Source organism: Meles meles, chromosome 15, assembly GCF_922984935.1.
Source record: "Meles meles chromosome 15, mMelMel3.1 paternal haplotype, whole genome shotgun sequence".
Lineage (NCBI taxonomy): Eukaryota > Metazoa > Chordata > Mammalia > Carnivora > Mustelidae > Meles > Meles meles.
Window position 1 is genome coordinate 10,200,211 of NC_060080.1, and position 72,089 is coordinate 10,272,299.

Consider the following 72,089-nt stretch of genomic DNA (forward strand, 5'->3'; position numbering starts at 1 on the left):
TAAGTCTAGTTATCAACCATCACCATCCAAAGTTACAATAAGATTTTTTTTTCCTGTGATGAGAACTGTATGAGTTTATTCTCAGCAACTTTCAAGGCTGCACTACAATATTATTAACTATAATGACCATTCTGTGCTTTACAGCCCCATGACTTATTTATTGTATAAGTTTTAAGATGCTTTTCTCCATTTCTCTAAAATATCCCTGGAATTTTAATAGGGACTGCATTGAATCTATAGATTGCTTTGGGTAGGATGGATATTTTCACATTATTAATTTTTCCAATTTATGAACATGGCATGCTTCCATTTATTTGTGTCTTCAGTTTTGTTCATGGATGTTTATAGTTTGCAGTGTACAGATTTTTCATCTCTTTGGATACATTTATTCCTAGGTATTTCCTAACGCTGTGATAAATGGTATTGTTTTCTTAGTTTCTTTATAGATAATTTACTGTAAAAGGTTCTGCACAGCAAAGGAAATAATCAACAGACTGAAGAGGTAACCTATAGAATGGGAGGCAATATTTGTAAACCATACATCTGATAAGGAATCAATATCCAAAATATATAAGGAACTCCAACAACACAATAGCAGAAACAAATCAATAAATAATCCAATTGAAAAACATGGCCAAAGGACCTGAATAGATATTCCTCAAAAGAAGACATAAAAATGGACAACAGGTGTATAAAAAGGTGCTTTATGTCACTAGCAATCAGGTAGACCGAGCAAAACCACAATGAGGGATCCCTTGTTAGAATGGCTGTTATCAAAAAGATAAGAGACAACAAATATTGGTGAGGATATGGAGAAAAGGGAATCCTCGAGCACTGTTGATGGAATGTAAAATGTTATATCCATTATGGAAAATAGTTTAGAGATTCCTCAAAAAATTAAATATAGAACTATATGATCCCACAAGCCGACTTCTGGGTATATATCCAAAGGAAATAAAATCTGGATCTTGAAGAGTATTTGCAGTCTTGTGTCCACTGTAGCACGATTCACAAAAGTCAAGATGAAAAGAATCTAAGTGTCCATCAACAGATGAATGAGTAGAGAAATGTGGTACCATTATTCAGCTTTAAAATAGAAGGAAACCCTACCATGTTAACAACATGGATTAACCTGGGGGACGTTATGTCAAGTGGAATAAAGATAGACACAGCAAGTTAAATACTCTATGATCTTACCTGTACATGAAATCTAAAACTGTTGAACTTTTAAAAGCAGAGACTGGAGGGGCGCCTGGGTGGCTCAGTGGATTAAGCCGCTGCCTTCGGCTCAGGTCATGATCTCAGGGTCCTGGGATCGAGCCCCGCATCGGGCTCTCTGCTCCGCGGGGAGCCTGCTTCCTCCTCTCTCTGCCTGCCTCTCTGCCTACTTGTGACCTCTCTCTCTGTCAAATAAATAAATAAAATCTTTAAAAAAAAAATAAAATAAAATAAAAGCAGAGACTGGAAAGGTGTTTGCCAGAGCCTGAGGAGTGAGAAAATGGAAGATGCTGGTCAAAGTGCACAAAATCAGTTACAAATGCTGAGTAAATTCCAAAGATCTAATATACTTCATCGTGACTCTATTAATAATACTGTATTGTATACATGAAATTTGCTGTAAGAGTAGACCTTAAGTGTTCTCATTGCACAAACAAAGAAGGGATAACCATGTGAGGTGATGGATATGTTAATTAGGCTGATTGTGGTAAAGATTTTACAATGTGTATGTATCTATCAGACATCACAGTGCACATTTTAAACATATATAATTTTTATTTGTCAATTTTACCTCAATAAAGCTTGAAAAAATTGAGCTAATTTGTTACTATGAGAACCACTTTACAAGAAATACTAAGACTATTAGGAGTAATTATGTCATTATAAAAGACAGTGTAAATGCATATTTTTCTCATTTCTTCTAAACTGATTAAAAAATTAATTGTCGACAACAATATGCATACAATGTATTTTGGCCCTCTAAAATGCACAAATATAACATATGTGTAATATATTTTCCAGTAAGAACACAAAAAAGATGAGAAGAATTAAAAGTTGTATTGGTCTAAGGACATGATCCAGATTTTACCAAATCCATGTGAACAAGCAAAGAAAACCAAAAATGATAAATAAGGAAGTTATTATAATGAAGCTATAAACAAATACTTGTTCTTCTTTATTCCTTCACTTTTTTCAAAGATGTAAAATAATTTACAGTAATAAATATGACAAAGTATTGTTGGTCTGTAAGTTATGTAAAGCTAATATAAATACTAAAAATGAAACAAAAAGTGGGGAAAGGAATAGCGCTATAGAAGAGCAACATTTCCGCGTATACAACATGGAACACCACTATAAACCAGTTTGACCTAATGGGTATCTGTAGAACACTCAATGACAGCAAAGTACGCATCCTTATCTCTTCCATATTTTCTAGCTCTGTCTTTATCAAAGGATATAGGAAGTTTACCTGAGTCCCTTGTTTCATTCAGTGATCCTGGATTCAGTGTCCCAAAATACACGGTGAGGCAGGAGTATTCCTCACCCCAGAACACTGAACTTCCAGCTACCCACGTCTGCCATTGGATCCAACTTCCAGATGTCTTCTGACATGTGCCCATTTACCAGAGATTTTCCAGGTATATTCATCTTATCTCTGATAAGGGGCACATTTTTATTTATGGATAACTTTATCTGTTTTTACAGTGATGGGGTGGTAAATTGGGGTTCAAATCTAAATTTTGAAAACTTACCCTGCCATCTTTCCAGAACTGCCCTCCACAAAGTAATCCCCCCCAAACACGAATTAACTTTAAGCAGATAATAGTTTACCAGTTCCTATATTCCTCATAAAATTCCAAGTTGAAAAACACAATCCACTTTTTTTTTTAAGTTTCATTTACCAAATAGATTCAACTAAGTTTATATCTTGTCCTGATTCTATATTGAAATAGGCCATGCAGACGATACTACTTCAGTGTGGAAAACCTTTCCACACTTTGGTTGAGTAATGTAATAAACACATTTTGTATCAGATTATCAGGCTTTCCCAGGTTTGGAATGAGTATCTAGAAACATCGCTCAGCTTCCGTCATCCAGATGCAAGGGAGCCATACTTGGAATCAGGAGTTACTGACACAAAGGTGTAGAGATTGCAGAGTACCTTTGGGACAGCTCCAATAATATGCAGTTTCCAGGGCAGTGGGAGCAGTTGCGCCAGTGGAAGCGAGTGCCCAGTATCTGGTTTCAGTGGTGCCATCAGGACAAAGGGAAGCAGGGATGGAAATGGTGTCAGAGCCCTGGCTCTGTGGCATTACTAAATGCCCACCCTCTGAGCCAGGCTTTCAAGCCCTCCTATTGACTTAGATCCTTTTCACGAGCTCATTGTGGGCCTAATGTAGCCAGACTAACACCCTGACTGATAAGGACAGCCACCAACTCTATTTTTATCAAACTGCAATTGTCTGAATGTTGGGTCCCCTCAGATTCATATGTTGAAACCCTAACTCCCTAAATGATGATACTAAGAGAAGGGGCCTTTAGGAGGTGTTGGGTTCTACCCTCAGAATGGGATTGGGGACGCTGCAAGAGCCCGCAGAGCACTCTCTCATCCCTTGCACCCATGAAGGACAACAGTGAAGAGATGGCAGTCTGTGAACCAGGAAGTGGACCTCAACAGACCCTGAAGCTGCTGGTGCTTTACTGGTGGACTCCCAGCCTCCAGAACTGGGACATATAAATGTTTATTGCTTTAAGTTATCAGTTTTTGGTATTTTTGTTATAGCAGCCTGAATGAACTACCATAAGTACCTTGACAAAGGAGCTCCAACTATCTGAAGAAGGACAGAAGGAGATGTTCCGTAGTTTATATTAATATCCCAGCAATGTCACTGAAAATACTGTTATTTACATAATATTGATGGTACTTTTGGTATAAGTAATGAGTCATGGACTTCAATAAATTCAATGAGTGCTGTGATAACAAGAAATTAAGGGAGAGGTCAATTTGAAAGAAAGGTAATTAGGATTGGGTTTTAATTCACATAGGTATTAAATCAAGTTGTTGGAGGAAAGGAAAGATTTTCCATTTCCTAGCTGTCAAGATTCCTTATTATGTCTTTACTGTAACTCCCTTGCCCAACACTTCCACTCTTTTCTTAAGGCATCCACTCATATCGCCAAGGTATTCACTCAAGGGTGCTTTCTGCCACAGACTCTTTCCTTGGTTTCTAAGAATGTTTATCAGTTCCTTGTTTGCTGGTTCTCTATTCCAGCCTGCACACTGATCATGGCACCTTGACCTATTGCGTGAATTTATGTGTCTCTCTGCCACTCTCTATTAGAAGGTGAGGCCCATAAAGACTGGGATGCATCTTATTCGAATCCATACAGTTAGCATAACTTAGTGTTATACTTCATTAGACTTGTTTAAATATATGTAAATATATCCAAAAAAGATTGTTATACATACTATAGTACTAGAAAAACCCCAATGAACAGAAATCTTAATGTTCTGTGAATAAACTTTTCTGGAAAGGAAAGGCATTAATCTGTTAGGTATTTGGAATTTTTCATTTATTTCTAACCTTCGGGAGTCATCAAGATAGCCAGTGAGGTCTCCAACATACTCAGCAAATACATACTCAGTGCTTCTGTGAAACCCACGATCAGGGAAATGCCTTGATAGCATTCCTTAACCTCCACAAAGAGCCAGCATGCAGGCAACAAACCCCTATGATCACTACAATAATAAATGGGTCAAAAAGTATTTATTGAATTGAACAGAACAGTTTCTGAGACCAGCTCCTTTACGTAATTTGTCTTAAATGCTGTAAGAAGATACTCTGAGTATACGGGTATGTGTACGGGCGTGCATACACGGGGGGGTATGGACACAGAGATGACACCATAAATTAATATTTGAAGCTATGAGTTGCACCCACTGTCATCTAATTTTCTATGCTATATTACACTAGTCACATTTCATCTTACATTGGCCATTGTAATTTGACCATAACTTGATAGAATTATTTATAATTTCACAAGGAAACAATGTTGATACACAAATCTGATTTCAATGCTTAAATTTTGATGCAATTGTCAGAAAGACAGCCCCATTACACTGAAGCCATACTTCAAAGGTCTACACTGCATCAGCCTCTCAGATGCAATTAGAAACTTTGGAAAGAACAACGGGAAAGATTTTCAGACAAAGCAGGGTAAACTCAAATTAGTCACACCAACTTTTTATGGGTTCATAGTGCCCATCTGTGAAAAATTACGGCCCATTAGAAATGAAAATGGGTACGTTACAGAGTAAGGGAGGACTAATCAAATATTCTAAAAGTGAAAGCAAATCTCTGAGCATTAATTTATTTACAGCATGAATAATTTAATATCCACCTCAGATTTAATTACAAGCCATGGTCAATTAACTAATTTAGTAACAATGTGTAAATAATGGATAATTCCTATGCACTAGATGAAACTTTAAGAATTGTTATAATATCAAAAGGATTATAAGTAATGGGATTGTCTTCCCAAACATTTCTCATGATGAAACAGAGTATCAGGAGGTTTTAGAACAGATTTTTTTGTTTTGTTTTAACTTTACAACTGGGATCGAATATGAATATTACCCATGTAATTTATTTACACATTCTGGAAAAAGTTAGAGAGATATCAATGAATCCATTGTCTAAATTACATTTTTGTTGTAGCGACCTAGAAACATAATGGAAGCCAATATTTGACTTACAATATGAAAAGCACTGTTTGGAGAGCTTTTCACTTGTAAATTCATTCAATTCCTACAACAACACTTTGAGGTAGATACTATTCTAATCTTTGGCTGGCAATTCAGGAACCAAGGCATGGAGATTACCCCAACATGCCCAATTTCACAGAATCAACAGCTGAGCTGGGGTGGACTCGAAAATTCTGACTCTAGAGTCTGTCCTGGAAACTGATGAACGTTACATGGAGAAATTCAACAGTCTTACTTAAAATAGAAATCCTAACAAAGACATGGTAATGCTCTGATCAACATTAAGAGATGCTTTTAAGGTAGGCAGTTGTCATAACGGGTAATTATCACTCTAATGGAAGGCTAATCTCTCAGTTCAGGAGCTTTATTATTTCCCAGATGGAACAGTGGGCTCCTGGGAAGGATTTCTGCTTAGTTGAGTGGGAATCTCTAACCTCTGAGTAACTCAAGTGCTAATTTTCTTGTTTCTTTATGCCCTGCCCGGCAGAAATTAGCAATGTGTTGATTGGAGCAAGTCACGTTTTAGAAAGTTAGTAAGGTCTAGATCTGACTTCTGCCTTTGTTTCTTGCTAACTTTGAGATTTAGGTAGACGGCGTTCTGTGTTCGACATAATTTAGCTTTCTTCTCACATAGTAGGCATATTTGGAGGAGATAAATCCTAAATACTCTTGCTTTGTTCTTTAAATCTTGCAGTTACCAGTTAAAAAATGCAATTATTTGCCCAAATAAGGCAGGGAAGTTGTAGTTGACTTTATAACACTGTTTTGATTTCCAATATGGCTTTTGTTACACAGTTCATACAATAATTTAAGGTGAACAAAAGGAGGTTTCTTATTTTTTGGTTTAGTTTTTATCCTTTTAAAATGAATACTTAATCTCATTCTGAAAAAAATCAATGAGTTGCTACTAAAAAAGAAAATGCTTCTTAAACGCTCATTTGAGTCCAAGCTTTGAAGCAGAATTTAGTTAACTTGCAAGTTAATTTTTTTTTCTATGCCATCCTGCAGGGCACTTTATAAGGAAGAACTCAGTATTTTGTGAATGTTTTGTCCTTAATAAGTAAATATATCTTTTATGCTCTCAATATAACCATAGCTAAGAGCAGTTTGCCCAGCCATTCCCTCTAATAACTTGTGTCTGAATAAACTAATCCCCAAATGTCTCTCTGTGGCATCCCTGAGCCTCAGGGGAATTTTTAGTCAGGATGCTTCTGACTCCTGCTAAAAATACCTGTTTCCTCCATACAGTAAAAGTACAAGGCCTCCCAAGAAATGTGCTACATGTTAGACTGAATTTCTCCATCAACCTGTAGATATTTAACTGAGGTTTTTGTCAGGATGGTAAGCAGAAATTTTAGCCATAAAAACATTCTACCTTGGGCAAGATCATGGATAAGGACTCTTGGTCAAGTAAATTCAATTAAAAATTTAACACACACACACACACACACACACACACACACACATTATAGATACAGAGTAGCTACATCAAATGAAAATAACAGTATTTGTTCTTGCTTGTAGAAAACGTTTTTTGGACTCTTATCCTTTTCCCAAAGGGGACATGACTTCTATCCAAGTCAATTGTTACATACAATAAGAGACCTAATTAGACTCTGTCACATGCTCTTAAAGTGGTTCACACCAACTGAGATCAGAACATGTATAATGCAGCTAAGAAGAGAACTGAAGAACCTGGGTTTTGAAATAGACACTATTGGGTATAGATCTCACTTTATCGTGTAGAAACTCTTTAAACGTGGCAAGGTATTCAACCTATACAAATCTCAACTTCATGGTGTATGAAATGAGCATAATGACAGCTAATAGTTTATTGTAAAAATAAGATGCTTAGTCATTAGCAGAATGCCTTTCACACAAGAAACATTTGATAAATATTAGCTATTCAATCTTGGAAGGAAGGGGAATAGGAAAACTTCTTTAGAGATTAGAGCGTTTTCACTAATTGGGCCTGAATGGGCATGCAAAAATATTAGGAGGGGTTTTCAAAAGAAAGGAATAATTTTGACAAGGACTAGGAGGAAGGTTTATATTGAATTTATGTAATAAAGGAAGAGTTCATTCAGGCTAGATAACAGACCACCTGGATACACACTGAAAGAAGTTTATGGTACATTGTTCCATCAGTTATCAAAAGCTGTTTTAAAACCTTGCTACTTAACAGGAAGATTTTCTGATTCTCTACGGCAGGTTGATAGTCGAATAGGTAATCAAGTAGAGACAGAGGAATCTGAAAACAGCCAAAAAGATCGAATCAGTCCCATGAGGATAATAGGCAAGAATATTTTATAGACCCATATCCTTAGAAAACATTAATATTGCTACAAACCATTAAAATTCCAGATTAACATTCAACAATGGAATAAAGTGTAATAAGCATCTAAGCTCAGAAAATGGTCATGGGGGACAGTTCTATTTTTGTTCCTACATGAAGTTCACATATTTCTTGGAGAAGGCAGGCTGACAACGCAAACTTTCATTAGAACAATTATAGTGCCATGCAAAAGTGTGTGGGACAAACATTTATAAACAAATCATGAAATGGAATCTCTCTATTTCCAACAACTGATACGCATAGAAAAAAGAAATGTTTCTGAGTGAGATAGCTACACATTTTCATCATGCTTTACTTTCTTCTTTCTATAAAATTGGAAGAACAAAAATTGGTAGAAGATTCCCTTAATCTGGCATACATTTCTAACAGGCTTACACATGATTCACTGGAAATGTTGAAAGTCAATGTACGGAAGATTCTGACTTGCGCTAATATGATCTTTGTTCTTTCAACACGGCTTTTCAAGAAATTCCACCCATATCTGTCAGGAGGATATGAACTTAACTCTTCAAAACTATCATTTATGTGCATTTATATGTTTTTTATTGGTGCCAAAACACCTCTTTAAAAAAAACCCACCAGAAAACCAACCACTGAATCTAATCCTCCCTTTTTTTCTTATTTGCTTTCCATAAAGTAAGAAACATTTCCCCAGCTATGTCTACTGAAGAATTTTATCATACATACATCCTTTTCAGTGAACATAGACACACAATCTCCTTACTCATAGAGAAATTTCTAAGCAGTCCCGTCTCACTGATCAGAATTTCTGACTTCAGTTCATAAAGAAATCTCACTTTGAAGCAGCTTGCTATTTGTGTCCAAAAGGAGGTTACATTTAGAATTATGATAGAGTCACTGCTTCACATTCGGATAGAAAAATGTGTGGGTTATCCCACCATCTAATTTCTGTATTTATAAGATCTGCTTTATAAATATCAGAATCCAATCAAACATTTGATCACTAGGCTATAAAAGAATTTGAAAGCCTAGAAATCTATTTTTATTGTGAAGCTGATACATTTTACAAGTGCATATTAGACGACAGACCACTGTACAGCTACAGTTTGATTATGGCAACAAATAAAACATGACACCATCTTCAAGAAGCTTCCATATTGGAAGACAATACATGCCAGAAACTTGTTTTTTTAATTAACATATAATGTATTACTAGCCCCAGGGGTACAAGTCTGTGAATCGCCAGGTTTACACTTCACAGCACTCACCATAGCACATACCTTCCCCAATGTCCATAACCTAACCATCCTCTCCCTAACTCCACCCCGCAACCCTCAATTTTTTTTGTGATATTAAGAGTCTCTTATGGTTTGTCTCCCTCCCGATCCCATCTTGTTTCATTTATTCCTTTCCTATCCCCCCAGAACCCCCACATTGCCTCTCAACTTCCTCATATCAGGGAGATCATATGATAATTGTCTTTCTCTGATTGACTTATTTCGCTAAGCATAATACCTTCTAGTTCCATCCACGTCATTGCAAATACATGCCAGGAACTTACGATAGCACTATTTGTAGGGGTGAAAAAGTGGATAGGAGAGTCCTGTTAAAACTTTTGTGTTTGATTCACTAAAGCCAGAAGACTTCAAAACAGGCACTCGATTCACTATACATGTCTACTAAATTAACTCTTTGGTAGATTACAGAAGTTAGAAATATGTTTAGGTTATATGATCTGTTAGTTGAAATTTCACATAATTTTAACGGACTTATAAATTAGAAATAAAAGACGATATGTATATATTTCATTTATTGCCTCTGTGATACTTTAAACTGTATCTTTATGTATGGGTATGTGTATATGGGTGTGTCTGTTCACCTCTTCCTAGTTTTGAATTTTAGGTGGCATGTAGACATAAAATGAAATAAAAAAATAAATATTTAATGATACTTAGGACGAGGGGAAAGACTGGTGGGAAAATAAAGCTAAATGTAAAGGAGGTATAAATAAATGAATGTTATAAAAATTTTATATGGTACAAAGGTAGGGTATAAACGACTTTAAATTCCCTAATAGCTACATCATGTGATTATTTAAAAGAGCTGCAATATCTAAAAGAAACACAGGACAGACTAAATGAAACAATGCTTTCAGTTGTGCAGAAAAAGCATAAATGCACTTTCATAATGTACATAAAATTATGATATAAAAGTCAAGAGATAAATCTTATAAAACTCAATGATACAAATATATTTGTATATACTAATGGAAGCACTTCCCTACTCATGGCTTACATCATGAAAACAGATATTCATTCATATATTCAACAACTTATTCTAAGAAACCTTGAATGAATGAATGCCTACCAAGGTACCAAAGATACTCACAGCAACTGCTCTCACAGCGCTTCCATTCCAGGGGGTGTGAGCGGGAGCAATCAGATCACTATATATCAGATAGTAAGAGAATCATAGCAGAATAAATCACATTAAGTGGAATGAAAATAAAAGGAGAACTGTGTGGTTGGGCACACTGTGAAAACGGGATTGCTTGGGATGATCTCACTAATAAGAGAATATTTGAACCAATAGGACAAATTGAGACATACCTCACATGAGAGAAAGAGGCTTATAAGTATTTGGGGTAAACCCTTTGGGGCAGAGTTAAAAGTAAATGCAAAGGAACCAGAAGACAGCTTGAATTTTGAAGAAACTGCAAGGAGCCCCAGTGTGTGGAGGGACGTGCGTGAGAGGAAAAGGAGCAGGAGAAGATGTCAAAGTAGACACTGTATTATGTGGGTCCCGAAGGCCATGTCAAACTTCTGAAGTTGTACTCTGCCTGCGATGTCATGCCCTTGGAGTTCTGAGTAGAGTAGTGACATGAGGTGACTTCTCTTTAAAAGAATTAATTCAATGATTTTGTGACAAAGACATGCAGTTAAAGAAGGAGAGAGGTTGAGTAAGGGTTATAGCACTGAACCAGAGAAGAGATGATGAGCTCAGGTGAGAGAGGGAGAGAGAGGAAGGTTGTTCCAAATCAGGATCTATTTTGAAATTAGAGAGAAGCCTGATGAAGGACAGAGTGTCAAGTGTAAGAAAAAGAAGTCAAATATGTCTCTTCTTGAACAGAAGGGCACTGTGACTAACTTCAGTTGCAAGTTGGGAATTAGAAAAGCAAGTGTCAGGATCAAGGTGCACTTTCTGGCACAGGAAGTTAATGTCTAGTAGATAGTTTTCTTCAGAGTCTAGATTTCAGGGGAAAATTGGTCTTGGAGACACAATTTGAGCATCATCAGAATATACTGAAAATGTAATGGACTGGATGAATGTGTGAGGAAACAGATCAGGATAGGAAGATTAACTAAAAGTAGACTATTGTCCAAAAGCCAAGGGAAACAAAAATCTCAAAGAGGGATAATTCAGTTTTGCTAATAGTTTTAATAAAATAAAGAACTGCTATCATATCTTGTTATCTGGAGAACGTTAGTGACACTCAAAAGGGGATCTTGCCTGGAGTTGGGACAAAAACCTTAGTTGGTGTGCAGGACTAGGGAAGAATGAGAATATTGACTCTTTTGATGCAATTAATCCAATCAGCTCTTGCTTCTTTGACAAAGCAACTCAAAACCCTGTGCCATATCTACAGTACGGGTTGTGTCGCATTGACCTCCATGCTTCACCACTGTAAGTGCTTTACTGTATTTTCTTTCACATTTGCTTTGTTCCAGTAGTCCCTTTCTTTGAAAGAGAACACTAATCCCAAGGATGCCACCATAATGCTTGCTTTTAGACTCAACGCGTTGAGTCAGCTTGTCATGACTGTCTAATATTTGTTTTCATTCTGGTCCCTAGTTCTAAAATTTGTCCCTTAAATGGTCAGAATCTATTTTTTTTTTCCTTAAGGTAGAACTTTCAGATCCTATTAATCTTTGATTTTGCTTTCAAATGTGAGCATTTTACTAGTCTACTAAACAGATGGGACAATGGAGGCCAAGTCAATAATCCATGCTATGCTTTCCCTTCTGCACTCCAATGTGCTAGCTTCCATTGTCTTCCCCAAAATGTATATTCTTTAACACAAACGTGAAAAAGGAAATCTTTCTGGAATCACATAATAATATATTGTAAAATAAGAAAAACATCAAGCCTGTATGAATAATAGTAAAAGGCACTGAACAGAAAGACTTATAATACATTTTAACATCTATAATTTGAATCTCATATACAGTAGATTTCATATAGATGCTTTTTCTATCATTTTAATAATGAGCATTCCGTGTTTCTGATTGCACATGCTAGGAAGTCCATCCTAAAAACAGTTCTTCTAAGATTTGTGAGACGTGAGGATACAGGGCAAACAAACCGTGTTCCCCCAAATTAGAAAGCTAGAGAGAGACAAGCACGTATAGGGAAAGAGTCAACGCTTATGGGACCAGAGGCATGAGCAGAAGCTTCTCTGGGAGCCATTAGGGCGGTAGGGAAAACTTACCTGTAATTGATGAATTGCTGGAGGCTCCCTGTGGACAACTCTGAGAGCTAAAAGTCTCCAGGGAGACCTAGTGACCAGGAGCGCCCACAGTTTTGTGAGCATTACCTTCCATTGCTCAACCACTTTCTCACAGTAAATACTGGAGAAAAATCCACCCTTGCTTGCACAAGGGGAGGAGGGAAAGAGCCATTTTGAAATATACCACAGCATTCTCTTCCTAACAAGGTCTGCACTCAAGAGAAACTAGTTAACCTGGCCCTACCCTACTGGCCTGGAAGAAAGGAAATACCCAACTCCAGCCCACTTAGCCTTCCTATGTCAAGTAAGGGGGTGAAGTGGGGGTTACAGTGATACATGAGTTCATAGTCCAGAGTGAAAGACTGATTCTCAATCCTAGGACTGTAGAACTCATCTCCTCCTCTAAAACTTACCATTACATTCTTTTTTTTTTTTTTTTAAGATTTTATTTATTTATTTGACAGAGAGAGAAATCACAAGTAGGCAGAGATGCAGGCAGAGAGAGAGGGGGCAAGCAGGCTCCCTGCTGAGCAGAGAGCCTGATATGGGCCTGGATCCCAGGACCCCAAGACCATGACCTGAGCCGAAGGCAGAGGCTTAGCCCACTGACGCACTCAAGCCCTGGACTACATTCTTAAAGGTCAATTTATAGCAAAATAAATAAATAAGCAAATAAAGGTCAATTTACAGCAGTTTTTTTCTGGGCAATACCTTATGTCTGGCTATCAAAATATATATATATATAAAATATATACATATATGTGTGTGTGTGTGTGTGTGTGTGTGTGTGTATCTATATAGTTAGATATCTTCTCCATACTAAAATCATTTCAGTATTCCCTTAATTGTTCTGAGAGATTTTCTTTTAATTTTTCTTTTTTCACAAGATAACTCACGGAAATTTGAGATTTCATTTGAAATAAAGTGTGTGATCGATTGAAATCTGCATATGTTCGTTAAACAGGTAATTCCCTTCCCCAACTGATTTACTATGCATCAAGTTTAACAGTAAGGAATAGTTGATACAGAATTTTGGCATTCCCGTTCTCAGGAATCACATTTGTAATAATTCACATATTTTCCGTACGTGTTCTCACACGACCAGATGTGATTCACCTTTTAAAATTACACTTTTTGTTTTCTCACGAGACGGACATTTTTCCACAAAGAGCCAACATTTACAACATCTCCCCGTCGATGAAAAGACAGCAACAAAGCACTTTTCAAATGAGACTGGATTCCTAAATCATCGGCCGCCTCACACAGCTTTGTTCCAATTCATATCTCAGAATAATTGCAAACTGCTACATGGCATGAACCATCGGAGGATAGGAGAGAGATCGTTAGGGCATGAATTAAGACTGTGGCTGAGGGGAGAGGAAGGGAGGAGCTGGATTCAAAAGGTATTAGAATATTCTGAGTCTCCTCCCTCTGGAGATCTGCATATTAAATCTCTGCGCTCCTCCGCGGTGCCCTCAGCAGGCCTGACCATTCGTCCAGCATTATCACCACCTGGTGCGAGCTGCTGCGGTTAACGGCGCCGCCCATATTAAGTCACGGATTCTCCCTTCACCTTCCATGCTGTAAACTGTGCAGGCTTGATTTTTCCATTTCCCTTCCCCCCAGGGAGAAAGTTTCATGCGGGATTGTTGTTTTCAGGGCTAAAGCTCTCCCTCCATTCCCCTCCAGCAATGATGGCTATGCTTTTATTGGGTGTTTAAGAATTTGGGGGCGCCTGGGTGGCTCAGGGGGTTAAGCCTCTGCCTTCAGCTCAGGTCATGATCTCAGGGTCCTGGGATCCAGCCCCATATCGGGCTCTCTGCTCAGCGGGGAGCCTGCTTCCCCCCACTCTCTCTGCCTGCCTTTCTGCCTATCTGATCCATCTCTCTGTCAAATGGATAAAAAACAAACAAAAACTTAATTTTTTTTTTTTTAAATCAGAATTTGGATATTAGTGGGGCACCTGGGTGGCTCAGTGGGTTGGGCCTCTGCCTTTGGCTAGAGTTGTGATCTCAGGGTTCTGGGATGGAGCCCAATGTTGGGCTCTCTGCTCAGCAGGGAGCCTGCTTCCCACTACCTACCCCGTCTACTTGTAATCTGTCAAATAAATAAACAAAATATTTAAAAAAAAAAGAATTTGGATATTAGTTTGGGAAGCCTTGCTACCATTAGACTTGCTATCCAACCTTAAGATATGAGTCTAAGTCCAAATTTTTGGAGTTTGTCTCAAAAAATGCCTGTCTAGATCTTTCAAGTCTAAACACCTTTATGATCTGTAATTGCATTTGACAGTAGAGAATATTTAGTATATATTTTGCCATTTATATGCATATTATTTTTTACTATTATAAAAGTAACTGTTTTTCATAGGAAAACATTACAAAATACACAATCTCAAAGAAAACTGCTGAAATCACTATGAATTGAATATTGCCAATTTTTAAAATATTTATGTGGTTTCTTATTTTTAAGTACCATAAGTGAAAATGTTGACAATAAAACATTTATTTAAGTCTATGTCTGTACCCTTAATTACGTTCTTATTTTTAATTCCCCCTAATGGAATTACTGGTTCAAAAATACACACATGTGATAGCTCATGGTCTATATTTCCAAATCATTAACTGCAGAGGTAGTGAGAGTGTCCAGTTTCTTGGGTCCTTGCCCAAACTGGTAATTATTGTTAAAAAAAATTTTTTTTTGCCCACACATAGTAAAAATTGATAATCATTATCCAGATTTGAATTTTGCTGTTTAATCAAATTGGGCATACATTCATCATATCCACTTTGCATTTATCTTTCTTTTAATCAATTTCCAACTTATATATAGAAATAGGGGGATTTGTAGCTTTAAAAAAAAGCCCTCAGAAGAGGGGCTTTTGGTACCAGAAACTGAATTTATCTGCAGGGAAGTGTCCTCCCAGCTTATGCTGTGTAGAGCTGATTTACACGGCAAATATTCACAGACCCGACCTCTTCATTCCTCCCGGGTTGTCTGAGTGAAAAGGAGTGAAGCTGCCAGACGCGGATTACCCAGGGACAGCTGATCTGTGGTGCAGAGCTGACCTTTTCAGTTTGGGGGTACATGGCCGTTTGTACTCCCGTGCTCTAGGTGTTCACTTGCCTTGAGAAGTTCCTGTGCAGATGAATTTTGCAACAAGGGCTTTATAATAGAATCCAAAGTTCTTAATTGCCAATTATAGCTTGGTCTTCATTTCACGCCAGCAAGGGAATAGGAGAGATGGGATTGAGGATCCCAGCCTGTTCAATTTAAAAGTGGAAGAAATTTAATTTGTTCAAATCACATTTCTCCTAAGGATAGGCCAGACACAGCCTTGTGAATGACAGAGTCCATTTTTCCAAAAACGCATTTCTTCAGTAGAGAAGGACTTAATCACAACAGGAATGAATACACCGACGTGAAACTTCTGAAGCTCCAAATGCTCCTTTTAATTTCATTTCCAAGGTCATTTACCACTTGCGTCCTGTTTAGATCAGGGAGTTTTACTTTCCAATACTGAATTAACTCATTTCCTCGCAGGAACCGTGTTTTCTTATACAGTAAGGTGAACATACTAATCTCTTTCTAGTTACGCCCACTGACGCGAATCGTAATCACAACCACAAAGAATTTCATGACCGGAAGTAATTCTAGGGCTGACCTGACTCATCGCCTTGGTTTGCAGGTTCCAAAAGAAATTCCAAACCGGGTGTGCTGAGATGGTGACATTTGTGTCTTCCACAATAAACTCTGCTGCATCTCAGAGAGGACTGTGTCCCATTCGTCTATACATCCCTAAGGCTTAATGTGGCACTTGTCACCCACCTAGAAGGAGTTATTAAAAAGCTACGGAATATGAGCCTTTCTAAAAGTTGAATAGAACTTCCTGGACGGTATCAAAATTAGAGTAGTGTAACAGCAGATATTTTATTACAATTACAAAAGCAATTTCTGTTCATAGTGAAGAAAAAATTCTTAGATACTGAAAGTGGTTCCACATAACAGGTACAGAATGTAAGAATCTGGCTTTTTATAGAACACCACTGAAATCATCTTGAAATACTGATGTGTATAATCTTACTGGGAAAACATTCCCCTATTTGGTTGCGATCTTAGTGGTTGTATCATCTTCCTTCTTAGGAATATAAAGAAATTAAGTGAAAATTCACCTGACTCTACCCCCCGAAAACTCATTCATATTTGAAATTTCTTCATCTATCAAAAATATGGGAAGTTTCGATATGTAAAAATTAGAAGGAGGGGAGTCGGTTTAAATGAATATGCAGTTTCATGCTTTTCATGGAATGTTGTCTTGCCAGATAAATGGCAGAACAATTCCAGAAAAACGTTCCAGATTAATCAACAGATCAAGGCCTGGTGCAGCAAAATATCATAGCTTTTCTCATTTTGTCTGGAAGATCTTAATGTCATTCCTCGTTAAATGGATAGCAACTTTTAGACATGGACACATTCATTTATTCAGTTAATGTTAACTGAGCACTTATTAGGTGCCAAAGATTCGTGGGATACTGCAGACGCAGAAGTGAATAAAGCACATTTAGTGACTTCAAGAAGGCCAGAGTATTTTGGCAGCAGGTAAGCATTTTTTTTTAAAGATTTTATTTATTTATTTGTCAGAGAGAGAGAGAGACAGAGAGAGAAAGATCACAAGTAGGCAGAGCGGTAGGCAGAGGCAGAGGGAGAAGCAGGCTTCCTGCCGAGCAAGGAGCCCGATATGGGACTCGATCCCAGGATGCTAGGATCATGACCTGGGCGGAGGGCAGCTGCTTAACCAATTGAGCCACCCAGGCGTTCCAGCAGGTAAGCGTTTTAAAAGGCACTTACATTGTGTCAGGTTAAGTCTGGGAAGAGCAAGGAGTAGCTGATGTTATGACTGCACCTCATCCAGCCTGACGTTATTGGTAAAGTCTTCTCAGAACTTATGTCCACCCAAGTCTTGCCTGAAATAAAATGACCACTAACCAAACTGGAAGCGGGTTTGCCTAGGAGATATGGTGCGATTCAGTTGGAGAGTTAAAGCGAAACCAAACAAATTAAAGAACGATCATTGGGCGCCTGGGTGGCTCAGTGGGTTAAAGCCTCTGCCTTCGGCTTGGGTCATGATCCCGGGGTCCTGGGATCCAGCCCCGCATCAGGCTCTCTGCTCAGTGGGGAGCCTGCTTCCTCCTCTCTCTCTCTGCCTGCCTCTCTGCCTGCTTGTGATCTGTCTGTCAAATAAATAAATAAAATCTTAAAAAAATAAAGTTCAAAGAAATATTGGAATTATTGTATTTTCTCCTCAAAAATCCCTTCTTGAGAAGAAAGAACAGTGGCTCCAAGAGCAGGTCAGAGGTGAGTATCCTGAGCTTCTGGCGGACCCTGGGGGACCTTGGGTCTTTTATCGCTGATGCTCATCAGAGGACTTGATCTTCACATCTCCTCTCTGGGACTGGCTGACACTCACCCTTCTTCTGTTTAATAGCTGTTTCCACACATACGGTGTGTGATTCTTACTGTGTGGCCCCACAGCAGCCTAACTACTGACACCCAAAGGCCCTATCCCTTTCCCCACAACAACCCACATATGCACCCCAGAGAAGAGACAGCTGCAAAGATGAGATCTTTAGCTGAAAGACTCTCAGCATTTTTGGTTTTTCTTTCTTTGCCTAAATGCAATTTTCTCGGCCAAGAGTCACCTATCACGGGTCCTAAAAACCTCTAGACCTCTAAATCCTTGGAACGTTGGCAACACAATTCCCATAATAGGACGTGCTCCCCCATTCATCTGTTTAAGGGTCCTGTGACAAGAAAATGATACCCCACTTTCTTAAATAGAACTATAATAACTTTGGGGACTTTCATTTCTGTTGTACCACACACCACAAATTACCTCCGTTTCACAGGCAAGTTGGGGACTTTTTCCTTCTCTTCTCTACCCTACCGTGCAAACCATGCGTCTCTATCATTTAATAGAGTAAAAGAGATACTACAGTTCAATTTGTTAATAGTATATAGAGGGATGGGGCACCTGGGTGGCTCAGTGGGATAAGCTTCTGCCTTCGGCTCAGGTCATGATCCCAGGGTGCTGGGACCAAGCCCCGCATCAGGCTCTCTGCTCAGCAGGGAGCCTGCTTCCCTTCCTCTCTCTCTGCCTGCCTCTCTGCCTTCTTGTGATCTCTCTCTGTCAAATAAAGAAATAAAATCTTAAAAAAAAATAGTACATAGAGGGACACAATCTATACTCCGGTTTACCTCTTAAAGGCTATGTAAACCTCGACAATTTTCTCAGGGAGACAAAAGCCAAGGATGTCCTTATACTTCCCACAAAGGATTATTAGGAGTATAAATCGCATTCACAGCCATGATTTGAGGGCTGAGCCAGTATTAATTGGGGACTATTTAATTTTGTGACCCCATCTTCAAAGCGGACCATGGGGCCAGTTGCTGAGTGTGTGTGCAATGTTGTCTTTCAGTGATGAGGTCACAGCCTGATCCCCACGGAGAGGGCTTCTGACGGTTAACACTGAACGTGCAGAGTTGCCAGAAGCAAAGGTATAAGAAGTGAACAAAGTGAACAAAGCTGTCGACAACCAGCAGTAATTCCTGGTCACTGAGTGATTAGTCTTTAGATTTGTTTGGAATATTTTAGTCTTCACATTTTGAGGAGAGGGCAAGATTATTATTTCGGAGTGGACGCACAGACTAATGGGAAATATGGAGCAAGAGAAACAGCCACAGATGTTGATTTCCCAGGGTGTGCAAAAGATGTCCCGAACCTCACTGCCAGGCTTCATCTTTAAAATATGCATAACTCGGGGCGCCTGGGTGGCTCAGTGGGTTAAAGCCTCTGCCTTCGGCTCAGGTCATGATTCCAGGGTCCTGGGATCGAGCCCCGCATCGGGCTCTCTGCTCTGCAGGGAGCCTGCTTCCTCCTCTCTCTCTGCCTGCCTCTCTGCCTGCTTGTGATCTGTCAAATAAATAAATAAAATCTTAAAAAAAATAAATAAAATATGCATATCTCATGGTAAACAGGGTGCTCTTTTCCGGTGGGTAGTCGGAGGAAACATAACTTCTTCTTTACTGTCTGTACCCATGTAATAACCCTTTCTTGAGCTTCCCTACCCCTTAGGCTGTTAGACAGGCACTAGGGATATAAAAGCTGTGAGTTTCTGATCCTCAGTGAACTAGTAATGCACTAGTGGTAAATGACATGTAAACTAGCAAGTGCAGTAGAGATAAGATGGGAGCAGAGAGTGACGAATAATAATGCACAAATGTATCTTTTTCAAAGGCCTTCTTGTCTGTTCACTCCATCACCACCCCAAACCTTTACGGTGTATTGCATACATTCACTCATTCTCCGTGGTGGGCATTTGCTCTGCTTTCTAGCTGCCTCACAACTTCCAATATCCTCCTCCCATCATTTGGGGGCTTTCCTGCCCTGGTTCACACTTCCATCTTTCTTTCCAAAGGTTTGAGTTAGGTGTCATGGCGATTCTAAAATATTGATTGATTTCTTTTTGTGTTTCTTTTGTTTTTCCAAATGAGGTTTCTTAAAAATTCTTTTTGAAAAAGCATTTTATTTTTGTTTTATTTTTGCCAAGTTAATCTATTTTTGCGGCTTTGTGAAATATGATGGACAAACGAAAACTGTATGTATTTAAGGTATATAAGTAATATATATACACATAGTGAATATATACATATAGTGTATATATGTTCATTATGTATATAATAAATACATTCGTTATATATGCATCGTATATCTATAGTGATATGATTACCACAATCAAGCTAATTAACCCATCTATCACCTCCCATAGTTATCTTTGTGTGTGTGTGGTGAGAACACTTGAAATCCACTCTGTTAGCAAATTTCAAGTATGTCATGGAATCATTTTCTCCGAATCATTTTTCCACGAATCATTTTCTTCTCCAAGACTTACTCATCCTATAACTGAAAGTTATTACCCTTGGTCAATATCTCTCTTGCCCCATTCCCCACCTCTACAGCCCTGGTAATCACCATTCTATTCTCTGTCACTATGAATTTGATTTTCCTTTTTTAAGATTGCACATATAAATGAGAACGTGATATTTTCTGCGTCTGACTTATTTCATTTAGCATGATTCATTTCTCCATCAAATCATCAGAAATTTGTTGAACACTTGCTCTGTGCTGAACACTGCCTTCAATGCAAGGTCTTGGAAAGACATTCAACATGAACGTGGTCTGTCCTTTACTATCTGTGTGACCTTGAGGAAAATTACCGAATCCCCAAATCCCAGGTGTCTTTGCTTATTAACACCTTATCACTTTCAAAAGTGTTCTGGTTTAGATGGTTTCTAAGGATAAGTGCTCCAGAAATTACTGTTAAATTAATATAGAAATAGGGGCACCTCGGGGGCTCAGTGGATTAAGCCTCTGTCTTTGGCTGAGGTCACGGTGTCAGGGTCCTGGCATTGAGCCCCGCATAGGGCTCTCTGCTCAGTGGCAAGCCTGCTTCCTGCTGTCTCTCTGCATGCCTCTCTGCCTACTCATGATCTCTCTCCTTCTGTCAAATAAATAAATAAAATCTTTTAAAAATACAGAAATAGAGACAAATTATCAGCATATCTAACATTTAACTCAATCTTTAGGGAAAGGACGGACTGGGGTTAAGTAGATAGAAGCAAAATCAACAGGGAATTCCTCAGCTGGGGAGGTTTGTTTTTTTTTTTTTTTTTTTCCAGTAAACTCTGTTTTCTATAAATGAAGTATTTCTTCCCACCTAGTGTTTCCTCGAGGAATGCCTGTGGTATGCCTTGCTACAGGTGCAGATTCTAGAACTATCACACACACACACACACACACACACACACACACACACACATAGAGGCTTCTAAGTTAAAAACGAAGAATCTTTTTGGTATCTTCACTCCAAAATCAGATACTCAAACTTTTTACGATTTATATACCCAAAGGAAAACTTTTGGGGGGAAAAAAAGGAAAATTTTTGTTAGAATCCCTGATTTGCACCTTTATAATTGACTTTAAAACTTAATGGTATATTTCCCACTTTGTCATCAAAGTGTGCCAGTCGAAATTAATAGTAATTTGTGCACAGTGCAATTATGTTTTGACAAATAAATTAATAATGAATCATCCAAGTTTTCTGTAAACAGAAATTTCTTATTTTTTCAGTTAATAACTGGAATCTCTGTCTCAACATGTCCATGTGGTTTTCTCTGCTCCACAAAGAACTGGCATTTTTTTAAAGTCTGAGGGTGAGCAAATACACTGAAATAAAGGAGATCTAAATAAAATTAATGCAAAATCCAAGCCCACTGAAATCTGTGTCTTTATTCAGGCTAATATGCTTAAAAAATGGGTTTACTTTCTCCTGCCAAAATACTCTGTCTAGATTCACAAGTTGTTCAATTGCTTTGAGTTCTACTCTATATTTATGATTTCTGTCTTGACTACTTCCAAACCAGACGAGAGGCAGCTTGCCACAGAGATGTAAGTGTAAATGTAGTTGTAGAAACACATAGAGACATAGTTATCAATGCAGATATCTACAAATCCATGGAAAGTTAAAATGAAAGAAAGGGAAAGAAGAAAACGTATGGAAATTTATTGGACACTCCCCAGCAGCTACAATAAAATGGAAAAAGAGTTGATTAAAAAGTAACAAGTTTTCTAGAACATATTCCATGGAGGATTCATCATAATCTGTTCTAATAAGCTGTTGATAATGTACTGGATGGAGGCAAATGTGGGTTGCCAATCTTGTCCTCAGTGTTCTCTCTAGAAGACGACAATGATCGGTACAGGTATTGTCTAACAGGAGACAAGAATTTATAGTCCCAAAGTGATAGGAATAATGACACCAATCAGGCCCCTTTTCTGTCCTTATGACCAGGTGTTCTTAGGACCACCACCCTTCATTTAAAAATTACCGGGCAGGGATGCCTGGGTGGCTCAGTTGATTGGGCAGCTGCCTTCGGCTCAGGTCATGATCCCAGCATCCTGGGATCGAGTCCCACATCGGGCTCCTTGCTCGGCGGGGAACCTGCTTCTCTCTCTGCCTCTGCCTGCCACTCTGTCTTCCTGTGCTCTCTCTCTCTCTGACAAATAAATAAATAAAATCTTTAAAAAAAATTACTGGGCAATACTAACAATGCAGTGGATTATTATCAGACCCATCATGACCAGGAACCAAGGACGACTTTATGAGCTATAACGTTTTATACAGATCTCAGCAGCCGTTCCTGCCACTGCTATGCTTATGACACCATGTGGGTGGGAAGGTCAGAGGGAGATGAACACACACATCAGAAACACATTTTCCCGGTCCTCTGAGCCAACTTCTCTCAAGCAATTCTAATTCAACACGTGTCCTCAGCACACTTGACAAAGCCCAGACTCCGGCGAACCCCATGTTGAATCTTTTGTTGACTCCTTTGGCCACACCCTTCTGTGAGGAGATGCAGGGCCTTTGGTCACTCAGTTCTGGGGGCGAGTAACTTCCCCCCCTTTGGTTCGGTCAGCACAGAAGATGACAGAGAGCCCACGAGATTCTGAGCAGCTCACAGAGCCGGCTCCTGCCTCTGCTTCCCTGATTCTGTCTCACTCTGTCTTGGGTCTCACTCCCTCTCCCCTCCCTCTTGTCCTAGAAGGAGTTAATGCAATTTACTTTTCGGGGCGCCTGGGTGGCTCATTAGGTTAAGCGTCTGCCTTTGGCTCAGGTCATGATCCCAGGGTCCTGGGATCCAGCCCCATGGTCGGGCTCCCGGCTTGATGGGCAGCCTGCTTCTCCCTCTGCACCCCCTTGCGCCCTCTCTCACACTCTATCTCAAATAAATTTTTTTTTAAAAATTTACTTTTCAATTTTTATTTTTTAAAAGATTTTATTTATTTATTTGACGTACAGAGATCACAAGTAGGCAGAGAGGCAGTCAGAGGGAGAGGAGGAAGCAGGCTCCCCTCTGAGCAGAGAGCCCGACTTGGGGCTCGATCCCAGGACCCTGAGATCATGACCTGAGCCGAAGGCAGAGGCTTTAACCCACTGAGCCACCCAGGTGCCCCTCAAACCTTGGTTTTAATCTCACTTGTTAAGAGGAGCTTTACCTTATATCTAATGTGGCACCCTTAAGTTATTCTGTGTCAAATCACCCCCCTTACTTGCTTTGTAGCATTTAGTAGAATCTACATTTATTTATGGGCTTATTCACTGTATGTCTTCCCCATAAGAATGCAGGCTCCAGAGGCAGAAATCACACCCGCCCTGTCCACCATTATTGGCAGCGCCTTGCACGTGACGATTGAGGCACAAAACAAATCGTTGAATTAATGAATAAATAAATGAATGAATCAATAGCTCTGAAGGGCAGGCATTTAAGAATTCCCCTTCCCCTGCAATCTGTTAGCTTGCACATATGTATGTACCGTAGCATAACGCAGGCATTAAGCAAATGACGAATGCCTCTTGTGTGCTAGGATTTTATTTCAAATTGAGAGCAAGGGCATAAAATCATTTTCTATAGGTCACCAAAGACACTCGTAATATATTCTTGAATGAAAAACAGCTTTGGAATTTATGTGGCCACTTCACGATACTTAGCCCTTAGATCCCTGAAGTCTCTCAGCTCTCTTGGATCCAAATCATGGCCCGAAAGTGTACGACAAAATGAATTGTGCCAATAAATATTTACTTTCGTCTCTTTTCTAGATGCCTGGAGAGCTGCTTCTATCTAAACTCTTCTAAAGGTGGAAAGGAAGTTCATCATTGGAATGCTTTTGTGAAAAGGCAAGTGAAAGAACACATTTCGAAGTCACTGTAGTTGTTTTTCTATGTATTACTATGTATGAATTGCTTCAGAATTGCTTAAAACGCGGGCATCGGATTTTAAGAGATTCAAAAGGCTGACGTTAAAAAACCAACAAGCTCAATGAATGCATCGTTATACAGGTGGTGAAAGCACTTCTCCTTCCTGTTTTCTTTCGGGACAGAAAGTGCTGGGCTACTTCTTCACCACTTTCCACGTGACTTGTGCATCCCTAATGACCAGCCCCAACACACACACACACACACACACACATATGCGCGCGCACACACACGCGCACACATATACCATTTTCCTCTGGCTCATCCTTCTCTGGTTCATGGTAGAACTCACTTATGACTTAAACAAGAAAGTCTTCCCCAACCAGCGCCCTCCCCACACGACACAGCTTTCTCTCCCCACCTTTTGTGGGGACCACTTTTGGTGGTTCCACAAAGGTGGTCCCCACCCTTGGCCACTTTTTTCCATTGCATGCAGCACAGTCTACTGATTTTATCTGTTTCACTGTCTTACTTCTTCATGGGAGATAGTTATAGCAATAACTATATCTTGTTCATATCTGTATTCCCAGCACCTAGCTCAATGCTTGATGAATAATAGGTTTGTTTTTTTTTTAACATTTCATTTATTTATTTGACAGACAGAGATCACAAGTAGGCAGAGAAGCAGGTAGAGAGAGAGGAGGAAGCAGGCTCCCTGCCGAGCAGAGAGCCTGATGTGGGGCTCAATCCCAGAACCCTGGGATCATGACCTGAATCGCAGGCAGAGGCTTTAACCCACTGAGCCACCCAGGTGCCCCGATGAATAATAGGTTTTAATAAATATTTGTTGAATAATAATGGGTGAGAAGATAGAATTGCATTCCTTTCTTGGAGAATGTTGAATGGCCAATGAGTCTAGACAGAAAGTATCCCAGGAAATGCCTCCTGGTGTGACTTAGATGTCCAGTCCCTACCACCACCTGGACACTGATTCTGAAACCCTGAGTAAACCCACAGGGACAGTGTGAGTCAGGAAAGGCAAAGTGAAAGCAGTTTCACCGAAGAATATTTCTTTGACAAGGAAACATGGACATCAAAAGGATTGAAGGTAAGAGAGACTTTTTAGGTAGAACTTCACCTGGGAGAAATGTTTCAGCCAAACCCCAAGGCAGTTTACGTGACCACCCCCAGGGCTATGTCAATGGGACAGCCTATTGCTTTGAAGAACATGCACGTTAAAATGACTGAGCCTCCTTAACCTTCATCTTTTACAAAGTTCCCAAAGGAGAAGGATAGGAAAATAAGTAACAAAGGCTTGACCAGAGATGGGAATATTAAGGAAGTGCAGACAGAAGGAACATGAATCTTCTGGAGGGGTGAATCCTTTCTGGCGGTGGTCCAGTCCTCTATAAAGACATAATGATTCCAGAACATACTGGCATGGAACATGGACCAGAACTGGACCCAGAATTGAAGCAATGATATAAAATAACCAAGGCAATAAGAGATAACTTTCCAATAGCATTGCATGGTTAATAATTCAGCCAGTTTTCTAGGGATAGGGAGTTAAGGTTTACAATAAACATGTGCATACATGCCTACCTTATGTGTTTTTCTAGTATGTAAATTGACTACAGTGCACTCTGCAATGCAGTTTCTTTCTTGATACTGGATGAGTCATACCTTGATTATATAAAGTTCTGAACCAAGTCTTCTAACCTCTTTTTTTTTTTTCTAACCTCTTTTTCCATCCTTTTGTATACTTCACTTGCCCCAGGCTCACCAACCCACATAGAGGTATTTTAGTCAGTCCTTTTTGGATTACATGTACACAAATCTCTAAGTGTTGTTTCCTCCCTAAAATGTTTACCCTAACCCATTCTTCATATGACTAATTCCTCCTCATCCTTTGAAATATAGCGCATGCTGGGCACCTGGGTGGCTCAGTGGGTTAAAGCCTCTGCCTTCAGCTCAGGTCATGATCCCAGGGTCCTGGGATCGAGCCCCACATCGGACTCTCTGCTCAGCGGGGAGCCTGCTTCCTCCTCTCTCTCTCTCTGCCTCCTCTCTGCCTGCTTGTGATCTCTGTCAAATAAATAAATAAAATCTTTAAAAAAAAAAAAGAAAAGAAATATAGCGCATGCATTACTCTATCATTTTTTTCTGGGAAAATTTTCCTTGTTGTACAATTTTGGAATGATGTCCCCATATCCTGGTTCTCATACCATCAATGTAGATGAATCCCACTTTATTTATCTGTACTTTTTCAAAGGGCATCTACACAATTTTTATATTCTCATGATTAAATAAATCCGCAGTGAATCTGCTTATAACTCATACATCCACATGTTTATATAGAAAGCTCTGGACCAGCTTAAGTGCCATTAAAATCACCTGCTTCATGAAATAATTTACACGTGAATGTGTCCGGGACTGTTTAAATGTTATAACTGCTGCTTTGCAATTTGGGAGACAGTGATTTCAAGTTAATTTTAATTATTGTATTTTTATAGAGAATTACATGTTTCATGTAATCTTTACATTTTTTATTAGATTCTCTGGTTCTGTGTTTATTTTCTCATTTAATTTCTAATTTTATATATCCTTTACTCTTCATTACTTGCTGTGGACTTGCTTTAGTAATTGTGGGATTATTTATAATTCTACTATTTTATTTCCTAATAAATTAATTTCTACTTTTATCTTTATTGATTTCTCATGTTTTACACACATAATCTCTTTTTTTTAAGATTTTATTTATTTATTTGACAGAGAGAGATCACAAGTAGGCAGAGAGGCAGGCGGGGGGGGGGGGGGCGGGGGAAGAAGGCTCTCTGCTGAGCAGAGAGCCCAATGCAGGGCTCAATCCCAGTATCCTGGGATCATGACCTGAGCCGAAGGCAGAGGCTTTAACCCACTGAGCCACCCAGGCACCCCAACACATAATCTCTTTTATTCTACTATAAAATTCTTGTTGGAAGGTCAATTTATGTTTGTGAATTCTTATTATGAAATTCACATCTTTATGTTACACATTTTCCTCTGAATATAGCTTCATCTCATAGGATTTAGAGAGTTTTTATTATTGTTATCACCCAGGTATGGATCTACAGCAGTTTTCATTTCCTCTTGGACATTAGAGTTTATTATACAATTTCTTTTTTTTCAGTTTGGAGTATGTTCACGTTGCTATGTTCGTGCTTATTTCATTTAATTTATATTTAATTTAGTGTATCTTTAGTACTATTTTAAATTCCATCATTTGCTTGCACTTACAGCTTTGCTCACTTTTATCAATTGTTTTTTCGAAGATTGAGGACATATTAACCTCCCATTTCTCATATGTCACCCCCACATACACAAATTTGGGGAAGTGACTGCATGTATACATAGACAGGCAAGTCAAAAACTGTAGAAACATAGCAGTGATTATGTTTAGGGAGTCAGAGAAAGATAATGTTTTCTCCTGACCACATACATTTGAGTAGAATTATTACTTTTTTATATATATTTACTTCTTATATACTGCATGATATACTCCTTTGTGTAATACTTAAAATATTTTTTCTGAACAGGGAGAATGTATTGCAACTCTCTTTTTCTGTATGTGATTACCAATGTTATTTCACATTAAGTGTCTTCACTCACACGCTAATTCACTAAGCCAGTATTCACGGACTGTCCCTAATGGGCCGGCTACAATGTATGAGTGATACAACAAAAGAACAATGGACGCCATAGACCCAGCGGCCACTGAGAATCTTTTAATGCCACAGATTCCGTATCACTGAGGAGTATTCAGTTTGTGTGGGCTTCTTTTAGCCACGTTTTTATTAATCGGATGTATTTATCATCCCACAACATTCTACAAGTTTACTCCTTTGTCTTATTTCATGTACAAATGGGGGGGTGTATATCTTCTCTGCAGGTGACATGTTTCTTCTATACGGTCTCACAATTTTTATTTGTCCTTGAATTTTAATAAGCTCACCAAATTATATCTCAGTCTGATATGTTTTATGATTTTTTTTTCCCAAAAGCTAGCAATATCTCACTCAGTATCTTCTTGGTCCATCTGAATTTATCTGTCCATGCAGACAGCTCCCAGAAGGCTCTAGTTTCCCATCTCAAAACTTGGATTTACTCTTTTTCCTTTTCCTGAAGGCTTCATCCAGGGCCAAGAGTTCGCTTGGTTGCTCACCATCCTAGCATGGAAGAGTTGCTGCCACCAAAATCAACCTCAGCAATGGGCGGGGGGAATCAGCCAAACACCCCCGCCTCCCATTTGCTAGTGGGATAATTCTGAGGTATGTTGAATCTTGGACCTCTGACCTAGAGGTCCATAGTAGAAACCAGCTCATTAACATATTCTTCACTTTCCCAGTATCCTCTCTTCTTCCCTGGTGTCCTAAGATTACCTCTCCAATAAAGTACATATGTACGCCTATGTTGTTGTCTCAAACTAAGGCAAACAGTAGGTGCACACTTAAAGATTCATGTATTTCTCAACTTCAAAAAAAAATTCTACTCTACATTTTTCTGTGATTTCTTTGGCTATTTTATTTAATAACTCCAATCTTTGTGCAAGCATCTCACTTCCCCAGAGCTCATTTCATCTCTGATTGCTTTACTCTTGGCCCATTTCAACCACATTTCATTGAGTGTTTTTTAAATTTACCTTTCACATAACTGATCCTATTTTTGCAAGTCAGTTCTATTCAATGCTGCTTCTGGTGTGGTTTCAAATACTCCAGTATAATCTGGTTTAATTTCTTTCCTGAGTGCTGCCATTTTCCACTTCATCTCAAGCTCTTAACTTAGGATCTCCTGTGGAATACCTTGCATTTTTGTCTCAGGTTGGGTTTGTTGGAAAGGAGAGTCTGAGAAGGAGTTTAGTGTGAAGTATGTTTATGCGCAGTGCTCCTGGGCCCACACCTGTGAAAGGCAGAGGAATATTTTGGGGATGAGCAGAGAGAAAAGTTAAACTTGGGTGTAGGTTCAAACGACAGCCATGGCCAGTCTCAAGGGAAGCTGTGGAGTTACAAAGCCTCATTACGGATGTCACCTGTGAGGCAAAATAGCCTGGCCGTTATAGTTCTAGCTGGATTGGTCAGTGGCCGTTGGCCCCTCTGGGGAGGCTGGTACTGGAGCTAGGTGGCCTTGCGGTTGAGGCCCCCCTGAGGCTGATAGTTCTTCCTGCTAGCACTTATACCAGCTCCAGGATCAAGTCCCTGCTCGGGGAAGGACTGGGGGGCACAGCTCAGAGGCCATCACTCTTCATTCTCTAATCACCATTTTTTTCTAAGATTTTTACTTATTTGAGAGAGAGAGAAATAGAGAGAACATGCAAGGGGAGAGGCAGAGGAAGAAGCAAGCTCCCTGCTCAGCCCATGCAGGGCTCAATCCAGCACCCTGGGATCATGACCTGAGTTGAAGGCAGGCACTCAACTGACTGAGCCGCCCAGGCACCCCTCCAACCATCATCTTTAATCCATACTCATTTTCATTTCTTTGATGGTACAGGTGAGTAGCTGCTTATATTTTCTTTATTTCTTTGAAGCCCCCTTGAAGAACCTCGTCTTTTCCTCTTCATTATGAATTTAGTGTTCCTTTCTTGTGGGCATGTGTGTGTTTGGTACATCCTTCTAGATTAATCATGTCCGCCTGTCACTCATTACTGCAGGCAGCTTTTTCTGAGCCATCGCTTTTCCCTGAATGTTCTAAATGAAATTCTTTTACTTTGCTCTCCCTTTGTCTGGGCACTGTTTCCATTTTATTCTCTGGACATTTATACTAAAGGGCTGGATATTGACAGTGTGGAGTGTGTGTGTCATTGGATCTCAGTGGGGGCGGGGGGCTGGTGAGCATTGAGCACTGCATTAAAGCTGCTTGTGACCAGGATCCTGCTGTCACAAGGAGGAGGCTATGTATTTGCATAAGTCATTCCGGAGTCTGAAGCCCCTGTCCTGCAACTTACCAGGTACTTACAGGTTCATTCTTCAGCTCTTAGTTCAGTTCAGTTCATTCATTTCAAATGTTACTCCTTGGAAAGCTGTCCCCAGTTGCTGCAACCAGGTTAACTTCCCTGTTTAAATACCAATAGCAGGTCTTGGTGAGAGGTTGGGAAAAATTAAATGGAGTTTTAACAAAGAATTATTTGCCATTCAATTGATTGTCCCTAGGAATAGCAGGCTGACCAGGACACAGCACATGTTTTTAATACTCTCTGCCATTTTATTTATATATGTTTTTACAGCATTTAGCACAGTTCCAATTTTACTCGTTTTAATACAATTTTTTATTGGTCTAAGTCTGTCACTAGACATGAGACCAGACACCAGGTCTGTCTACTCACCACTGTTATCTCAGCACCTAGCACAATACTCAGTATCTGTAGGTGCTCAGTAAATTTCAGTGGAATGTAATAATATATGAGTAAATGAAAGAACTTAAAAAAAATTGTGCCATATACCAAAAGTTGGTTCCTTAGATTTCCGAATCCATATAACTCTTATGAACACTTCTGGTTTTAGTTCTGAAATGCAAATGGTTTTCAAGGTAGACTAAAGGCAATCATCAAATAGCTCCCAGAGATCCTTAGCACTCAGTACCACTATTGGAAAGAGGCAAAATGCAGAGTCCTTGGTTTGAAGGGCTTTCAACAAGAGATGAAACACTTTCCAGACCAAGAACACAGCTAAAGAAGGGCCCTCCAGTCACAATATTAGAAAATTCATGTGTATTTGTCATTCTGGTGAGTGTTTAAGGTGAGTAGATGAGAAAATGTGCTCATTTCTTATCAATACCTTCAGGGTAGTAAGAGAGAATTGGGATGTTTTAACATTAAATCAGTTCATCATAAAAGTGTCAGAGTGATTTTCCAGGTGATCAGAAAAGTGTACTTCTGCCTTTTTGTTTTGTTACATCTTGTGGTGAAACATCCTAAAATCACCCAAGGGGAATTAACCTTCCAAATTTCCCGTTACAAAAAGAACATTCAGCTTCTCCCAGGCTTCAAAGAGTTTTTCCTGGTGAAATCTGCACACACTGATTTGTTTCTTCTAAATTTGCATGTTTTCGAAACAACTACATGTTCTGCGTATTATAAAGTCTATGTCCAAGCTTAAGACAGATCAATTATCTTCACTGGTGAATGTCTGAAATATACTTATGTTCTGGTATCCTGAGAAATATCTCACATTGCCCATAAAGGTCTGTGAATGTCAAATACTTTGAAATATTTTCCAAAAAGAAACTGATGGTCTTATAAAGGCCTTTATTTTCTTCTAAAAAAAAAAAAAATCTCGATTCTCCCTTCTCTGGAAAATAATTGAATGCTCAGTTTATATGTTCTGACTATCCGTCCTTTCTCCCCTGGAGCTCTTTTCCTTCCCAGACAGCATCTTGCTCCTTTCATTATCTCTCAGCCTGAATATCGCAATTCCCATGGAAAGTGTGATTTCGTCCTCAATGGTAAATTGCAAACCCCTTTAAAAAACTAAAACTCCTGGGGGGGGGGGGTGGGAGGTTGAGGAACCAGGTGGTGGGTAATAGGGAGGGCACGTACTGCATGGAGCACTGGGTGTGATGCCAAAACAATGAACACTGTTATGCTGTAAATAAGCAAATAAAAAAAAAAATAAAAAAATAAAAAAAAAATAAAACTCCTTTAAAGAACTTACATTCTAATACTTCTTAAAAACATAAACATCTTCCTTCTATGATAAGCACACTTCTCATGTAAGCAGGGATCCACTCTATGGTGCAAGAAGTTTGCTGCCAGGTCATTCATCATTTTAGTACCAGAAAATAACTAATGAGCGTGCATCGTTTCTTAGAGGTCTACATGAGCCATTCCGTCGTTTGTTATCTCTACTTCAAAGAACTCTTATTCTCATTTATTTAATTTTGACCATTAAAAAATGTTTCTATGCCCTTGCTCAGTACTCTTACTATGCTAGACCAACTTACCGAAACATATAGACCAAACAACCAATTTCACGGAGGGGGGACTTGAGTACCACAGAGATGAAGGGACTTATCTAGTACATTAATCAAGATTCTTAGTTGCATGCAACAGAAATGAAATAGGACAAATTTATTTTTTTAAAGGTATTAAGCAGCTCTCTGAGAAGGTGAAAAGCCAAATTTTGGGGTAAATAGCCAAGAGTAATACCCAAAATCAGGTCACAGAACTGGTCCACTGGAAATTACTACTGTCTCTGTGGTTGGGCAAATGTGAAATAGCTTACACTGGTGATCCCCTAGGGGCTCCCCAGCCAACTGCTGGACTCTGGGCAGATCCTGCTAAAATCACAGCCATTACCATCCCTAGAAACCCAAAGCATGGTCTCTGGTCCCTCCTCCAGTTCTGTGCCTCTGTAGTTGGCAATTCAAAATCTGGGTCAAACCTGTTTGGCATAGTCTGGGTTATGTATCATGGTTGCAAAGCAAGCTACAAAAAAATGCCAGGGAGGAAACTGTCCATAACTGTCAAGCGTATAGTGAGAGGCAAGTTTTGTCTCATAACCTTGGAATTTCGTAAGCATGGAAAGAGAGTTAATATACTGCACAGGATTACATAGCCATGTTCTCTATCCCTCTTTCTCTCTCTCCCTCTCTCTGTGTCCCTCTCTGGGTCTGTCTCCCTTCACATCTCTAAATAAGAGTAAGACATGCCATATAAAGAGATGCTTTGCATTATATTTCTCTGAACCAAATCCACAAAAGTTATTTCAGAAGTCTCTTGGAGCCCCAAACACACCCACAGCCTTATGTTTTGACCGTCCCAACAACTTCCTTATAGCTCCTTTATACAGCTGGGGAAGAAAGCCATTTTAGATCTAATAATCTGAAGCCTGTCCGGAACAACAGTAGAGAATACCAAACTGGATGACTATGCAGGGAAAGAAGGCCAAGAATGATGTGAGGATATGGGGAAGAGAACAAATTCATGTAGCAGAATCACCTTCTTAATGTATAAAACATCAAGTTCTCTCTGAGGTGTCAGGACGAAGGAAGGCTATCATCTATACCAGTGACCCTGAGACCTGCTTTTGGAATATGTTGTTTATTTAATTAAAGAGTTTATTTTCTTACAAGTGAGAGCACTAGTGAGATAAAGGATGGGCATACAGAAGGCCCTGTGTTCTGGCCCCCTCCCCATTCCTTATCCCACTGCCCTTTACCCCTCAACACTGTGTACCAGCTCTTGTGTAATTCCTTGGGCCTTTAACTCACCACACTGTCATCCACATATAGCATTTCTTACCTAGTCTCCATTTACTTGAACTCTTTTCCCCCATTCTTTTCTACCTGGTTAATGCCTACTGATCAAACGCCTTCCCAAAGAAGACTTCCGACACACCCCACCCCCAACAAGCTAGAGTCCCTGGTGGTTTATGGAAGCTGAGGAGGCAAAATGACAATGCACTTCATTGCATTGTGCCCTCCAACTTCTCAAATCATGTCAGAATAACTTTTGCCAAAACTATTCTGAAGTTTTGCCAAGTCTGTGATTGAACAAGAGCAAAGACATTGGATGGATGGAATAAAACAAGAAAGCAGATTGGTTTCACCATTTGGCTGAGAAACCAAACAGAATTTGTAGGCTCGTCCAGAAACTAGTTGTAGTGGGTAAACTAATTGCATTTAGAAATGGGATTAGGTTGGCAAAATTAGGACATGTGTTTGATTTTTCAGTCCAGAATTTCATAAAATTATTTTCTTAAATTGAAATAATAAAGAAAAATAGGAAACTAGGCTGCATAATTCCAAGATATTGATGGTCACTTATTTCAAATCTGTCCACATATCACCCCTCCCCAGTCCCCTATGGGATTAATGAGGACAAATAAAACAGCATATGACACTTCTTTCCTCCTCTCAGTAATACAATTTTTGTTGTTGTTGTTTGTTTGTTTTTACTTTTGGAGCAATGTAAATGTTTAACTTAATTAAAATAAAATTAAATCAACAGGAATTGAAAATAAATTCTGAAACTGGATGCAAACATACTCAGATAGACTCAGTTATATTCAAGTGAATAATATAATCATATTTTGTGGGCAGAAGGAACTAAGACCAGTAACTTCAGAACTCAGTACATTGATTATACACGATTAGTTAAAAAGTAAAAGTACGAGAGCAGCAAACAAATCCTGAGATCTTATTAGTAGTCACAGGAACAAGTATGAGTGAAGCGTACTAATACTGGTATGGGTACACCCCCAGTAATAAGGACACCACTGCTCAGATTGTGGTTTCTAACTACCATTCTCCACTAAGAGGAACTGAGTCTTCAAAAATATTGCCCTCTCTAGGTTTGGAAAACGGAAAATACTGGATGAAACTGGATTGTCTTGTTTCACTGTAAAGGAAAAGAATGTTCTAAAAAAAGGAAAAGTAAAGATGAGGATGTAGTAAAAAGACATAGAAGTTACCTTCGAGCAACCCACTCTGGATGGTTCTGGGAAAATTTTGGCATCAAAATAAATAAAACAGTAATACAATATAACTTACTGAATAAAATAAAAATCAAAGAAGAAAAAATAAAAAGATGTTAAATAGTATATAGATGACAAGAGAAAAACCTCTTTTTAATAGAATACCAATTATATATACATAAGAATTATGAAATTAGAAAATTATTATTTTTTAGCCATAATAGTAAAAGTGAAGCAAGAACAGATCATCAATAGATGCTAAATCTATGGGTTATTTCTATGTCCATATAGAGTTCAATATAATCTCAATATAGCTTTCTGGAAATTACAAAAGGAAAAAAAATATTAACTCTACACTGAAGAAAACAAAGTGAAACAATCTACAAGATGACTGCCATGTTGTCTTAACACATGTCCATGTCATGAGAGAAAAGAAAGGCTAAGAAACTGTTCCAGATTAGAGAAGGTCTAAACAAATATGATCGGTATATGCACTGTGTGATTTCAGCCAAATACCGAAGTGGATTAGGAGAAACATTTTTTAACTGGAATGTGGACTGTAGCTTAAATAAAAACTTTGTAACACTGTTGAATTTTTTGAATTTTATAACTTTATTGTATTTATGTTAAAAAATACCCCAATTCCTAGAAAATACTGAGACAGGGACACATGGATGGCTCAGTTGATTAAGCATCTGCCTTCGGTTCACGTCATGATCTGAGGGTCCTGGGATCAAGTCCTCCACAGAGAGTCTGCTTCTCCCTCTGCCTCTCCTCCCACTTGTTTTCTCAATCTCTCTCTCTCAAATAAATAAATAAAATCTTCAAAAAAAAATACTGAGACATAATACACTGAGGTAGTAAAATGAGAAAGACTATGAAGATGTAGTCAATCTAGCTGCCAATGATTCAGAAAAAAAATTATTAAAGAGAGAAAAGGAAAGGAATCTGAAAAGTATGTAAGTGGAATGGGAGTTCTTTGTATATTATTTCAACCATAAGCTGGAAATCATGAAAAGTTAAAAAAATGGGATGGAAAACAAGAGTGTTACTAGAGAAAGAGAAATATTAACACCTCTTGGAATATATGTTGATGTAGCAAATAGTATTAAATATATGTGGTTAAAACAAAATTTAAAAAAAAACAAAACAGAAACCTAGAGGAAACCACAACCCAATTCTGCTGCTGTAGGAACAGCTCCGGAAACATCAAGGCAAGACACAGTGGTATGTATGAACAGGTTCCCTGGGCATTTCCGAAAGTGATTAATTAGGCAACAGCTTTCGAGAGGTTGGGTTGTGGGCTCTTTCAATATCAAATTTTTCCCCAGCTTTTAAGCTCAGACAAGGACAGTACTTTTGGGCACATGGGCCACTACCTCCCTACCGCCAGTAGAGGCAGTGTCCCAGGGGGTTACTGACTTTCAAAACTGTGAGTCATCACCAAATCCAGGTGAAAGGCCACCAGAGCCATGCTCTGCAGGAGAGCCCCCTCACTGGGGCCTGAATGCAATAATCAGATGCAAGATCCACCCAAAATTTGAAATCCACAAGATTTCAAAAGGAAATCTCCGATAAAATGGTGAGCAACAAATCAAGAATCACAAAATACTTAGGAAAGGGTGTTACTGGGAAAGGAATTTACTAAATTCAACAGATAGGAAACTAAAGCTTTGAATATTTATTAGAGAAAAAATAATATGGCTTTCATCTTTATTTTTAAAGGGATAATGAGTTATCTTCATTAGAAACATACATTAGGGGGCTCCTGGGTGGCTCAATGCGTTAAAGCTTCTGCCTTTGCCTTAGGTCATGATCCCAGGGTCCTGGGATCGAGGCCTGCGTCAGGCTCCCTGATAGGCGGGAAGCCTGCTTCTCCCTCTCCCACTCCCCCTGCTTGTATTCCTTCTCTCGCTGTCTCTGTCAAATAAATAAATAAAATATAAAAAAAGAAAAGAAAAGAAACATACATTAGAAACTAGGTTTGTATGGAAAAGAACAAACTAATTAAGAGTCCTTGGAAATTATGATTATATGTTAAATTAAATAAATATGTACCTAATGGGACTGAATGGCTGAATAGCAGAATGCAATATTTAGAATCATATTATTGATTTGGAAGATGAAAACAGTGAAAGATTGTTCTGAAACATAGTTTCATAAGGCAAATGGAAATTATGAATGGAAAGTTCAGAACACAATATGGACCCAGAAGTTCCAACATATGTCAATAGAAGATCCAGAAAGAGAAAACACTCTCCAAAAAACGTAGAGAAAGAAAAAAGTAAAAGGAAGTCATCAGAGAATAATACTTGAATGTAGAAAAAAATTTCCCTAAGCTATTAAAAGATCAAGTTTTCAGACTGAAAGGACCTACCTACCAAATGTAAAATAGGATGACAAAAAAACAGCTTCATGTTTTACAGCATGCATGTGATACTTAAGAACAAGAAAGATAAACATTGATTCCTAATACACAGCAGAATATATATATATATATATACATATCTATGTTTGTATATATGAATACAATTGATATTGACTTTTCATGATGTTCGAATGGATGTTCGAAGACAAAAAGTAATTTCTTCATGGGAAAAAAAAAGGATTTTGAACCTAGAATTCTGCTTTTACCAAATTGCAAGTTAATTTTAAGGACAAAATAAAGATATTGTTGGAGATTCAATGACTGAGAAAATTTACCATTCAAGTAACACTGCTTCTAGAAGATGTTCTCAAGAATAAAAAAAAAAAAAAAAAAAGAATATACCACCACAAGATAGGAGGGAGGGGAGTCAACAAGAAAGGGGCAGACATTGAATAAAAGAAAGAGTATACTAGTAAGGAAACACTAATACAATTTATTTTAAATGTAAGGTATTATTGATACATGATGGTAAAATTTTGATAATACTCTAAATAAAAATACATTTCATATTTTTTTTACTTTTTTTTCAAGTGGGCTCTATGCCCAGCATGCAGCCTAAAGTGAGGCTTAAACTCACAACCCTGAGCTTAAGACCTGAGGTCAAGACCTGAGCTGAGCTAAGAGTTGGATGCTTAACCAACTGAGTAACCCAGGCACTCCTTTTTTTCATATAATTTTAATGGGAAGTATGAAGGTACAGGATTCAAGGGAGAAGAGACAAAAATATATTCACATTTTTCATTAATAATTATATAAATTTTTATTTGATAAAATTTTAAAGCTAGCCAGGGGAGGTATAGAAACATAATACATAATTTACAAAATATCAAAGATGTATATTAGTCAGGGTTCTCCAGAGATATAAAACTGATAGGATATACACATATATCCTATCAGTATATATACACACACATGTATATCAGTGTATATACACACATATACATATATAGACACACAAACATATATATAAATGTACATAAACACATATATACATTTATATATATATAAAACATACAGGATATATACAAAACATATATATATATGTCCTATAATTATGTAAAACATATAGGACACATTCTATAGGATATTTTTAGAGATTGATTAAAACAACATTTATTAGCCAACCGTATCTCTTTACAATAAGCTTGAGCTCATCAAAGACTGTGGGTCTCTCTATGGAATCTATTCTATGTAATAGGTTATGATGGCTCACTGCAGATTTGAACGGCAGGGGTTATTCAAGTCACTGTATGGCATCTCTTAATGTCACGCCCATATCACAGCCATATAGCCCTTGCCAATCCTCTAGATGAATTAGGATTACCTCAGCCGCTAAGCTTTAAATCCCCATAGACTACAGAAATCAACTGCAAACTCACAGAGCTGCATCAATAATTTACATGATGCTAAGCTCTCAGACAGCTGTGTGTTTAACATAATAAACAGACACCTTTAATCTAAAGGTTTCCAAGCTGTGTTCCTATGGAGGCTCCTAGGAGCTGCTACAGTTGGGTGAAGCTTTCCCACGGATATAAAAGATTGTAAGAAATATTTTTGTATTTTAAGAGGATTCTTCTAACAATTGAAAAGTGTGTTGATCAATGATCACATCAAACATCTCCCTTGATGACTGGAGTACAAGGAACTAGCAAGGGAGACTACTTTGTTCAAGGTCATGCACAAAGCGTTCGAGGCAGAAGTATATGCAGATCCTCTAGCCTAGCTGTCTGGAGAAGGGACTTGATGTAATTCCTCTTACCATTGTTTATTATAAGTGTCCCTTATTTTTTTTTTAGATTTTATTTATTTATTTGTCAGAGAGAGAGAGAGAGAGCGAGCACAGGCAGACAGAGTGGCAGGCAGAGGCAGAGGGAGAAGCAGGCTCCCCGCCGAGCAAGGAGACTGATGCGGGACTTGATCCTAGGACGCTGGGATCATGACCTGAGCTGAAGGCAGCTGCTTAACCAACTGAGCCACCCAGGCGTCCCTATAAGTGTTCCTTATTAATGCACGAGTATTTTGACTCCCAGTCTAATTCTCTATTTGAACATTCTTTGTGCAGTCCTCCCCCTGTGCTTGCCATTGGGGCATCAGCTGGAGAATCTAAACCCCACTCACTTGAAAAGGCCCAAAGTCAGTCCCCCTACTCCATGGACAAAGTAATAACAACGATAAGAGTTCTTGTTTATGAAACGTTGAACATACATCACCCACTCTTCTAAGGACCTCACATATATGAAGTCATCATACTTCACAAAAATTTTGTTAACTGGGTTCTACAGTTATCATTGTAATTTAGCATGAGGACACTGAAGCACAGAGAATTCAAGTAACCTACAAAGCAGAAGCAGTTACGGGAAAAAGGAAGGCTTTGGATGTATAAACAAGGTTACTGGGGAAGTACCAAGTGTCTCCTTGGATGTAGTTCACAACAGGTATTAAACAAGTGCTTGCTGAGTTAAATGTCCTAGGAAAAAGTTGCAACATATTGTAGCTATCATGCTGGATGGAAGCACAAAAAGGAAATCAGGGCTTTAGAAAGGAACATGCTAAAAAGAATTGGGGATCAGGTAGATTCCTGCAGCATCTTGAGGGTCATGCCATGCCCTCGAAGCTTGCCTTATGAAGAACCCACTGGAAATATTTTATATCATCCAGCATGTTTTCCAGAAAATTCTGCCCCAAAACCATTGGTACTTTCCAAACATGTGGCACCAGGGGGCAGCCCCTGTATTTGCATACTTATTTTTTTATTATGTTATGATGATCACCACATGGTACTTCATTAGATTTTGATGTAGTGGTCCATGACTCAATGTTTGCATATAACGCCCGGTATTTCACTGAGGTTCCAAAATCCTGGAAGACTCAGGGAATCTCTTTTGTGTTCTGATCAGCCACTGACCTGTCTCAACTTCTCTTTCCAGCTTGTAAGAAAAAACCCTGAAAATTACCATTATTTAAAAACATTTTTGGGGGGCACCTGGTGCCTCAGTTAGTTAAACAACTGCCCTCAGCTCAGGTTATGATCCTGGAGTCCTGGGATTGAGTCCCATGTTGGGCTCTCTGCTCAACAGGGAGTCTGTTTCTCCCTCTGACCCTCCCCCCTCTGACCCTCCCCCCTCCATGCTTTCTCTCTCTCTCTCAAATAAATTTTAAAAATCTTTGAAAAAATTTTAAAAAGTTTTTTTTTTTTTAATTTCAGACAAAAAAGTGGGGGAAATGGTAAAAGGAAAACAAATCAAGAACATAAAATAAATTTTGTTTTTTCATATATCAAAGAATAAATAGATTTCATATATTTATTTCATATATCAAAGAATATGAAAAACACTTATCCTGGTATGGTTTAAAAATTATCCCACAAAGCAGGAGAAATGGTTTCGGTTTACCAGACTGACCACTTACACTACACAGTAAGGCCAGCTCAGATTGCTTTTCTGTAAGTAAGGCTCTGTTCAAACTGATTCTCTTCATCTCCCTTTGATCAACATCAACTTTTCTTTACTTTGCATAGTGTTGGCACTTTGTTTATTTTCTATGTTATGGTAGGTGTGCTATACCTACCTTTTATTTGCATGTTTTTGTGTGTGTTTCTTTAATTTCTGAAAGCTAAAACTCCTATCATATGCATTTGAGAACTCCCTACTACTATGTGTTCCTCCCACCCTACACACAGGTAGATATCAAGTTGCCAGCACTGTCCGTGGCAAACTATAGGTATTCAGTAAACATATGATGTAAAGACACTTGAAGGAACTTTGAACTTGGTGCAACTCACACCAAAAAATGATTAGCCTTGTTTCTGCAAGGAGAGGGAAAGGTGATGTTTTCCTACATTGTATCTTCAAATTACACATCATTGCCTGCTTCTGCAAATTAACGGAGCCGCGATCATCACTGAGGGATGAGAGGAGGGGGAGGAAAAGAAAGAAGAGGAAGGAACAGCCACTGCGGAGTGCCAGTGGAGTTTGAGGACATGTACTGGCAGACAGCGTGTCCAACCTGAGCTCCTTCCCCTACTCACTTCTGGAGACACGGAAAGTTGGCTTCCCTATTAGCGGGACACAGGACTGTAGGAGTTGAACAGGGAGGCAGCAGAGGAAAAACCAAAACCAGAACACTTTGAAGGAAGTACAGAAGGGCCAGAATTATAGCGAGGGAGAAGCAGCACCGAGGTGTTACGTCGCAGAGATGTGGATCACTTCAGTTATCGCTCATCAATTTGTTGCTTAAATATGGGTTTAAAATATTCATCTTTCAAGACTCTTGAGGGCTCGAAATGGATAAGATCCACAGAAGGAGCAGGCACAGCATCTTGGACATAGTAGGTGTTCAGAAAACACTGCTTCCCCCGCCATCCTCCTGCTAAGTCAGTGGTACAACATCTGTCCATGAGGCTAAGACGCCAGTTCCTCAGAAGCCGGAGTCTCTTGTTTCTTTACCCTCACATTATATTGTTACTGATGCACACCTGTAAGGGCGTCTTCTGCCTTCCTTGTGAAAAAATGTTAAAATGAACCGACAGTCTCTTGCCACACAACTTGGTTTTGTCCACCAGCTTCTGCTCCGCCCAGACATACTCTCACTCACTCACCACGGAGCCTTTCTGCTGGAGGGAAGGACTCTAGTAACTGTTCTCTGCACATCGGTAAGCCGACTTGCAGCATTTAGACCATTGATAAAAATCACTTTGGCTTTTCCTAGAAGTCTCTCTATTTTCACCTCCTCTCAATAAAGGTCTCCGGGGCTCATTTCTAGCCTCTTCAGAATGTAAACTCTGCAAGGCAGTAAATTGTTCCTTAACGTATTTCCTAATGTGCTATGTTGACTGCTCAGCCTGGGATGGAATAACTCATTAAGAATTGCAGTTGGCGGTGCCACGGGGGAAACAGAGCTACGGTCTCTGAGTCCACACAGCGTGAGCTCATAAGCCCATAACAGCGTCGTCATCACCCTCCTGGCTCTTAACAACCCACATCCCACCTTCTGACCCAAATGTGCTATTCTTTGGCCCCTGTAAATACTCACATGATATCAACCTAACCACGTGTTTGCTGCATGGACTGCTAATGCTATAATTCTTTTTTTTTTTTTTAATTTGTGTGCCCAGAAGCTTTGAGCAATGGAGACGTATCCCCGCCTCCATTTCAAAAAAACAGATAAAATCACAGTGGGCCAGATTCCCCTCCTGTCTACAAAGCCACTGGAAAAATCTTCCTTGGCGAGCCCTGGATTTATAGCATCATATTCATCCAACAAACGCTAAAGAAGATACTTTCCATCAGAGATACATGAATATTTTGTGTTCAATAGCACATCAGTCTATTTCAGAAACTTGCATTTAATGAGGCTTGGGGGCTTTCGATCCTCAGGATCATATTTTTTACACTGCTATATACACCCACACATAAAGACAGATACGCACACACACACGACACACACACAGAGTACAACTGTTGTATTTAAAAAGACATCCATCTCAGTAAGTGTCCCGTTTCATCATCAGCTGTACTACATGCCCAGGCTTCCTCTTGCCTTCTGAAACTCACACACTTTACAAATCTTATTTGGCATCATGACTTTTTATTCTTTCCACAACACTGCCTGCAGCTTAGAGAAGGTGTTAGTAATGAGAGCAACAAGCCAGCTACAATGCTGTGGAGGATAAGAATTAGCCATGACTTGTTTGCTTTCATATGGCAGCTGTTCCTATAAGAATAGGTTGTTAGATTGGTCCTAAGTCAGGAAAATCTGGCTCAGGCTCCATTCTGCCCTCCTCATTGTGTGAGGGATGTTGAAGGATCAACTGATTGCCTTCTCTTGGTGGTCTCATCTGTAGAATGTGGATGATATTCACTGTACTACCTTCCTCATGGGTTGTCCTGGGGCCCAAATTATGATGTACCTGGAAATGTTTTCAGATTGTAAACTGCTTGACTAACATTAATATCTTTATGTTAATATATTATCTCAACATTATGTGTATATATATATATCTACATATATCACAAAAATATGTTCATTGTATCAAATTATGTTAGTTACTTTCTTTGTGCATAGATTTTTTCTTGCCACCATTTTATAATTTGAGTAAATGAATGATAATATAGCTTTTATGATTTGTGTGAAGATACATTAGAACTTGTAAGTCTGATCACAGCTTGTTGCCAATGCATGGGTCCAGCAGATAGGCTTAATTTCTTTCTCCTATTCAAAGCACCTTGAGCCTAGTAAAGAATGGAATCCCACCCCTTTCCTTATATTTCTTGGATGGGGCCACTGATTTGTCTGGATTAAAGGGACATAGACATCAAGGCCTATGATCAGAGAGACATTATGTTCTAGTCACTTAGAACTCAGTTTATTTTCTATGGACTATAGATACTCCTTTGCCCTGTCTTGGGAGATATGGCTTCATGTGGAAAACCCAAAGTGACTTCCACTCCTCACCAGTGCAGCACTAGGCACCATCTCTTTCCTACCAATGAAGGAGGAATGCCATCATCCAAGCCTAATATGAGACAAGACTCTTTTTCCCATTATTCACTGCCAAAAAGATAGAAAGGAAAATATAGAATTCCTGTCTTCAAAGTAGAAATAAAGATTGATTTGGGCTTTTACAATGCTTCAGAGTAAGTTAATGACTACCCTTCACCATTCATTACACCCTGCGTCTCATTAACCACGTCTAGGTAAGCTGGAAAGTTAATTTCTACAGAAAGAGTATTGGAGAATGTCTTCTTAATAAGTTCAACCCACAGTTTATAATTGAAGAGATTGCTCTTCTAAGACCCACAAGGGTAAACTAAGTGCTTTACTCAGCCAAGCCAATGGTGTATGCAACGCAGAATTTTGTTTCTAATAATTTCAGGGAGATTTTCTGGGAGACTTAGGGTGTCAGAACCACACACTGAGACAAGAAAGCCATTTGGTTCCAAAGAAAGTTGTTGATGTGAATCATTAGGTCTTGGATGAGAGAGTTGTCAAAGAAAAGAACTCAAAGGAAATCTGAAGAATTTGTTGAGAAAGGGGAAGAGGTTTAGATCAAAAATCCTGTAGTGTTAAGACTTGAAAGAAAATATGAAAGGAGAGCAAAGAAAGAGTCAAAGTAATGATTTTATTCTCATGTAGAATTTTATCAAATTGGCCTGTAGAACAATTTAGGATAGAATTTTATCTACTCACCCAAAACTGCCGTCAGTCCAGGGCCATTCTCAGTGAAGAGTTCAAAGTTGTCCTTCACAAAGAGTTCATCTTCTCACCCACATTCTTACCAGTCTGGATCTTTCTGAAAAGTGAACCTTCAATCACATTATGCTCTTAAGGATGACTGGTGCTGTTTATCTATCTTCTTATTCCTAGGAATAAGGGAGTTCCAATACAATCAGTAATGGTATAGAAATACAAGCTACAGTTGGCATTTGTGGACTAGATCACCCTTTACAAAAGACCCCCCACAATCATTATCTTATTTAATCTTGAGGCCTGTGAGAGACACACTTCAATCTCTGTCTTTTTGAAATTCAATTTCAATTAGCCAACATATAGTACATACCTAGTTTCAGATGTAGTGCTCAATAATTGATCAGTCTCCACCTTAAAGGAGAGGGCATTGGGACTCAGAAATAGAAGGAGGAAGAAGTGAAGAAGAAATGCCATCACCCAAGCTTTACCTGTGACAAGCCTCATTTTCCCATTATTCACTGACAGCACGGTCAGGGGAGAGCCGAATAAAAAGGAACTTATTCTCATTCTTCTAGTTAAGAAGAGGGGAATTCAATTCATGTCCACTGATTGTAACACACTTGATCTTCTGGGCACAGAGCGGGTGATGGGGCACACGATGGAGGGGCAGGACAGATAGCCGAATGGTGTAGTGCCTGAAGCCTCCTGTGCCCCAATCTTTGAAAATCCCGATACTACCTGTTCTTAATGGTCTTTGCTCTATTAAATCACCTGTAATAACCTCATATGGGAGCAATGTCTGCTTCCTCCAAACCCCCATGCACTCTCTAGTGCCTTAGTGGGACTTTTATGTCATTATCACAAAGGACTTTGTAGTAGTAATAGTTAACATTTGTCTAGAACATACTATGAGCCAGGCCCTAAGTTCTATCTATGGCAGTAGACTAAATAATGGCCTTTAAAGATAGTCCCATCCCAATACCTGGATCCCCTGACTGTGACCTTATTGGTAAAGGGACTTGGCAGATATGATTCAGTTGGGGATCCTGAGTTAGGGAGATGATCCTGGCTTATTAAGTGAGCACTAATGTAGTTATAAGTGGTCTTATAAGGGTAAGGCACAGGGAGATCTGACACAGAGGACACATCAGTGAGGACTGACGCAAGGTGCTAACCTATAGGCTTTGAAGATCATCAAAGGAGTCCTGGGCCAAGGGATCCAGGAATGCAGTTCCGGAAACTGGAAAAGACAAGGAAGATAATTTTCTTCATGGCCTCCAGGGGGCGCACGGCCCAGCTCATACCTTGGTTCTAACCCAGTCATCTGTTTTCAGACTTCTAACCTTGGTAACTGTGAGAGAATGAATACATGTTGGGTTAAGCCACCGAGTTTGCGGTAATTTGTTATGGCAGCCATAAAATGTTCATAGACAGACATTGGTTTAATCCTCATACCAATTTTAGGAGGTGGATACCATCCTTATTTCCATTGTACCGATGAGAAAATAGGCATTGAGAAATTGACAAATAAAAGTACTGACAGTTACCCAACCAGTCGGTGCAGAAGCTGGAACATGAACCGCAGATAACCTGCCTCCAAAGTCAACGCTCCTAGCCACGACACAATACGAACCTTTTGAAAAATTGTGAAATCTGCCAATGAATGTGTCATTCATCTGTCTTAACCTCCTATTCTCAGAGAACTTACTGCAGAATTTCAGGTGCTAAGACCTACATGTTTCTGTCTTCCCGAAAATCATGAGTTGAAATCATAACCCTCTAAAATGATGATAGTAGGAGATGAGGCCTTAGGGAGGTACTTAAATTATGAGGATGGAACCTCCTTGAGCAGAATTAGTGCTTTACAAAAGAGGATTCAGAGAGATTCCGCACCCCACCCCATATGAGGATACAGGAGAAGTCTATGATCCAGAAGAGGGCTCTCACCTGACCATGCTAGCCCCCTGATCTCAGTTTTCCAGCCTCCAGAACTGAGATCAGTACATTTCTTTGTTTATAAACCATCCAGTCAGTGTTATTTTTGTTACAGCAGCCCAATTAGACCAAGACATCCTCCAAATTAAATAAATGCTTTACAAATACTGTTTTAAGTTCTCTTTTACCTCCATAAAATGTTATGTATTCTGGCTCATTATACAATATTTGGGAAGTACAGAAAGAAAAAAATCCATAATTTCCAACACTCATGTCCCAGAAATAAGTGTTTTGTACTCATGTATATATCCTTGCATATGTTTTATGTTTACAGCTTTGTTAGTTTCAAAGATTTAATTTATTTATTTGACAGAGAGAGATCACAAGTAGACAGAGAGGCAGGCAGAGAGAGAGAGAGGGAAGCAGGCTCACTGCTGAGCAGAGAGCCCGATGCGGGACTCAATCCCAGGACCCTGAGATCATGACCTGAGCCGAAGGCAGCGGCTTAACCCACTGAGCCACCCAGGCGCCCGCTTTGTTAGTTTCAAATAGTTGCAGCCTTAATACAATGTAGAATGGTTTGTTTTTCAGCATGTACTTAATAATTTTATATTTTTTCTATGCTTAACAATATAAGCTTTATTAATTACATTATAAATTTCTCTTTAGAATATCATGATTATTTTTCTTGTTATTTTTGATTAGATTATATATATATATCAAAATAAAGAATTGCAATGTGAAATCCTCATCTCTTAACCTCCCTTATTCTTAGTTTATGTTCCCAGATAGGGATGGATAAATAGATGACTGATGACTGATGATAAGTAGGCAGATCGATAGATTGATAGATAGATACAGAAAGTGAGAGAGAGAGAAAACAGAGATACAGAAGGCACAAATTAGAACTGTGTTCTATGTATCAACTCGCAAGTTACTTTTTGACTCATCAGCATATCCTGGATAGTCTTTTCTGTTAGTAGGTAACACTGAACTTATTCTACCCAGTAACTGTATAATATTTCTCAAGTAATTGTATCATAATGGATGTATAAAGAGACATTTAAGTTCTCTCTAGAATTTTGCTGTTCCAAGGCTGCAATAAACATCCTTGTCAAATCTTTTAAGTTTTTCTGTATCAGAGTTAACTTAAAAGAAAATTTTCATGGTCAGCAGTTTTATAGATTTTTTATTTGATTGTTACTGACAAGTTGCTTTCTAAAAATGTACCAATTTATACTGTAATCTATAATATATATTGGAGTACTGTATTCCTTATAGCCTTAATAGCAATATTGTGCTGTTTCTTGATCTTTGAAAAAAGGATAGTTTAAAAAGTAGCACTCTAAACTTTTATTTATTAAACAATACATAAATTGAGCCTCTTTTCATATATGTATTATTCATTTCTCAGTAAGCTGCCGTTCAAATCTTTTTTGTTGCTTTTTATTTACCACTTTGAATCATGGTATAACGCTCCAAACAATAGATGCACCATTGAATTCTAACATTTTCCAATATTGACAAAAATGACAAGTATCTGTGTAAAAAACTTTTGCTCTATGATAGATTACATACTTGGGATAGATATGTTTAATTGGGGAGTGAAAATATTTATGTATATTTTTAAGTTCTTGATATTTTCCAAATAATTTCCCAACAAAGAAGTATTATATAATAGTACCCATTTCATGGAAGACCGAAAAAAAAAAGTAACATTACTTTATCAAAACAGTTGCTAATGGAACAGTGAAACTCTCGTTTTCAGGGAAAAAATAATTAAAAGTAATTTTACAAAATTTATCTAATTATAGTGTGGTTGAATATTTTTCCATTTGTTTGCTTTCTGTTATTCCTAGTGTGAATTACACTTTAGGATCCTTTGCTCATTATTCCATTAAAATCTATTGCGACTGTAAGAGGTCCCACTGTTCGGTGGTCCTGTGCCTTTTGGTTACTGGGACATCAAAAAGAAAGAGCAGTTGTTCCTGAAAGGTCTTGATATAAGAGATTCACACAAATGCTCAGTACAAGTTTTCTTTTTCCAGTTTTTCCTTATATTATTATATGCATAGGGTAATCTATATGTTGCTATTAATGGAGTTAGTTCCTTTAAGTGAGATTTAGTCAACAGCCGGGGTATTTGGAACACTGGAAAGCTCAAAATTTTGGTTGTAAATGTCTAGTCTTTGAAGAATGAGAAGCTCTGAAGAGGCTAGGTCAAATGGCCAACTAAAAAACTTTCCAAAGTCTTCCATCTTTCCCTCCAATTTCTTTTAAGGGTGTATAAGATCAGAATGACTTTATTAGGGCTTTGTGGCCTGACATCTATTGTTCTTAACAGATTTATAGCCTTAATAATAATAACTATTAAAAAACAGTATTAACTCTCTGTTTCTCCTGTTGTCTGGGAACACTGAGCCAACATTTTATTTGGTCTATACTCTTGTTTTTAAAGTATCTAGAACTCTTTAATGCCTCCCTAGTAAAACATATTTATTGTTTGTTTGGAGTTTTTTTTTTACTCTCTTCACCAACACTTAAAGCAAAGAAATCCTCTCCATATAAACGTCCACATGCTTGCCAGATTTTATATGGATTCATTTTTATCTTTTTCTAAGTTGTTTATTGCTTGATTTTTTTTTCAATATTTAGCCCTTCAGAGCATGTGCGAGGCTCAATCAGTTAAACATTTGCCTTCGGCTCAGGTCATGATCCCAGGGTCCTGGGATACAGCTCCCTGCTTGGTGGGGAGCTTGCTTCTCCCTCTCCCTCTGCCAGCCCCTCGCCCTGACTGTGCTCTCTCTTTCTCTAAGTCAAATAAATAAACCAATAAAATCTTTAAAAATATACTTAACCTTTCAATTCATCATGAATTTGTTTGGGCATATGTTTTTATGTGAGGTTTTAAATTTATTTGTTTATTTTTCCAAAGACTAGTCACTGTATTACTAACATTTATTGAATATTTGTATTTATTAATCAAGCAAACTTCTTTACCTTATGGCTGAATTATTATTAAACTTCCATCTGTTCCAGCATTAGCCATACACCTCGTTGCACCTTTTTTTCCTTTTTTCTATCAATATCCTATCATTTTAATCAGTGTAGCTACATAATGTATTTTAATGTTTGTTAGAATGGGCCTCCCTCCTCACAGATCTTTTCCTTTTTTCTTTTTTTTCCTTTTTTTTTATTTTTAAGATTTTAAAGAGAGCATGAACAAAGGGAGAGGCAGAGGGAGAAGCAGGCTCCTTGTGATGCAAGATTCAATCCCAGGACACCGGGATCAAGGACTGAGCCTAAGGCAGACATCTCATTGACTGAGCTACCCAGGTGTCCTCTCACAGTTCTTTTCCAACATTCTATTTTCTGGTTTTAGCTATTCAATAAACACTTCAAGAAGGGATGAAGAGCGGAATGGATAGAGCATGTCAATAAGTAAGTCTGGCCATTTAATGGCTCTTTTGTCTGCAAGGTAGCAGCCATGGAAGAGAGAACCAACTGCCAGAAGCCATTGTGCCGTAACCCAACAGCAACAGAGCATCTGTTACAACTTCCGGTCTTGAGTAGTGAGCCTGGGAATCACACAAACGACTGAAGAATCAGTCAGAAACCATACGAGATGGCGCCAAGACAATGATACAACCACACAGCAAGGCCCACATTCCTTAATTCCACTGAAAGCTTACTTGTCCAGTAACTTGTTACTATGTTAGCATGAATCCACTGAGGTAAAGGAAAAGGTCAGACAAAACTGCTAAACAAACAAATTTAGGCTAACAGCAACTTTTTTACATGATAAATATGTCTATAATCTTTTGATTAAAAAAAATAGAAAATGAACCCTCATAATAGCAATAGTAAGAAATTTGCTCCTGGGACCTCTTTTACTTGTGGGGTATGTTGAGGAAATAAGTTCCTTTCAAATTCCCAAAACTTAAATAAGGCTTTCTTATTTAATTTGGAGTCATTTTTTAATGCAAAGAAAGTGAAACAAAACAAAACAAAAACAGACTTGTGAAATTGTCAAGACCTATAACCGTTCTAACTGTCACCAGGGCATAAATGTGTAAATAAAAATATAAGTTTTTTAAGCCAGTATTAAAAGACTATTTACAAGTTGAAGTGATGACATTTTCTTGAAGCAAAAACACTCTGTGGCCTGGCCCTTGATACCAATCCCAATAATCTGTGACATAGTAAATGGGAAACACTGGAAATTTCCCTCAAAACAGAAATTGAGTTTACATTATATGCTTCATTAGCCCCTTGGCCTATCCACTAAAGCTAAGAGGCAATCATGCAATGTTCAAAGGTTTTTAATTACTGAAGAACCATGCACACTTACAAACAAAAATTCACAACTAATCTAATAGGTAAAATGCAAAGAAATCTTAGATTTGCATGATCTGGGTTTTAGTGAGTTTCCTATTATCTTGGACAAGGTATTTAAATTCAGAGACTCAAGTTTGCTATCTGTAATAAGTGAGTTATAATAAGTAATGATCATTTGATACAATATCACTGGAGTTACTAAGCATTAAACAATACATAAAAAGATATTTGGCAAAGTATAAAGCACTATGTGAAAAATAAGCTATTTACAAAAGTCAATGCTGTAATTACTGATATCTACTAAAAAGGCTCCCATTAAATTGAATCATTTATGGTGAGAGGTATATTTTCCAACTTTATTTACTTTCCTTTCAAATATATATAGTTTATTTCCCTAACTTTTTTTGGATGATCTCAAACTTAGAGTAAATTTGAAAGAATAGCTCAAAGAATACTTATGTATCCCTCACCAATCTTGGTATATTCAGCAATTATTAACTTTAACCACATTTTCCTCATATACCCCTGTCTACCTATATGGATATTTCCGTGTATTTTATAAGTTTGTGAAAGTAAGTTGCAGATGTCATTCCACATTTACCTCTAAGTATTATCTCCTAGAAACAAAGATTTTCTTATGTAACCATAATACTATAATCACAAATCAACAATCAAGAAATCAAACATTCGGGGCACCTGGGCAGCTCAGTGGGTTGAGCCTCTGCCTTCGGCTCAGGTCATGATCTCAGGGTCCTGGGATCAAGCCCCACATTTGGTTCTCTGCTCAGCGGGGAGCCTGCTTGCACCCCTCTCTCTGCCTGCCTCTCTGCCTACTTGTGATCTCTGTCAAATAAATAAATAAAATCTTAAAAAAAAAAGAAATCAAACATTGATACATTATTTTTTTTTAATTTATTTATTTGACAGACAGAGATGACAAGCAGGCAGAGAGGCAGGCAGAGAGGCAGGAAGAGCGAGAGGGGGAAGCAGGCTCCCCGCCGAGCATGGAGCCTGATGTGGGGCTCGATCCCAGGACCCTGGGATCATGACCTGAGCTGAAGGCAGAGGCCTTAACCCACTGAGCCACCTAGGCGCCCCTTGATACAATATTATTAATAGACAATTCATATGGAAATGACTCTGTCTTGAATCTAATAAACGATTACAAATTACCTTTGGTGTTTGTTTAGTTTTTTTTAAATCTTAAATAACACCCCCTTTTATTGTTTGACCTTTTACGTCATTGACATTTTTTTTTAATATTTTATTTATTTATTTGAGAGAGAGACAGTGAGAAAGAGCATGAGAGAGGAGAAGGTCAGAGGGAGAAGCAGACTCCCCGTGAAGCAGGAGCCCGATGTGGGACTCGATCCCAGGACTCTGGGATCATGACCTGAGCTGAAGGCAGTCCCCTAACCAACTTAGCCACCCAGGCGCCCACATCATTGACATTTTTTAAAGAGACAGGTCGCATGTGTTATGTTGTAGGTATCTCTCAATGTAGACTTGTCTAATGGTCCCTTAGGTTTAGATTTTAAGCATTTTCAGCAAGGATGCTCTCCAGGGGATGCTATATGCTTTCCAGAGTGGTTCATCAGGAGGGATCCAATGCTAGTTTGTCCACTATTAATAATATGAGGTTTCAGACCCCAGTTATTAGATATATACAATATATATACAATGTGTATTGACCAGATCTCTGTATTGTAAAAGTATTTTTTCTCTCCATAATTAATAATTTCAGGGTCAATTCCTTGAGTTTGTGAATATTCTTTTCCTAATATATGTTCACTAGTGTAAGTTATTCTGTTTTGGTTGTGATTTTTAGTAAGCACGTGTGCACATATAAATGTACTACTGGGATTCTTGATGACTACGAAATCTAAAGAATTTTGATATTTTAAATTACCCTATGAAAATGTATTGTGAATTGAAAAGGATTTTGGTTAAGTTTCTGAAATGCTAAAATAGTTTGAGAGTTCTCTTCAGTGTTTTATGAACATATTTGCATTTCAAAATAAAAAGTAATAATAATAATAGGGCGCCTGGGTGGCTCAGTTGGTTAAGTTTCTGCTTTCAGTTCAGATCATGATCTAGAGTCCTGGGAGAGTGTCCTGCATTGGGCTACCTGCCCAGTGAGGAGTCTGCTTTCCCCTTTCGCTCTCCCTCTATGCTCTCTCTGTCTCTAATAAATAAATAAAATCTTTAAAATAATAATAATAACAATAATATACTGAGTATCTCTTTTCTAACCAGGGAGCACACAGAGAGCATGAAGGTCAAGTCAGTAGTACACATAGCTCATCTTGGTACAGATGGAAATAAGGAGAAATCTCAAAGTATTTCTTTATTTTCACTCATTGCATTTTAAAGGCAGGGATACCTTATGAATGACCTTAACTTAAAAAAATATCAAATATTTCAAGTAATCCTGGTAGATTATGCAATCCTTTTAAAGAACTCAGACTGACCACCTAAGCAAGAAGTATTGAAAAGTATGCAAATTAAACTATATGTACCCATAAAAGGTAGCAATCTGCTGCAAATGTTTCTGAAAATTCTCTCAGCTGAGTGTCTGTGGACTTATTATGTTTAAAACCTTTGCTCCTATGCATTCATGTAAGCTGACTTTTCAATTTCAAGGGATTTCAGTACAGTTCTCTGCAATTTATCATGTGAAAAGAATTAACAAGAAAGAAAATAGAAGCATATTCACACTTGCCAAGGCATTTCCCTTCAGATGGAGAAAAAGCTACTGAATGAATAATATAAGAAAGATGATTTTGGTGCTTCAAAAACAGAAAAATTACTTAAAAGTCCCAGTTAGGGAAGCCAGCCTTCCTTTCTCATAGAATATGAATAAGCACCAGATACTCAATAGAAACCTGTTATAATCCAGCTCATTATCACATAGGCTCAGGTGTACTAAGGACTCACTCCAGGGTCCCACCCCCTGCAAAAAACACTCTGATAAGGTGAGTATTACCACCTGTCTCGACATACACAGCAAATCCAAATAAAGTTAATCCTCTATTTTCCCAATTTTTCCAATAAAAAAATCCCCAAATAAGGGTTCCATCCAATGTGAATATACAAACTTCTATAGGTTTACAATACATAAGGAATTCACTTAGTTACACATATTCAAAATCTCACAGGCTACTGTTAGCTGGAGAACTTTCGGTTCTCCTACCTACACTCACCCCTTTGGTGTTCTCAACCAGTTTCACAACTTTCATCTTCAAGTATCGATATTCCACTTCCAATTCAACCGGAAGTGTTCTCTGATCTCCAGACTCAAATATCTAATTTGTACTCAACATCGCCAGTTGGATACCCAATAGCTCAGGTATGCCACAAGACGAACTCTTGCCTCTGCCTCTCCCAGGTGCTGTTACTTGTGAAATTTGGCAACTCCACCCCTCGCCAACACCCGCCCCCCTCGAGACTTCCTGACTCAGGTGAAGACCGCTAAGAAGATAAGCAGAAACGAGCAGGCTTAAGGGCTTCTGAAAGATAAAGAAGAGCCACATACACAGAGTACTTAGAAGATCATTTTTTTTTCTGCCTATAGTGCCATGGGACTATTACATTCCAGCAGCGCCCAAAGAGCAAAGAACCTTTACGGTTATTCTAATGTATTCAGGGAGATTTCTATCAAGACTCACTACACTGGAAATTCAGTACTGAGTCAAAGAGTTCCGGAATAGGAGAAGTTCATCAGAAGCAGAACACCTCCATATGCTAATTCCTGAACCCGAAGCAATCAAAGAGTCAGAGGACTCTTGGGAGTTAGTATGTAGTACCAGCAGCCCTACTCATATGGTGTGTGGCAGAAGGTCACAAGAGAGTAGATCTCCTGGGTGAGAGTCAAGGATAATCCCAACCATGTGGCAACAGTGGAAGCTTTAGACCCAATCCAGACAAGAAATGCTGCTCTACCCACTGCTAATTAGCCTAGAAAAGAGGAATACCATTTTTAATCTAGAACTACATTTCTGTGGTTCTCATGTATGTACCAATTTGTCCTAGGAATCTTCACTTAAATTAGTGTTTCAGAACATGAGTGATGCTGTTTTACTATGTGATTTTGGTGTCCTCAGTTAATACTCTTTTTTATAAACCAAGACTTATTATTTCATACAATTGGCTTCTAGATTATCCAAATAATATCACATGGTTCCTTCTATGAGAAACATACAATCATGATTGCAAAACCAGTTAAAGATATTATACTCAAAAACATAAACCGATCTCCTCTCCTACATAAACATAGAGATTTCTTTTAATTATTTCTGAGTGTGCTTCTAATTTTCCAAATGGAAGAATCCCACTTGGTATTGCTAGGTAAAGATATATGTCCAGGATTATAACAATTAGCATGCAAATGGCAGCCAAGCATCAGAATTAGATAGACACCCAGGTAAGCAACATTCTTGAATAAATTCAACAGTTCATGTCATTGCTAAAATTAAACACTGGGCTTTAGAACCCAGAAGTTTTATTTATTCAAACTGGGGTTTTTGAGATTTTAACTTTAAAAAAAATTGTGTGTCTATTGGGGGAAAGGATTAAAAAGCAAACAAGTCAATCTTTGGCTCAGTTTCTGTTTCATATTTATGCACCCATCTGCCATAGCCTAAGGTTAAAAAGTACTCATTTTAATAATGGAAAACATATCACGAGTTATCCTGAAATAAACCACTCCCCAGAGCAAAAACAACATAAACGTGAATGGTTCTACCACCAAAGTGAGGGGGAAAAAGAGGGAAGCGATACCTTTTTGGCTTACCTAGGAACTTCTCCAATTTAATGAAGGCTGACGCTCAAATCAGCATTCTTCAAATTCAACTCTTCCAAACACTTCAAGAACAAAACAATTAAAGTTGATATCCTGAAACAGATCTTCCAAATTACAGAGTTGCCATAATAATGCAATGCTTTGTAATTTGCAAGCGGCATTTAAACTTGGTTTGGAAGCCAAAGTATCTAGTAAACTCACTGAAATTCCTTTCCTTCAGCCTAACAATTTTTGTCAGTTTCTGAAATAGATCCATAGATAATGTAAACATTTTGACAGAAAATTGGTGGTGGTGACTATGGTGTGAAACTATCTCAGGACAAATGTACTGTGACTTGGAACATAAGATACAATTTTCTTTGCATAGAGGCAAAATGAAGTGATGACAGAGTTCACAAAACCTATTCTCCTCTGGAAATTGCATTCCGACTTTTCCTTTCATTGGGCATCTTTCAAAAAGAAAAACTCGACACTCCAAGCAATTCCATTGACATTGGTTTGCAAGTAATCACTATTCCAGAACTTGATTTTCTTTTTTTTTCTTTTAATACTCTTTTTACCTACAAGAGTATTAAAAAGACATTCCTGTTTTCCTGTGTTTTATTAAGAAGTGGGCTCCAGGGGGAAAAATCGGGGTAGCCCCAATGATACGTCTTGCTCATGCTGTCTATTACCTCCCTGCTTCAACACCTGCTGCCTCCCACCTTTGCTGTCAAATAAATATTTCCAATTGGATAATGGCAACCATAGCTGTCAGTGGGGTGAGAATAAAATATGGATAGAGCTCATTCTTTCAAACCATTTGCCTCCTGGGGACTGCCTCCCACATACTTATTTAACCTTTTCTCCTTAGAATTCCTCTTTAGCTCTGTGTTTTAACTATCCCCAATTCAAACCAAACTTTGTGCTTGCCTCTCTTTAAGTTATCCATCAGCCCCCAAGTGTTCTTTTCTTGAGTTCTTCTAAGCTCATATCTGACATTTTGTCTAAGATCCAGCTCAATTATTAACCCCTAGGAAAGCTTTTTCTGATCTGCTACCCGGAAACAGTTTTATCTTCCTCTGAAGTCTTAAAAGTATTCTATGAACACAGAACACAACACAGTCAATTTTGTATTCACTTACCTTCTCCCCCTAGTTGGGTGACAGCAAGATGGTGACTTGGCTGCTGCCTGCCCTTTGAACTTATCTCTTAATCCTCCCTGGGACCTAGACCTCACAGAAAACTCTGGACATGGAACAGACATTGGTGATTCTGTGTTAAAATGTAAGGATTTATATTCTTCACCAAATCAAGGCACAAGCCTCAGAAGGTCTATTAGTGACTTTAGTCACTATTAGTCTATTAGTCTAGTGACTAGGCCTCAGTCCGTAAAAATAAAAATACCACTGAAAATTTTCATTAATGAAAGCAGCAAGTTTACCATATGGAAGAAAATTCATCCCAGTTTAACTTTTCACCACAAAATTTCCCGAGAATAAAACACAACTTTACATGCATATTAAAGACTAATCATTTGGGGGCACCTGGGTGGCTCAGCGGGTTAAAGCCTCTGCATTCGGCTCAGGTCATGATCCCAGGGTCCTGGGATCAAGCCCCGCATCGGGCTCTCTGCTTGGCTGGGAGCCTGCTTCCTCCTCTCTCTCTCTCTCTCTGCCTGCCTCTCTGCCTACTTGTAATCTCTATCTGTCAAAAAAATAAATCTTTAAAAAAAAAAAAAGACTAATCATTTGGACTATTTACCAAGTTAGTTTGCTGAACAATATAATAATAGCCCAATGCATTAAAATGTCATAATCAGTTTGACTCATTTGGAATGTTGGTCTCATTACTTTGATCTTGCTTTCTAGCTACAGTTCTAGCTATAGTTCTATACAACTGTGAACATAGAGGTTGGGGTCTTCAGCCTCATACTCTCATCAATCCTATGCTGGCTTCCCCCCCCCCCTCTTTTTCACCTTGGTGTTAAAATGTGTGGCATATGGTGGGAAAGTTCATAGCAAATGCATTCTTCCTGAGGTCTTTACAATACCTTTGCACAGAAAAGCAATCAAAATAAAAAATGATTCTTTACTAAATCCTGATGTAAACTTCTTGTACCCCTTGATATGATAGGGGAAAGTCAACAGAGTATGTTAAAAGCACAGAGTTTCGATGAGCATACCTTCACGTATGGTAAACAAGGTTAGCACAAGGTCATTTAAGACTCTGAAGATAATTTGGATGTTTTAGTAGGCAGTCAGATAAAGCCTGACTATGCACAATGCAATGAGAAAGTCAGCCAAATGACAAGGGAGAACAAGGAAAGCATGTTTAAAACACCAGACTCTTGGCCCAAAACTCTAATTTATGAAGTGCATGAATATTTAACACTGTACTAAGCACAAAAATTAATTATTAGTTGATTGATTTCTAACATGCCTGCTCTAAAAACCAAGCTAATGGGAAAATTAATAATCAAGCTTTTCAGAATTTCTAAAATTACTAAGCTTTAATGAATATTAGAGTTTTTCTTAAAAGTTTTCCCAACTTCCTTACTTTGTGACTATGGAGCCTAAGGCCCAGGGAGCAGAAGTGACTTGTGTGAGGTCACTAATTACTTCTAGTTGTGAGACCATTACCAGTCTCTAACCATAGCATGGAGTGTTGAGTCTCACCACTTTCTTATATGGGGCTTCTGATTTCCAAGCTCCCCAGAGTCAGGGGGTTGGTAAGTGATCAACCAGGCAATAGTCTTCTGGCAGCAAGACTGTTAATGTGTGTTCCACGTCTGTTCCTGGAACCAAAGGGTTCCTATCATTCCTTTACTAAGTGGTTGCTATGAGTGACCTCTAATGAGTTTATGGGTAAATTAGGTCTTTAAGTTATACCTATGGCTATACTAGATGATTATGAGAGGATCTTCCCTTGATTTTTAGTAGCTATCACTTTCTAAGAGAGATAGCATATAATGGAAAGAAGCACAGAATGAGTAGTTCAAGGCTTTAATCTGCCTTTCCTCATCATGTTAGCTTGGGCAACTACTTAAATTCTCTGATGCTCCTCCTTCCACCCCCACTAGTAAAGTCGAGGTACAATAAATACTATGGAATAATGAGACTAACGTTTATATATGCCTCTCAGGAGTCATAAATTTAAATGCCTCCTTCAATGAAATCACACATATGTTTGACACAGGTGTGATTATCATGTCCGTTTTCGAGATGAGAAAACTGTGGTTAACAATTTTAGAGCAGGAGCAAAACACAGTAGTGACAAGCATAGGACCTGATACAGAAAAAGCTTGAATTTGGCTCCAGTACTTCCTGGGTGTGTGATCTTGAGGAAGTGACTTAACCTCTTTGGGTGACAGTTGTCTCATCTATAAGATAGAAGTAAAAACTGTATAAAATACATATGGTTGTTGTAAGGATGAACAGAATAATGTACATCTTTGGAAACAACACCTGGAGCATGGTAATTCTCAAAAAATGTTGACTAATTCTCATTATTATTATTCCCTTTTGCCCAAGATCACAGAGTAGCAGAGACTGGATCAGCAGGTGTGGTCTGATCAGAACCCTGGCTCTGACCCATGACACTGGGACTCTTAAATATATTCCATGTTTTTCTCTCCAAGATTTTGTGATCCTGATAGGTAGACCCTTTGGGAGGGGCATTAACTCCTTCAGTTTTTTATATGATTTGTGAGACATTTGAAGCTACATCAGTTTGCCTGTTGACATCCTACTGCTTAATTGTTTCAAAGTGCAACTTTTCATTGAGGCTTCTACAGAATTGCAAATGAATACAAAGATTTCCAAGAACCCTCACCCAAACTCCTTAAGCAAGATAAATTAAAAACATGTGCATATTGATATGAGGCGCTGAGAAACACACAATGTCTGTGGGATTCCTGCCAAAAATGCATAACTTGAGTGCAGTCCCGGGGGAAACCTCAGCCAACCCAATCTGAGCAACACAATACAAAACAACGGGGCAGGACTCTTTCTAAAAGTGCCAAGCAGTGACAAACAAAGAATTGCTGAGGCCCTGTTCCGGATTAGAAGAGGCTAGTCAGACACGGAAGTTGAATGTCTAGGAAAAAAAATACAATAATGAGATAATATGCTCAACTCTGAGCACATGGTCTCATGTCCTATTCCTGGTCCGGAATCTAATTCAAGAGCACACGTATTTATCAATGTCATGTTCCCAATTTCCTACTTCCTGGCTCATATTTGGATATTTGTAATGTGTAGAGGCTAAATGTAGAGATTTTCTTTAGGTAAATAACATTAGAACATAAAGGGAGTCATGTCTCACCATGTACGGACAGGGAACCTGGGCTTCAGAAGAAAGTGGCTGTCTTTGGCCCACAGTTAGTGAGCGCTTAGCAGTTCTGGGATTGTGTCTCTGATCTCTCGGATCAGTGTTCTTTCTGCCACATCCAACTGCAGAAAATATTTAGAGCCTTTAAACATTATATTGGTTTCCTATTGCAATCAACAACAATTAGGTGGCTTAAAACAATACAAGCTTATTCCTTTATAGTTCTGCATGTCACAAGACCAAAATCAATTTCCCTGGGCCAAGGTGTCTTCAAGACTACACTCTCTCCACAGGCTCCAGAGTTTCCTTGTGTCGTCCAGCTTCTAGAGGTGAAATCCTTCTCCTCCATTCCAGAGCTAGCAGCTTAGCATCTCCGAAGCTTTTTCTGCTTCCATTAGCACTTCAGCTTCTTCTCAACTGTCTTTAAATCTCCCTCTGCCTCCCCTAAGGAGAATTTTGTGACTACATTGAGGGTCCACTCGGGTGATAATCTCTCCATTTCAAAATCCTTGAATTTACTCACATCTGCAAAGTCCCCATGACCATATAAAGTAACATACACAGGATGGGATTAGGACTTGGATACCTTTGGGTTCATAGTCAGCCTACCACAGGAATAAAAGGACATGTCCCTTTGCACTGGGTTTTCGTGTGTGTTTTTTTTTTTTTTCATATAATTAAGCAGGCATTAATTCCTATTTGGGCTGAAACTGAAATTAACTGTTGGGAAGTCATTAATTCTTAGTCACTCTCTAACAGGAAAATATTATGCTCTCAGCGGCAATGTCTAATGTTATACTTTTTAAGATACTGGTAATCTATTTACATGGCTCTCCTGTGAGTTTTCTTGAGGACAGGTTGATGGTATGTATAGTTACATATCTCTACTACAGCAGGCTCAATATCGGCCCCCAAATGTAGCCAGTTCCTAATTCCTGAAACCTCTGAAAGTTACCTTCTATGTCAAAAGGAACTTTGTGGGTGATGAAGTTAAGGATCCTGAGACTGGAAAATTATTCTGAATTATTAAGGTGGGCCCAGATGCAATCCTAACCATCTTTAGAAGAGAACGGCAGAAGGAAAATAGACACAGAAGGGGAAAAAGCAGTGTGACAACAGGGGGAAACACTGGAGTGACGTGGCCATGAACCAAGCAACGTTGGCAGCCATCAGAAGCTGGAAGAGAGGACAGGAAGTGGATTCTCCCTTGGAGCTTCCCAAGAAAGCAGAGCCCTTCAGACACCTTAATGAAGCTATGTAAGACTCAGTTTGGATTGCTGGATACTGGAAGCACTAAAGAAAAAAAATGTGGGGAAAAAGAAGAAAAAAATATATGTTGTTTTAGGCCACTATGTGTGACAATTTTTTACAGTAGTCATAGGAAACTAATACACTCAATAACTAGTTTAGGACCCAACACATAGGAGGAACTCTAAAAATGCCCCGTAAATGTCAGAAGGGAAGAAAGGGAGGGAGCAAGGGAAGAAGGGGGAAGGAAGGAAGGAAGGAAAGAAGGCAGGCAGGCAGGCAAGATGGAAAAAAGGAGGAAGGAAAGATGGAGAAAGGGAAGAAAGAAAATATTACAGTTATAAGGGAAGCCAGCATTTTTTTTTAAGATTTTTCATTTATTTATTTGACGGAGAGAGAGATCACAAGTAGGCAGAGAGGCAGGCAAGAGAGAGAGAGAGAGAGAGGGAAGCAGACTCCCTGCCAAGCAGAGAGCCCGATGTGGGACTCGATCCCAGGACCCTGAGATCATGACCTGAACCGAAGGCCGCGGCTTAACCCACTGAGCCACCCAGGCGCCCCAGAAGCCAACATTTTGTATTTTAAGTTACTATTTGACCTATTTTTTCTCAACTGGGGACGTATGACTTGCCTTTCACCTGAGAAGACTTAAGTTTTTTTGTTTTTGCCTTTTTTTTTTTTTTAATTAAGTGTCTTCTATCCAAATCTGGAGAATTGTGATTTTAAAAGGTACATTTGGGACTGGAAGACTACATGACATGTTTCACCTTGAGAGGATTTTTGCAGCTGAGTTATGAAGGTCTGCAGGAAGGGGTTACAGTGAAAGCCAGACGGGTCTTTTTCTAAGGGAGAGCTTGCAGGTCTGTTCCAATAATTGGAAACCAGGTGGGATTGAGGTGAAGGTACATACTCACTGCCTTAAGAGATCATTCATTCTGTCTGAAATTTTTAGACTAAAGGCACATCAGTATAAGAAAAGCCACTTAAAAATGTTCTCATGTCTATTAGCTCTGGGGAAACAATTATTACTTGATAGATTTAGTGATACGTGGAGTATCAGAGTCCATATAGATGTTTTCAGAAATAATACATCCTAACCCACGTTGAACTCTTTAATTTGTGGTATTTAGTGAAAACTGTCAATGATCTAGAAGGAACTAGATATGTCCGTGGCACTGTGTTACCACTGGGTAGTTCACTGAAGTGTTAAATTAAACAAAACTGAAGATGGAAAGGTTGAAGCAATTAAACTCTTATCCTGTAGACCTTTTCCTGTAGGTCCTATGCTAGAATTCAATTAAAATACTTTTTTTACCCCTGAAATTACCATTGACTTATTGAGTTTGACAATACTCAACAATGCCTTAATGTTTGTCCAAGTGAAAGAAATCACTTTCCTCTGTCATAGAGATAAATGAGGTAAATTCATCAAGAGACTCAACTCAATAAGAATATTGATGACGTTCTGCTTGGATGCATAAACCCTTCAGTCATGAGTGACTTGTCAGATACCCAACGTGAAGTTTCTGTTATTGCTTATAAAAAAAATAATTGTAAAAAATGCCTCTAAATTCCCCATCCTGTAATTTCCTCTATTATTTTTCATTTTATGCTATATTTTTCATTGCATGTTGCATTAAATCACAGCTGGAATGAGAAAGGTTGTAGATAAATAAAGCAAGCAACCAAACACGCCATTGAGCTGAATCCAGCTCTATTACTCGCTGACTTTTCACCCAAACAGGATTCGTCATTTAAATTTTAAAACTGGGCTAATAAACTATGTATACAGGATTTTCCCCATCTCCCAAGAAAAGATGTTATACAGTTTTCTTTACACATATATAATTTCCACGGTGCACAATTATGGAACTGTACATACTATTTATTTAATGCAGACTTGTGGTTTTTGTTTGTTTGTTTTACTTATTAATTTGCCTCCTACCTTCCTCATTCCTCTCTTTTCTCCATCCATATCAGTGTTTTTTGAGGTAAAACTTATGTAACATCTACACCTTTCACACACACACACACACACACACACACACACACAATCTCTCCACATACTATACATACATATGCCAGATACATATAAATATATAAACACACATAAACAAACACATACACCTAAATTTATTTTAAAATATATTTGAATCCTAGGGCGCCTGGGTGGCACAGTCAGTTAACCATCTGACTCTTGGTTTCAGCTCAGGTTGTGATCTCTGGGTGGTGGAATCAAGCCCCACATCAGGCTCTGCACCCAGCGAGGAGTCTGCTTGAGATTTTCCCTCTTCCCCTGGCCCTCATCCCAGTGCACTCTCTCTCTCAAATAAACCTTTAAACAAATACATGTTTGAATCATATTTAAAATATTAGAAGATGGTATATATATCTTCTTCTTCTTGGTTTTCTCAATACCTTGTAAACACTCCTCCCAGGAAACAGGTGTAATTCTCTAATTCATTCTTCCTATGGCTTTATTTCATGGTGTTTATACATCATAATTTGTATAGCCAGTTCTCCACAGATAGGCACTTTTCCTTATATTTTCCTATATGGATAATAATGCAAGCAATTCCCTTGAAAGTAGATCTTTACTTATTGATCTTTTGGTTTTATAAGATACACGTCAAGGAATACAGTATTGCTGGATCACAGAGCATATATATTTTAGATTTTAATAGTGTCTTTGAGATTACTTAATAGAAGATAAAGCAATACATATTTACACCAGAAGGTGTAAGAGTACTATTTTCTCTACATTCACTACAAAAATAAACATTGAAGTCCTTTTAAGTGTTTCCATCTTTTTTTTTTTTAAAGATTTTATTTATTTATTTGACAGAGGGAGAGATCACAAGCAGGCAGAGAGGCAGGCAGAGAGTGGAAGAAGCAGGCTCCCTGCTGAGCGGAGAGCCCGATGTGGCGCTCAATCCCAGGACCCTGGAATCATGGCCTGAGTCGAAGGCAGAGGCTTTAACCCACTGAGCCACCCAGGTGCCCCTTAAGTGTTTCCATCTTGATCTGTATGTTACATGAATATTAATTTGTACCACATTGCCACATAAACTAATTTTTACCCCTGACCTTGTTGCACTTCTGGACATCACAACCCCTCCATGAATTTAGAAGACGCCACAATTAGAGAGAGAAAAAGAAAAAGCGACCTCCATGTGGTAGGCTGTGTCTGGGGATCTGAGCAGGAGGGCGCTTCTTCTTATGTTTGGGGAAGGTCCACTGTCGTGCTGTCGTGAAGGAAGCATATGTGGTGAACTCACGGGAATTATCTGAGGGCTTTGTATCGCTTCATCTTGCCAGCTGGTTGGTCATTCCAGTCTTTGCAAATCCCTGCAAATTTGGATCTCGCTGTCTTGGAGGCAGTCTACCTGGCACAACGCCATTAGAATTCTACTTCTCTGAGGAGTCTATTCATTACTGCTGCCCATTCATCCTTAATTGTTTTCTTGAAGACATGAAAAAAAAAATCCCAAAAGCAAAAACTAATCTCTCTTCAATGGGAGTTCATTTAAATAAAGTACTTAGTGGCATACAACATTTATTCAGAATCCCCCTTTTTTTTTAATCACAGTAAAATTGATATATAAGATTATGTTAGTTTTAGGTGTTTGACATAATAATTCAATATTTGTATGTGCTACAAATAATTTATATACACCACAATAAGTCTACTTACTATCCTTCACTATACGTTTGATCCCTTTTCATTTTCACTAACTTCCCCAGCCCCTTTTCCCTCTAGTAATCTACCAATCTGTTCTCTGTATCTATGAGTCTCTATGCATCTTCATTTAACTCAACTGTTGCTCAGAAAAAAATAGAGTTCTCTCACCATGCACACTTCTATTTGAGGTCACAGCTGTCTCCTTTGGGCAAATATTTAAGTTACGACAACATACTGAGTGGAAAAAAATAAACAATAAAAACATCATAGGCTCCACTATACGGAGTCCTTCTTGGAATACTTGCCTCTATTAAAATAGTATTTTGCCAATTGTGGCTTTTAAAAATTCTTTTTACAGCAGTATAGTTGACACACCATGCTAGCTTAGTTTCTGGTGTATGATACAGGGATTCGACAACTCTGCATGTTACTCTATGTTTGCCACAATTATGGAACTATACATACTATTTATTGCATATATATTTTATATATACTATATATACATGTATATAGTGTGTGTGTGTGTGTATATATATATATATATATATATATATATATATATATATATACTATATATTGGTCACCATCCAATGGTATTACAGTACCACTGACTATATCCTCTATGGTGTATCTTTCACATCCGTGACTTATTCATTCCCTAACTGGCAGCTGGCACCAAGATGTGAGAAACACAGGAACAGAATCCACAAGTATTACAAATGCGGATTCCTAGGTTATAGCCCCACTCAGAGAAAACAGAACCTGCAGACAATGGCACCAAGAGTGAGCCTTAGAAGCTAGCTTCCCCAGGTGATTGTTCACACTCTAAGAGAAGAGCTAATGCTTGTAAAGCCTTTATCTTATTCTTAATACCTGAGCTGATTAGGAAATCAGTCAGTTGTCAGTTACAAAGGAGAAGAAAGGTGCTAATTACCTATTCCATACCTCTGGGTCATTCTAAGAATAACTTTTCTACTCTTTCAAGTGGAAATAGTTGCATTTTTCTGCTAGAACCTCAACCCCTTGGGTGTTTGACTCCTGCTGTGAGACTCTAGTTAAAGAAAATTTCCCTTGAACCTTAACTGACTTGCTCCCACTCTTCTCTTATGAATATTTCCTTAATTTTGCAAATTGTCTTCTTAAAAATGTCAGTTTTTCTTCAGATAAGCTGATGTTCAGTAACAAATCTATATGAGACCAAATAAAATCTTACTGCTTTTGTCACGAAAGACAATGCCAACTGGTCTTCTTCAAAAGATGATGAATGAGTCTCAATTCAAACATGAAAATACATAAACTTTTGTGGGGTTTTTTTTAGGTTAAAAATATGGTTTCTATGTTCTTTACATAACATAGATAGTATGATTTTAGAAGAACTTGAGTAAAGAGTTTGTTCAGTATCATTTCAGCTTTGATTTCTTTGAATATTAAGGCTTTAGATATTTTAAAGCACTCTTAAATTATCAATGCTCCCTGAGTCCCTAGCAGCTAATATCTTGGCTGTCATTTGGAAAGTTTTCAGAATTAAACATGATATTGAGGGTTTAGTGGAGGTAGTGCCAAGCACAGGGGAATCCAGGGAATCAAAAGGTTTCAAGGACAACATTTACCTACAGCTTTCTTGGCAGCTTAGAGGGCTCTGAGCTCAGAACTGGGACCCTGTGTTCCAATGATGTAATACAGTTCTCTAGACATATACATAATGATGTGTCCCTTATTTATTTTTAATTACAGTAACAAGAGATAACATGAGATCTATTCTCAACAAACTTTAAAGTGTACAGTATAGTATTATAACTAAAGACACACTAGATCTCTAGAATGGATTCCTCTTACCTAACTGAAAATTCATACCCATTAAACAGTAAGTACCCCAACCTCTCTCCCTTTAGATCCTGTCTACCACCATTTCACTTTCTGCTTCAGTGAATTTGACTCTTTCAGATACCTCAAGAAAATGTGGTATGTATATTCAATGGAACATTATTCAGCCACCAAAAAGCGGGGGGGGGGGGTGTCCTGCAATGACATGGATGACTCTTGGAAACATTATGTTGTGTAGAATAAATTCCAATCACAGAAAGACAAATACTGCATGATTCCACTTACATGATGTGTCTTGTCTGAGCTTCCACTTTCTCTTCTATAAAATGCAATAAGAGCTCCTTCCTACTACAAGTTATGGTTATCATGAAAGAACTGAATATTATAAAGCAAAATAAGAACATTTATCACTTGAATCTAGAGCTTAAGGGTCCCAAATACCCACCTCACTGACACAGGTGTGCAGACTGAAGGTCTATATAGTGTCATTATATGAACTTGTTTAGACAATTAAAGCACTACCAAAACACTAAAAGAATAAGTCTACGTTGATCAAATATTTATTTAACCTTGAACGGATGGTTACAGGACGTTGGTAGGGTTCTGAAGAAGCAGATCCTGAGGTGAGAGTTCATGTACAAATGGCTTTTAAGAAAGCACTCCCGGAGGCAATTAGTGAGGAAGTTAGAGAAGAGAGACAGGAAAGGGGAGACATCAAGCCAGGTCGAGACTTCAGGTGCCATCCCAGCAGTACTCTGGGGAGCGCTGGAAGATACATCATCTTTCCAGAATGTGTTCATCCTGAAGGCAAAGCAACTGATCTTTCTCGCTGCTGGATAAGCCTATCACTGGATAAAGGCTAGGGGTCCTGGGAGGGGACAGTATAAAGTCCCTGGCACTTCTGTGAGTAAGGGTGAAGCAAGAGGCTCCAAAATCCATAGGCAGCCCTCTAAAGAAAGTCCCAAGTACCTGCCAGTAGATGCAAAGCCTGCAGAATATGAGGGAATTGGTGTGCAGCATGATAACATGCCTATGAGGGGATCTGGGAAGGACACAAACAGCATTATCCCCTGTGCCAATACTGAGGCTCAGCAACATCAAGTAGCTTGCCCAAGGTCACACGGCACATTAAGGGGAGACTAAGGGCCACATCGCCGGCATCCAGTGTCTGTTATACTGTATATTCTGATATTATTATACATATTCTGGGTCGTAAATGGCTTTTTTTTTTCATGTCTGAGAAATAGTCCAACCTCGTAACCAACTGATATGTACCCACCACAGCAACAGTAGATTTTCTGTAAGGCGATAAGTAACGTAAGAAGCAGTTGCTGTTAGCAGGTTTCTACTAGCACTGCAATGAGTGGAAATGCAGCCCTTGTTCTTCACTGATAAAAGGAAGAGGGAATGAACCTCAGTCTCTTGATTATAAGGATTTTTAGATAAGTTGGTATTTCTAAAATGCTTAAGAGTCCATATTTTTAGGCATTTCCTCGGCATCCATAAATACAGACCAAAATAATTACACTGACAATAAGAAAGGAATCCCTAACATGATGAACCTAATGAACATAAACATAATGATCTTATAATTGGGAGAAATCAAATCCTATGGCCTCAGATTCAAAAAAGGATGCAATGCTCCCATCTGACTCTGAAATGAAAAGTCTGGAGTTGAGTCTTTATGTCATCAAGAAACCCATGACATACTGGTCTGAAAGGGCTGTTTTCAAAGGCTTTCAGAGATTTTCTTCAGTGTCCATGAGAACCTGCACATGAGCTACTGTCATAACATGTCTGGGAAGAAGCTGTCTTCTGGAGGCCACCTCCCTCATTTCCTGCCCACTCCTGATGTGCCCAGCAAACGTCGCCTTCCCAAAAACAGAGAAAAGAGATAAAAAATATAAAGAAGTAGAGAGAGAGGAGAAAGAAGAGAAGTAGAAAGAAAAGAGAAGTAAAAAGAAAAGTAGAAAGAAAAGATTGTGCAAGGACAAATGAAGAGGGGCACCTGGGTGGCTCAGTGGGTTAAAGCCTCTGCCTTCAGCTCAGGTCATGATCTCAGGGTCCTGGGATCGAGCCCCGCATCAGGCTCTCTGCTCAGTGGGGAGCCTGCTTCCTCCTCTCTCTTTCTCTGCCTACTTGTGATCTCTATCTGTCAAATAAATAAATTAAAATCTTTAAAAAAAAAAAAAGGACAAATGAAGTGTCTCCAAGGTGAAAAGTAAGGGTGCTGTTACCCATAACTGAGTGGGAACTTCCTACAGGAAGGAAACAGCCAGAGGAAGGAGGATGTGGCCATAACAGTGGAAGCGACGAGGCAAACATCTTCATAGACTGTCCCTCAGGGGCTACTTATTCATGCCTTACATAAGAATGATTAAAAATTGACCAAGTCCTTTAAGTGGGTTATACCACAGCTCCAAAACAAACAGGAGGATACATCTCCCGAGTTTTTCCTGCCTGCTCATGTAATGTTTCTGGGTGACATTTCCTTCCCTGGTTCTACCCTAAATCAGGAGTTGGTTAGAAAGGCGAATCGAAGTTAAATTTCTGTAACATAACACACGTGGGTAATAAAAAAAAAAAATACCTGAGGAATTTAAGCAGTAGGATAAGCCTGTGGTAGTAGTGAATTCATTTCAGACATTCAACCCTTCCTCATAGGTGTCTTTTTTGTACAAATTCCAGTGAGCTCTCTCAGTTATTGCCTAAATTCAGCCTCAAAATAAGTCTGTGGGGTAGTAAGAATTAGTATTATTTCTACCACAGTAAGGAAAAATGAGGCTTCAAGATGAAGAGGGAAAGCTCCAATCCTCACAGGGAATGGTGAGGGTCTCATCCCTGGAGGAAAACAAATGGACAAGTGAAGGGTGAAGACTATTTCCAGGGCTCAGGATGATTATTCAGTGTAATGTTTTAATGGCAGGGTGACAATCAGTTTGAGTGTCATTTGTATAACGTCCTAACTGATCAACCCACAAGTCTCCCTCTCTCTTTTAAATTACTTTATGGGTTATCGTGATTCTGGATAAGAAACCCTGGTGTTCCCTAGTAATATTGCATTTAACTGACAAATTCAAAATGGAAAATGTTGAGTGAAAGCTACGATTAATCATCCTTTTAAGAGAATGACATACATGGGACAAATGTATTGGACTTCCTTCAGGAATTTTCAGGACAATTACCCTTGTATAAGTGAATTTAGTGGAAATATCAACTTTCTTTTAGCATCTATTTATTTTTTTAAATTATGTGAAATTAGTGAAACATAAGTAAATAAAAATGAGAATTATATGAAGGGCAAATTATATGAAGATGTACAAAGACCTACTTTTTAATTAGATGTGCTTTCTTCTTTGGTGTTTAATCCTGCTGTATTTGTCCCTGGCATTTCCTCCAACTTAAAGAAGTACAATACTTTTGAACATGGAGTAAGCTTTATCTGAGAATCAGATCTATTGCAAGTAACCTCAGGAATTTAGGTCAAGGAGGTTCCTAAGATGAACTAATTACTATGATTATTCTCCCATTATAATGACAGATTTTTGTTCTTTACTATTCATTGTTTTTACAGGCTTATTTTTATTTCTTGGCATATATCAAAGGAAAGGAGGGGGAATTAATGGTAATAAATGCCTATATTAAAAAAAGAAGAAAGACCTCTCATCTATGAGTTCAATTTCTATCTTAAGGAACGAAATAAATAAAAGTAAACTAAAGACAAAATAAGGAAGGAAATAATAATGATCAAAATGGAAATGAGAAAGAAAACACAATAAGAACAAGAAAGATATGTCTGTTGGCCATCTGGATGTCTTCTTTGCAGAAATGTCTGTTCATGTCCTCTGCCCATTTCTTGATTGGATTGTTTGTTCTTTGGGTGTTGAGTTTGCTAAGTTCCTTATAGATTTTGGATACTAGCCCTTTATCTGATATGTCGTTTGCAAATATCTTCTCCCATTCTGTCAGCTGTCTTTTGGTTTTGTTAACTGTTTCCTTTGCTGTGCAAAAGCTTTTGATCTTGATGAAATCCCAATAGTTCATTTTCGCCCTTGCTTCCCTTGCCTTTGCCGTTGTTCCTAGGAAGATGTTGCTGCGGCTGAGGTCGAAGAGGTTGCTGCCTGCGTTCTCCTCAAGGATTTTGATGGATTCCTTTCTCACATTGAGGTCCTTCATCCATTTGGAGTCTATTTTCGTGTGTGGTGTAAGGAAGTGGTCCAATTTCATTTTTCTGCATGTGGCTGTCCAATTTTCCCAGCACCATTTATTGAAGAGGCTGTCTTTTTTCCATTGGACATTCTTTCCTGCTTTGTCGAAGATTAGTTGACCATAGAGTTGAGGGTCGATTTCTGGGCTCTCTATTCTGTTCCACTGGTCTATGTGTCTGTTTTTGTGCCAGTACCATGCTGTCTTGATGATGACAGCTTTGTAATAGAGCTTGAAGTCCGGAATTGTGATGCCACCAACTTTGGCTTTGTTCTTCAATATTCCTTTGGCTATTCGAGGTCTTTTCTGGTTCCATATAAATTTGAGGATTATTTGTTCCATTTCTTTGAAAAAAATGGATGGTATTTTGATAGGGATTGCATTAAATGTGTAGATTGCTTTAGGTAGCATAGACATTTTCACAATATTTATTCTTCCAATCCAGGAGCATGGAACATTTTTCCATTTTTTTGTGTCTTCCTCAATTTCTTTCATGAGTACTTTATAATTTTCTGTGTATAGATTCTTAGTCTCTTTGGTTAGGTTTATTCCTAGGTATCTTATAGTTTTGGGTACAATTGTGAATGGGATTGACTCCTTAATTTCTCTTTCTTCAGTCTTGTTGTTGGTGTACAGAAATGCAACTGATTTCTGTGCATTGATTTTATATCCTGACACTTTACTGAATTCCTGTACAAGTTCTAGCAGTTTTGGAGTGGAGTCTTTTGGGTTTTCCACATATAGTATCATATCATCTGCGAAGAGTGATAGTTTGACTTCTTCTTTACCAATTTGGATGCCTTTAATTTCTTTTTGTTGTCTGATTGCTGAGGCTAGGACTTCTAATACTATGTTGAATAGCAGTGGTGATAATGGACATCCCTGCCGTGTTCCTGACCTTAATGGAAAAGCTTTCAGTTTTTCTCCATTGAGAATGATATTTGCAGTGGGTTTTTCATAGATGGCTTTGATAATATTGAGGTATGTGCCGTCTATCCCTACACTTTGAAGAGTTTTGATCATGGCCAACAGACACATGAAAAAGTGCTCCACGTCACTCGGCATCAGGGAAATACAAATCAAAACCACAATGAGATATCACCTCACACCAGTCAGAATGGCTAAAATTAACAAGTCAGGAAATGACAGATGCTGGAGAGGATGTGGAGAAAGGGGAACCCTCCTCCACTGTTGGTGGGAATGCAAGCTGGTGCAACCACTCTGGAAAACAGCATGGAGGTTCCTCAAAATGTTGAAAATAGAACTACCCTATGACCCAGCA